At 49.3% G+C, this 57,721-nt stretch overlaps 2 protein-coding genes across 4 annotated transcripts; both read left to right on the top strand.

Moving 5' to 3' along the window:
• The first annotated feature begins 29,838 nt into the window (after nt 1-29,838).
• Nucleotides 29,839-33,487, top strand: SLC35C1 (solute carrier family 35 member C1). The gene is made up of 2 exons (XM_030481700.1): nt 29,839-30,563; nt 32,333-33,487. The coding sequence occupies exons 1-2, from the start codon at nt 30,023-30,025 to the stop codon at nt 32,890-32,892; spliced, it is 1,101 nt and encodes a 366-aa protein (XP_030337560.1). The 5' UTR covers nt 29,839-30,022; the 3' UTR covers nt 32,893-33,487.
• A 1,321-nt stretch (nt 33,488-34,808) lies between these two features.
• On the top strand, nt 34,809-57,345 carry CRY2 (cryptochrome circadian regulator 2). 3 transcript variants are annotated; one of them, XM_030481693.1, is made up of 12 exons: nt 34,809-35,051; nt 37,921-38,029; nt 41,485-41,627; nt 48,733-48,917; nt 50,151-50,239; nt 51,275-51,415; nt 51,937-52,248; nt 53,302-53,453; nt 53,605-53,807; nt 54,140-54,229; nt 54,741-54,882; nt 55,364-57,345. In XM_030481693.1, exons 1-11 carry the CDS (start codon nt 34,864-34,866, stop codon nt 54,878-54,880), a joined length of 1,752 nt encoding a protein of 583 aa, XP_030337553.1. In that variant the 5' UTR covers nt 34,809-34,863; the 3' UTR covers nt 54,881-54,882; nt 55,364-57,345. The 3 variants fall into 3 exon arrangements, with proteins under 3 accessions (XP_030337553.1, XP_030337554.1, XP_030337555.1); XM_030481694.1 differs by having other exon boundaries at nt 34,816-35,051; nt 54,744-54,882; XM_030481695.1 differs by lacking the exon at nt 54,140-54,229 and having other exon boundaries at nt 34,816-35,051.
• Nucleotides 57,346-57,721: the final 376 nt, after the last annotated feature.

Here is a 57,721-nt window from a genome sequence, read left to right as displayed (position 1 = left end):
ACAAGAAGAGGTGGGAAGTGTGTGTAGGGAGGGGGGTTCTCCGCCAAATGCAGTTTTATTTCTGCTTTAAAAATTTATTGAGCCCTTCATTTAATATTTATAAAGTGAGCATCTTGGTGATGAATTACTAAGGAGTACAATAGGGCAGCCTGACTGTTCATGTAGGAGTGCCCGATGGGGACTGGGAGCTCCCCTTGCATTCAGTCTGCCTGTGTCCTTTGTCCAGCATCCCTAGGTGATAGCTGTGTTTGTGGGACTGATAGGGATACAGGGCTGGGAAGGATGCTCCCAGTTTTCCCAGCCAAATTTCATGGTGCTCAGACTGAGTTGCTTGCTTCTCCAATAGTGTTTGGAGAGGGATTGACTTCTCACTGCTGTGAGCCATGAAATGCTATGAGAGACCCTGGACTGGGATCACAAGGGGGTTCCAGGCATCCTGAAGCACCTGCTGAGAACAAGGAAAGTAGGGGTCCAAGTGGGATTGGAGGGTAACCATGAAGAGCTCTGGCTGGAGTGAGGCTGCCATGGGCTAAGGAAATGAGTGTCTCAAGGTGACCTGAGCATCCTTTGAAAACTGGGTTGGACCAATGCAATCAATCCTCTTAATCATTTTGTCTTCATCAAAGCATGGACCAAAACCTCTGAGCTCACAGGAGCCCATCAGCCTCATGTCACAGTGTTCCAGGGACCAGCTGGGAGCCCAGGAACCCTCATTCAGGAGAGGGGAGCCCTTCTTGGTAAATGAGAACCTCTGGGATCACTTCAGCTCCTTGCTGGTGTTCCAGAGCTTGCACCCCTTAGGGAAGGGGCACAAGGCAGTGTGAATGGCTGCTCCCCACGTTGGGGAAAGCACATCTTATGCTTCCCCCATCCCCAAGATGAGTTTCCTGGCCTGGGGCAGTGTTCCTGGCAGGGGAAAGGGTGGCCATGACATGTTACCTCATGAGCTCTGCCCCAGAGTTTGTGGCCACAAATGCCATGACGCAGCAGTCACCCATCCCTAAGCTTTCCTCCTGCTGCTGCTGCAGGTATCACATCCCCAACCAGCAAAATGGTGAAAGCATCAGTGTAGGCAAAATACTGGAAACTACCTGTGTTTCGGCAACAGAGTCAACATCTGCTCTGCACAGGGTTAAATGACATTTCAGGATCATTTGCTCACTTGCTCAAGCTCCCTAACAAGGCCCAAGGAGATACAGAGGGAGCGAGTGGCCGAGGTGGCCGAAAGTGATTTCAGCCCTTCGAAAGAAATAACTGGCATGTAACAGTGACAGGAAATTGTGCAATTAGTACAACGGGGCAATGTCAACAAGCTCTTAATGCCAGTTGTTATGGCAACACCAGGGAAAGCGATGTCAGTGCTGGAAAAATCGAGAGGCTGAGGGAAAAACAACAGCAGCAGCAGCAGCAGCAGCAGCAGCAGCCAGGATGGTTCTGGCTTGGCTTGTAGGGGTCTGGTGCAGGCAGCAATGTGGGGCTATTGAGGCCAGCCCCATGCCATGGAAAGGATGGGCAGAGGTAGGGGACCTGGTCCAGCAAGAGAGAGGCAGGAGCTATCAGCAGGGACTGGACAAGGTTTTCACCTGCAGCCCCATGAAACTCTTCCCTGCAGCACTGCTCTGCAGCCAGGGCAGCCCACGTCATCCCTAGACATGAGCGTAGAGCATCAAATGGCTGAGAGCTGGCAGCCCCAGCTTGGCTCATCATGCTAATAAAGTAGCATTGAGTGAATTGCGTGAGAGGGAATATTGAGTGTTTTTCTGCTAGCAAAATGATGGTGCTTTAGGTCTGGCAGCGCGTTTGCTAATCCTGGGCAGACATATGGCTAGGCGTGTGGCAAGGTGTGTCTCGTGTGGCTCTGTGGGCAGCTGGTTCCTTTGCATCCCTGCCAGGCATAGCCAGGCCTTTGTAGCCCCTGGTGTGCCCCCGCTTTAGCCTGCCATGCCCATGGCACAGGGGGGAGGAGGGAGGCAGAGGGCTGCCTTGGAAGCAGCTCAGCCCTTGGTCTGTGCTTGTGCCAGCCCAAGTATCCTGACCCACTGGCTTGGCTTTCCATCTTGAGCACAGTCTTGCCTGGTGATGGCTGGGCTGAGGCTCTCCCAGTTCGGTGCCACTAGCCCAGCTTTGCACCCCTGGCTCACCTATGGGAAGATGCTCAGCCATCTGAGGGGCTGTGATGTGTGGGGTGCACATGGATGCGGTCTGTGGTACCATGGGAGACAGTGATGAGCTCAAAGCATATGCAAACCTCTGTGGTGCTCAGCAGTAAGAAGGTGGAGAATTCCTCAATATGCACAAAATGTGCCTCTTGTACCCTGTCCAAAATACGCCAAAATGGAGAGGATTTGATTTCAGCTTACTGAGGTCTATAGTGGCTTCTTTACTTCTTCCTTCCCTGTGCTCTTGCCAGCCAGGGCAAGTTCCCTCAGGAGCCATCCAGACTTCTCTATGATTGCGCCCTCTCATTTACCACAGCATAAGCCAGCATCTTCTCCTTTCTCAGCATCAGTATAGGGCTCTCGGTACAAAATTTCATGCCTACAGAGCTAAGCAAAGGATTCGGGTTACTCCCAGCTCTCTTTTGTGTAATGTTAGATCTTTTCCAAGCAAAAATGCCTTTGCAGTAGGAACAGGAGAGACCATGCAATGCTTGCAGAGAGTCAGGGTTCCCAGAGTCACAGGGACCATCATCCCTTGCAGCTCGGCTCTGTCATTATGTGGCCACCAGTTCTGCTCTAAGGCTTCAGAAGCTGGGGGGGACTGAGCCCCTGACACAGCAGAAGGATGCCAGTCCAGGAGAAGCTGTGGCAGCATACCCATGAAAGCTAAAAGCACGTGGCTTCAAAGGCAGCAACATCCTGAGCCCTTTGGAAAGAGCTGAGCGATGGGAGGATCAAAGCACTAGAGAGAATTGTGTTTTGTTTAAAACTGAGGTCTTAGAGCAGCTTTTGAGGGAACTTAGGGAAATGTAATGGGATCTCTTGGAAAACAGCAATGTGAGCCTTGAAGCTGGTACAGTGAAGAAGAGCAAAGAACTCTGTGTGTTATTTGTGAAATGCTATTGCCCTTGTAGCAGTAGTTGAGTTAATAATTCAAGTAATTCAGGATGTTGGTGGCTGAGCTTTTGAATGTGAGGGGCTGCTTTTCTGCCAGCTGAGATCTCTGTGTTGTACTCCCATCTGGCCAGACAGTAACACCTTTCCTCATTCCACAAAGCATCTTGCCATGGGAATGCTCTTACTGATTTTGCTGGAGCCATAAAGTGTCTGTAAGGGGGCACAACTGAGTCCACAATGAGGAGGAAGCTTCCGTAAAGCTAATGAGCTTCTAATGAATGTGGCTGATTACCTGATGCTCTTGCTTCCAAATGTAATAACAGCATGTGTGCAACGGTAGATGACTATAGCATTGCTTTGGAAAACCTCGAGCATGAGGAAAACCTCTGGCTGAGGACCATCAGGTCTCTGCACTTCTGGCCTGGTAGGGTGTGATGTGGTCCCTCAGTCCACCATGCAAGTAGGAGCTGGGTGATGGAGGATGACGGCGCAGTGCAGGTGGGTGAGGAAGGAGTTGTGCTGCATCTTTGCCTTCTTCATTCTCTTCATCTCATTGTGCCTTGATCATGAACTATCTGCTGGGGTTAATTAGGACTGAGAGAGGGAGACTTTCTGCCCCTTCCAGTGAGCATGGCCACTCTCCAGCCCATGCTGAGCAGCAGTGGAAGGAGAAAATGCAGCCACTTAAGGAGAGGAGATCCAGCCTGTTAACTCATTTCTTTCATCTTTGGTCCTACTGAGGTACTGAGTCTTCGATGCCATAAGCAGCCCTGAGATGCCCATCCCAACCTGTGGAATATAGGTCCCATCACCTTCCTCCTGAAGACGCTGGGGTTGTCCTGCTTCCTCACATCTGCACCAACTCTCTATTCTCTTTACACTGAATAGACAGTGTAAAGAAACTGGCTGTTTTGGAGCATAGCTTGTTTGACTTCCTGAGTTGTCTACCTTGGGTTGACCTCATGCTTCTCTGGTGGGAATAAGGTGAGATGTAGTGGGGTGGAGAACATGCGTGACAGAAACGTGGGCAGGAGGATGGCACAACAGCAACACAGGAGGCAGGAGTTCTCCAGCAGCAATCCCGAATTCACCTTGTCCCTTGCATGCTTGGGCTCACTGCAGGGAGGAAAGGAGGAAAAACCTTTATCAGGATGGCTAATTCTTCCCCATAAATTCCTGTGCTCCTGCTGCCTGTGCTCCTTCTCTCAAACAGGGCAACCCTGCAGGGGTCAGCGCTCTTGGTGTGCTGCTGGGACACATGGATGCTGAAGGTGACTGTCACACAAGGCTCTGCTCAAGTATCTGGTGACTCTTCGTGCTCTACCTTAAGCACAGGAGAAGCATGGGGAACCTGAAGACTGGAAAGGGCTTGCTTCTCTGGCAGGAAAATCACAGTAAGGGCTTTTGAATATGAACAACTACAGTTTGGACAGAGGAAGGATGTGCTGAGAGCATCAGAAATAGGAATAGGACAGGGCCTGTTGTCCTAGGGTTCTTTGCAGGGTGATTTTGCTCTCTTGTGTGAAGTTGTCCAGAGGCTGCAGTAAATCTGTGGATCAGGGGAATGATGTCCCTGAATCACTGTCTTCTCTAAGGCCAGGAAACACAGTGTGAAAATACACAGTGAAAACAGCGCACCCAGTAGGACTCCTCTTAATGAATGGTGCAAAGGAGGAACAAGAAGGTCATCAGACTTACCCATCGCAATGTATTTCAGCATCCCTGCTTTTGTGCCTCTGAGGCATGCCACTTGCCTCCCTCTCCTTCCTCTGGTGGTCAAGGTTTCTGATGTCCAGGCTTTCCCTCTTGCTCCCAGCTCAGTTATCCAATGCCTTTGACCAGCCAAGGCTGACCTTGCCTCCTTCCTCCTTTCTCTGGGTTGTTACTTGGACAGTACTTGCAGGCAGCAGAGAGAAGGCGGCATGCCTTCTCCCAGCCCTGTTCCTGACCAGTATAAGTTTAGGTCCCATACCTTCCCATCACTGCTTTCTTGCTCTTTGGCCATACTGAATATTTACCAGTTCTGTGCTGCCTCCTTTGATTTCTACAGAGGAAGCCTTTGCCAGCAGTGGATATGTCTGATTTTTCTCACTTTACTGTGGCAGCTTTGGAGCCATCAAGATCCCTGGAGACTCAGCGAGTCTTCAAACAGTCAGAGGGAGCTGAGATCCAGTCTCCTGAGACATCTGAGCACAGCACAGCATCAGCTTTTTGATACAATGCTATCAAGACGTTTCTCTGTATTTCTTTTTTTGCAAATCAATAGAACGGAGCTGGTTTCCCTCCTGCTGTTTTCGGGGGCTGTCAGAGAAGGAGGTGTTTTCATTTCAGCTCTTGAGTCAAAGAATAAAGGAGGAGGAGAAGGTGGGGAAGAGGAGGCAGGAAAGAAATCTCAGAGAGGACGATAAGGGAGAACATCTGCTTACAGCTTTTCCACAGGGATGGCCCTCTCTGAGCTACAGGAGAGGACAATCAAAGGGCAGTTGCCTCATGCTGGAAAGCAAAGGATGGAGGTGAGTAATAATGGACAGGAGGTGAACAAAGAGGCTGCAGGGGGCTTGGATATGCTGAGTTGCCCAGTGGAAGCCTTTGCACCAACAGAGAGCAGTACTTGGCAGGACAGGGCTGAAGGTGCCAGTTGGCTTTGCTGAGCCCCCTGTCAGATGCCTTGACCCTTTGGCCAATAAGTCAGTGTAGCACAAGCTGATTTCCTCCTTCCACCAGTGCAGGTGAAGTACTGGTTTTCCTCCCCTCCCAGCTCACAGAGACTGCCGTAGGAATCAAACTGTTCAGATATGGGATGCTCCAGGTTATCTGGATGAACAGCCACATTGGCCCTCTATAGCACCTGCCAAGCAGCTGGGCCTGGAGCAAGATCTATCCCAGTGCTGCCTTGGGTTACAAGGTCAATGTGCTATTCCTAATCCCCATCAAGATCCTTCTTTGTGTTTGGCCTGTGATCATTAGTATAAAAAATCTCCTTGGCACACAATACCCATCGCAGAAGTAATCCTCCCACTTGGCTTGGCTCCGAGCTGCTGCCCTGCCAGGCATCCCATAGCCTTCTGCAGGACTCTGCTGAATTCATCCCTGCTCTGCTTTGACATGATTTAATCTCTGCCTCAACAAAAGCACCTTGAAATCAAAGCCTTGCTGAAGCCCTCCTGGCACTTTCTGTGTCCATGCAGGTACTCCTTATTCACTCCCCTGGTGTGTCCCTCGGCATAAGTGGGACACAGGACCTTCAGCTGGGCTGCTGCCGCCCTGGTGGGGCATCTCAGCAGGGACCTTGCCTTCTCCTGGAGCTGACTGCAGGTACGATGCCACTGATAATGGTCCCTCAGAAGTCTCTCTGTAAATGCAGGGAGCGTGTTGGCTGTTACTACCCATATTTCCCACGCTGCCCATGCATGTTCTCCTTTGAGCTCCCTTTCTTTTGCCTGCAGCATGTTCATTTTCAATTCACCTGTGATTTCCTCTTGCAGCTTGGAGCACCCAGACTCTCCTGCTGCATCTCCTCATGAGAGGGAAAGGAGTGACAAAGGACTCTTCATCAGAGCACGGGGCTTCCCCTTCTGCCTCTTTGCACTTGATCCCAGCATCTCAGGAGCAGATCTCTCCCTCACCCTCCCCACAGAAGGTCTAAGAGGCTTTTAAGCCCTCACTCACATACGCATGCACTCAACTCTCCACTAATCCACAGTGCCATTTAATAGCAGACCCAGCAAGGGCTGGGTGAAACTTGTGAGTTATTAATTCAGCTGGAACGATGGGCTAATGAGAGGAACCTTGCAAGTTTCCCTCCCCACTCCTGGTTGCTCAGTGCATATTAATCTTCCTGAGCACATGTGCCGGCAGCATCCTCGGCAGCTGAGCACACTGCTGCATGTTTGCTTTATGGGCCGTTGTTCCCTGTGCCCAAGACCTCTGCTTGACTTGCTATAGTTCTTCCCGGTGAATTCGTTCCAAACCAGATGATTTATTGGCACATGGAAACCTGGAGATGGCAGGGGGAGGCTGTGCACATTAATGAAGTCCCTGTTAGTACTCATGTGCTGTTGCCTGGGCAGGGGCACAGCTCAAGCCCCCAATTCCTCTTTGCCTGGTGGGACTGTGCGTGGTCCTTGTGCAGATGGTGAGGGGCTCTGGGGTATAAGTTTGTCCAGGCAGGCTGGATGATAGCAATTCAGCTGCTGTGGGTCAGTGCTAGCATTGCTGAAGTGTAATTAATTCTGCACACTACCCAGGAGATAGAGGGGAGTTAGAACACAGAGGCCGTAAAACTCTCCTGGGTGAATGCATCCATTTTAGCTTGAGTTTTGCGAGCTTTCCCAGTTGTATACCTCCTAAAAATATTCCCATGGAGCCACAAATCCCTGTAGAGTAACTGTAAGGCTGCTAACAAGAGGCTTGCTTTTCTTAGATACACTTAGAAATAGCCCACAGCACTCTCGGGATCTATTGACCCTCGGCTGTAAACCACTGACCTGCAGCTTGTAGAGGAGGGAAACGAGAGAGCAGTGCTGTGATTTCCACCCAGATAAAGCCATGCACATTGAAGGTGCCAGGGCAGGCTCTTAGTTTAAAACCTCCTGCCTGCCATTATAAGCCTGACACCATCAGGAAAAGGGGTGTGTGGTCCCTGGCATGCCGGGAGAATCCCAAGGGGGAGCAGGCAGCTGTCCTGTTCCCATTAGGCTTCGGCACGTGGTGGGCTCCACGTGCACACTGTCTACATCATGGATTTCAGTTTATGTTCTCGCTGCTGGAAGGACAACCATGGGGTTGCAGCCTGGGCAGGGGGACAGAAGCAAGTGCAGTTTGAGGCCATCAAGCTACAACACAGTTTTAGGTTTGAGCGTGGGAAGACTCTGCTTCTTCCTCGAGCTCAGATGGTTGCTGTTGCCTGAGCCCTAGGAGCAGGATGTATTTAAATAATACTGCTAATTGAGAGTATTTTCAGTCTGTATTTCTCCTAAAAATTAACTCTCTTGATTTGGAACTCTAAGTAGAGGCATAAAATTACCGTAGGTTAATAAACCTACGTGTAAATGTAAGTACTCACAAAACCCACGTTTGCTGCTCAGAAGTAAGTTAATGCTAAGCCAACAACTCAGGAGACACCCAAAACCTGGAATGAAATACAGAGTTTGGCAGCAATGGGCTCTGTAAGTGCAGCAAAAGGACTGCCTTCAGCTCAAGGATAAACTTGGTCACATTTGAGATGCTGCAAACCCCAAAAAACAGGAAGGCTCATTTTCCAGCCTTGTCCTAGCAGTGACATCTGCAAGGTTGAAATCTATACTGCTGAAAATCCTCAAGGACCCCAGAGCCAGAAACCAAGCCGAATTCATTAACTACTTCTAATGCTGCCTTTAATAAATTGTATGGCTTTTAAATGCAAACGTATTTGGAGAGACCTTTTTGTCCTGTATCTAGGACAGGTAAGGCAGGCTCATAAAACCAAGTGCAGATTCTGAGTTTGCACATGTTTCAGTTAATTACCATCCAAATTAAAGCTTATTCAACTGATGAATTAAAATAAAAAAATCAGCTAGTGAATAAATGCAATATTAAGCCTTTCAACATGAAGAGAAAAAAAAATCTGAATAAATGTTAATTGCATAATAGCTCTAATAAGCTGGTTTAACTACAATGGAAGCTGGTGAAAAACAAGTACCGGGCTTTGCTGACCAGCGCCAGTCAGCTTGCTTTAGAATAAAAAGAAGTATCTCAAATGTGAAACAAGATTAGAGTGGATTATTTAAAGGCTTCCTGTTTACAGATTTAGATCAACTTGAATTGAAATCAATTCATCCTTCCTGCCTGGAAGGGGGTTGCTCGGGAAGACGACGGCGGCGGCGGCGGATCAGGAATCATTGCAGGTGTGATTCCCTCTTATTCCCTCTTCACCTCTCTCCATAGCAGGTGATTCACGTTGTTTATATTAAAATACCCCCTAAGACTATGAGATGAGTGGATCATCTATCAGTTCTTCTCCAGAGGAGGGATTATTTATCAGGACATTCCCATTTAATGAAGGAAGCCATAGCAGCTGCATGATGCCGCTGATGATATCCTCGCATCAAGGTCTTCACCTTTGCAAGGAGGGATGCGGGATGCTGGGTACCTGTCACCATCCGTGTGCACTCAAAAGCCACAGCGAGCCCCCTGTACCCCTCACCGTGCCCAGGTGGGAAAGCATCCCCTCCTTGCAGCACTGCTGCAGATGGGGCTGGTGTGACAGACAAATCCCCATCGCCCCGGCTGTGCCAGATGCCTGGCACGTCAGTGTTGCTAAGCAAGGAAAAGTTTTAACGCGTTGATTAATGCCCTGACTCTGGCTGAGTAATTAGAATTAATGTGGGATATCAAATCAGGAAATCAGGCATTATTAGGAGGAATTAGTGATTTATTTTCATTTTACACCTGGCTCACCCCAATCCCCCAACACAGACAGGGGATTTGGAAAGAGACAAAGCTCCTTACTTACAGCACGAGGAGGGAGAAGTCAGTGGCGATGGGAGGAGGAGGAAGAAAGGGCAGAGCACAGCTCCTGCGTGGGTAATTGCAAAGTCTCATCACAGCCCGAGATTGCTGTGAGCATGGTGCAGAGCAGCACTAAGGGACTATCACCATGACTGCTGCTCAGGGTCCCAGCTGGTTGTGGCTGGAGTGATCGTGTGAGGTCTCCACGCAGCCTTCTCATCTCCAGCCTGAACAGCCCCAACTTTCTCAGCCTGTCTTCATACAGGAGGTGCTCCAGCCCCTGATCATCCTCATGGCCCTCCTCTGGACTTGCTCCAACAGCTCCATGTCCTTTTTATCTTGAGGACACCAGAACTGTACACAATACTCCAAGTGAGGTCTCACGAGAGCAGAGTAGAAGAGCAGGATCACCTCCTTCGACCTGCCGGTCATACTGCTTTTGATGCAGCCCAGAATATGGTTGGTTTCTGGGTTTAAACACAGAATGATTTATTGGCACATGGAGACCTGGAGTTGGCGGGGGAGGCAGTGTACATTGGTGAAGTCCCTGTTAGTACTCATGTGGAGCTGGCTCATGTAAGTTTCTCATCAACCAACACCCCCAAGTCCTTCTCCGCAGGACTACTCTGAATCTCTTCTCCGCCCAACCTGTAGCAGTGCCTGGGATTGCCCCAACCTAGGTGTAGGACCTTGCACTTGGCTTGGTTAAACTTCATAAGGTTGGCATCGGCCCACCTCACAAGCGTGTCCAAGTCCCTCTGGATGGCATCCCTTCCCTCCAGTGTATCAATCAAACCACACAGCTTGGTGTCATTGGCAAACTTGCTGAGGGCACATCAATTCCGCTGTCCATGTCGCCAAAAAGATGTTGAACAGGAGGAAAACATGCACAAAGGCTGTCTCTCAAGAAGTTTATCTTCACCAAAAAAAGGTAGGCAACCTTTCTATTTCTAATTACTTTGAACCTATAAGCAGGTAAAAAGCCCTCTCTCTCTCCCCTCTCTGCTCATTCACCAGACAAGAGAGGAAAGCAAACAAGTACAATAAGCAGAGCCTGGATGGCACAGTCAGGCTGTGTAGTGCAAATACCATGTGCTGTCCTGGAGTCCCTGGGCACTGCAGATGGAGCCTGACTGGCACAGCGCAGCCTTTACCTTGTACCTGAGGGGTTCATCCCAGCTGAAGAGGCAGCCGATCTCCTGCTCTTGCACAAGGCAAAAGCAAGGCTCAGTCAATGAGATGCTCAGAGAAACCTGCCCTGGTACACAGCCCTGTGCAGGGAGGCAAGGATGAAGAGCTGGGTTTGGCAGGGTGTGAAGACCGCAAGAGTGCTGCCTCCCAGGCACGAGAGCCTGGGAGGCTTCAGCCCCCATTAAGGTTCATTGACCATGTAGCTAAAGCTCTCTGAGGAGGCATAAGAGATGCAGAGCTGACTGCTAAAATGCAGCCTGCTGTGAAGCATCACAAGGATTTACATGTAGATTTTCATTGGAATTGAGATGTATTTGTTTAATTAGCACTGCTGTAACACAGGCTTGGATGGAAAAGCTTCACTGGGGAGTCAGGTTAACTTGGAGCTGGACTCTGGATACCTCAGGAGAACAGGCTGCAGCTGAAGAGCCTGCTGTGCTGGGATAGCTTGATCACTCCTGCACCAGCAGCCAGGAGAGGCTTTCCAATGTGGTACCTAGCAGGGCAATCAGCTCTTGGCTTTGACAGGAGATGCTTTCGCCTGAGGAAGAAAAGCTAGGGGCAGTCTGCAATCCCAGTCCAAGTGTGGCAGGAAGCAGAGGTTTGTCACCAAAAGCAGCATATGTCACTCAGTTGAGTTAAATGAGGCTTAATATAAAAATAGCCTGCTTTCCCAGCCTGTTCTTCGTCTCTGCCTGAAGACACCGCAACCAAACCAGGAACAGGAGCAAAGGGACGAGTGCCTTCCATCCTAGCATTCATGTGCCAACTGGCCCAACCACTGAGACCCTGCAGAAGGAATGGGGCATCTGCTCAGGCCTGCTGGCAGAGCAATGGGATGGTTGGGGCATGGGGTTGGGTGTAGCTGGTGAGGGACACTGATGGCAAGGAGCACAGCCAAGGCTGGGGAGAGGAAGGGAGGCAGTTCATACGGAGGTGGAAGCACTGATGGGACCGGGCAGAGGGCAAGGGACACCGGTCCTGGATGGCTGATGCCTGCTGGCTGTGGGATGAGCACCAAATCTTCCTCCAGCCGTTTACAGGGAGCAGCAAGGGGACAATGGCCTTCCCTGGCCACCTTGAAGGAGGACTTGGGTTTCTGCAGGTGCCTGGTTTCAGTGCTGACTCCTGCAGAGGGCAGGAACGGGCAGACGGGTCGTCTTGCCCTCAGGGTTTTAAGTAATGAGGCAAGATACGCCAGTGAGCTCACTGATGGATAGAGAGTGGCATTAAATGGGAGTCGGTGCCTGTCTTTATCTTGTCTTTACCCATCACAGAGTGGGGTGAATTGAATGCTGAGCACTGGCGCCTTGGGAGCTGCTCCCTTTGTGGGCTGGGGGCAGTTAATGCCAGCAGCAGAGCCTAGGAGCAGTCAGGGGCATCAGAGACCCCACAGCCATCTTTGCTCCAAGGTGGTCTGGAAGCTCCCTTCTGAAATGAAATGTATTTGGAGGTCTTGTTGCTCAGGATGAGTAAAAACTGAATCATGAGTGTTCTTTTTTGAGAATTTAGAATTTTGATGGCAAATCAAACCTAAGTTTGGGGTTTTTTTTTCTGAGGCATTCTATCTCATTACACAGAGCTAAAAGAGGTGTCCTCTGCCACTAATGCCCCCATGACCCCCTCTCCCCAGTGCCATCAGCCCTGATGCCTCGGGGACCGGCTTGGCTCACCCTGCCTGGGGCTGCTGCTCTTCCGAGGGCAGCACTCTGGGGTGGCAGAGGGTGGATGGGAAACCTCCTGCTGCAATCCTCAATACCAATCATCCTCAACGATGGGCTCTGCAGAGCTTGTCCTGGGGGGCTGCCATCCCATCTGGCACTTAGGCTGCCACGCTGTCTGCCCCTCATCCAGGGGTGGATTTACCTGCTGTCAGTGCCCTTTCTCCATCATTTCCTGGGACCTGCAGGGCGCATCTGGGCCAGCCCAGAGCAGGGAGCTGCTGAAACAGAGTCCTAAGGAAGGGAGCAGCAAACGCCACGTGGGGCTAGCACAAGGTACGGAAGTCCCCGGCTGCATCCCAATGCCTGCTCCCCTGGCCAGGGGATGGAGCCCTGCACTCGCAGGATAGGCAGCTCCCAGGCGCACTGCAGGCTGGCCACAGGCAGGCTGCAGGCAGGCAGGCACCGGCAGCGGCAGGCACAAAGACAAGGCTGGGCTCCGCCACGGCAGATTGATAGGTGTCTGGTGGAAAACATCCTACTGATAGGCCGAGAACAAAACGCAAACAGGGAGAAATGACAGCAGCTCCTGTAGCTTTTCCATCATCTCTGCCGATAGCGGCCGCGGTGCCTGCAGCTCCGCGATTGATGCATCTCCGGGGACTCCGCGAGCTCGGATGCCACAATCAGGAAGGATAAAAGAATTGCTGCTGGAACCCAGAGGAGACTTCAGATCCTTATCAGGAACAAAAAGGACATCAATCTGGTGCCAGCACAGGCCTGTCAGATGCATCCACACACACAGCAGCCAGCCCGGCAAGGCTGGCAAGGCACATCCATTGGTGCCAGACCTTCCTCCCCAAGCAGGGTAACTGTGTTTCAGCATTCCTGGCGCAGCAGCACAGAGATCCAGGCACTGCTTGGCCAAGAAAATCCTTGTCAGGAAAGATGTGGAAAACAAGAGCAGGAGATGAGCCTCTTTTGTAGTCCCAGCTGGCTCTGGCATGGTTGATCCTGCAGCATCACATAGCTGGCTACCCTGACTTTCTGCACCATGTGAACCCCAGCCTGAGCTCAATGCCTCACAATTAGTCCTCTGCTACCTGGCCCTTTGCAATCCTGGTGCCCAAAATATACGGGACTACTTTATACAGCACTGGCAGAGGTAAGCATTGACCTCTTGGAGATGAACAAGCTGGCATTTCCCTTTTAGATCTAGCTTCTGGGCATGGTGAGGGGTAGGGACAAGGCATATAGCACAGCTGTTGGTTGGAAAGCACCAAGATGCTTGTATAAACTGTTCTTCTGGGGCTTCTAGCCAAATCCTGCTGCGGGAAGCCCAGATACTGCACCTCTGACCTGTGTGAGGGATCCAGTACCCACTTATAGCAAAAACATGCAGCATCCCTTGGCGGCCACCTCTCAGCAGTGGGGACACAGTGGGCTGGCATCCAAAAGGACCCTGCTGCTGCCTCTCCTGATGTGACCTGCTGCCCAGGAACCCTGTGGCCAGTGGTGGCTCCAGCCTCTTCTAGGGTAGAGCAAACAAGCCACAAGGATGGAGGCTGCTGGCACTGTCTCTGAGGCTGTTTTCTGCTTCCTGCTGAGATCTCACATCCCCAGAGCCAGGCCTGGATCTTCTCTGCTCATCACTGGGCCAGGACAGGGCTGAGGGGAGCATGGCTGCTTGCAGAACCACACTCAGCCCCATCACCCCCTGTCCTCCACCCCAAAGGAGGTGCATGCCACTAGGACCACCATCCCCATAAAGCCAAGGAGAGTTGATAGGCATCACCATTCAAAGACCTGTTGCTTTATGGACCCATGAAAGCTATTTCTGCAAGTCCATTCCCTGCCTGGCATGGGGAGTGGGACAGCACATCAGCAGCTTGCTCTCAGCTGCTGCCCAGCCTTCAGGCTGGCATGGGAACCATGAAACACCATGGCACAGGAGCATCGTGCAATGTGCAGGTACTCCAAACCTCTCATTTAAAGCTTCCTGGTCATGGTGATCAGTAGTAAATAGGGTAGCAATAAGGAGCTCTGATTTTTAGCAACAGAGGTGTTTTGTTGGACTAGGTGCACATGCACTTGTACACCCAGCCTTCATGTGTGCACAGCCAAAGGGCAAAATGCACTGGTCGAGTTCAACGTGGTGAGACCTTGTCATGGCGTGGAGCAAATACTAATGCCATGTAAAGAGCTCTAACTAGTTTAGAAGAGAAGCCTGGTAACAGTTTTCGGCATCTTGAGGAAATTGCATTGTGGCCGTTCAAATCCCCGCTGCTGCTGCCCTCTGGAGAAGGCTGGTGATAATTCTCCCTCTGCTGGAATAACGTTTGTCTCCCTGACTGTATTTTGTGTCACTACTTCAGCTGGCACAGGGCTACTGGAAAGCTGGGCTCCAGGCAAGGAAGGGGTTTTGGGCTTGGCATGCTGCAGCCCATGTGTGGCCATGCAGGGCAAGCCACAGTGGGGAAGGAAGGTAGTAGGAGATAAATGGAAAAACATGAGGATTCTGGGACAAGGTCTGGAGAGCTGCAAAGGGTGGATCTGGCCAAAGATCTTACATGGGTAGCCCCATTGCTGTGCCTTTCTCAGGACTTGCCATAGCTTCTTCAAACACAGCTCCTGATGGCAGGAGCTGCTTGGCTTGTTTTTCTCTCTCTCCCACCTCACTTCACTTTTAAATAAGCCTCTATCCCTCAGTGCTTGGAGGAATGCTTTGAAAATCTGACCCCGGTGCACCCTAAAAGCAGCAAGTAAATAAAGAGTGCTTTCTCTTCTGGCTTAAAAAAATCACATTTAAGAAAAAAAACCCAACTGCATCTCCTAACCTTTTTTGCCCTGATTCAGGAGAAATGGCTTTTTCTTCTCTTCTTTTAAGGCTGGTGCCTCTGGGAGATTTGGGGTTGTGGTGTCAGTGCAGAAGAAGCCAGTGTGGCCTTTGTGCCCCTTTCTGAGGATGCTTGGTTGTTCCTGGTGGCTGGCTAGTGCTGTCACCCACCAGCCAGCATTCGGTGGCTGTAGGGGACCACACTACTGCTCTCACTGACATCCTTTCCTGACGGAGAGCTTCACCTTGAGCATGGGACACAGCCACACAAGCCGTGCCTATGCTAAAAGCCTTGCCACCCTTCTCCGGCCAGGGTGCCTGTGCTCCTTAGACCCATTAGCCAGGGGCTAATGCATCCACCCTCAGCTCTCCAGTGGCTGGCTGGTCCCCATCCTTGCCCAGGGTGTCTGTCCTGGGCACGCAGGTGTCTTTGGAAAGGAGGGAATCAGCCCTCAGATCATCCAGGACCCAGGCAAGGCTGGATGAAGGTGCCCTCCATGCCTGCTCCCCACTTCTCCTCGTCAGCTGTAAACGCTGGCAGGAGATCTCCTGCTGGAAGTGGGCTGTGAGCCACTGGCGGGTAATTGCTAAAGCAAGCAGGGCTGCGTTAATTGAGATGACGGCAGCCAACAATGTGCTCTCCATCAGTCTTGGCTCTGCAGCAGCAGCAGCAAACCCTGGGGGACAAGAACTGGGGGTTGTTTTGCTACAGTGATGCTCCAGGCAAGCGCCTGCAAGAGGGCAGGAGGGAAACCTGCCTTTGCCCCCAAGTGCTCTGAGCGCTCCTTAGCCGCAATCTGCCATTCCCTGTGGCTCCATACCATGCTGGTGTGGGCTGGGCCATGTCCAGCACTGGAACCAGCTTTGCTGACGTGAACTGGGGGATCCCTGCCCAATGGACCGTCCTGCCAAGAGATGCAAGAGCCTGATGAAGCCGCAGGGTGGGAGGCAGGCAGCCATCTGTGACAGGCATGTGCGTGCCCAGCAAGGAGGGAGCTGCAGCCCCCCTTTTCGCCCCCTCTCCTCCCACCTGTGTTAGAATCGTGCCTGGAGGTACTGCAGGACATGGGGGGGTTTGCAGCACCCTGTCCCCAAACAACACATTGACGCAAAGGGAAGATATTGCTCAGGCAACATGTGAGAGTGGGAGAAGAGAGGGGTGATTCAGGGCAGGAGTGAGGGGCGTTAGTGCAGCTGAGTGGGGAGTCCAAGGCTGCCAAAGTGGACATTTGGACCCCCAGACCTGAATGGCTGAAGGCACAGTGGGATGAAGGAGTGCAGCACAGATAGATGCGGTCCAGGTCCTGCTTTCTAGCACCACACAGACTCCTCCCTGTGACCCCAGACCCAGCCAAGCTGCTGGAGCAGGGATGCTGTGGCTCACTTCTACATCTCAAACCACCGCTGGTAAGCTTGGACTTGCCAGCCCAGAAGGCCAAGTCTGCCAGGGCAGGATTCACAGTGTAGCCCAACGCTGCTCAGCCGCTGGGGAGGATCCAGGAGCTGTGGCCACAGCAGATGCTGGCTGCAAATAGGAAAGAAACAGGTCAGTTGCTGTGGTTTGTCTGCAGAGACAATGAGATGAGCAGGGCTGCCATGGGGTGCCCAGAGGGTGGGCAGCAGCCAGCGACCAGATGTGCCATCTCCTCCCTGCTGGGTGGCACGGGCTGGAGATGGGGTGCGCTGGAGATGGGAACTCCTGGATCAAGTGTGTCCAACCTACCTGCACCAGTGCCTGGGGTAGGCTGCAACCAAGATAAGGGACCCTGCCCTCTATGGAGACCAGAAAATAGCCTTGGCTGCCCAATGCTGGGCACTGCAAAGATCAAAGACACCCTAAATGCAGATGTCCCTTTGAGCTCAGCCACCATGCTGCCCGCTGAGCTGTAGGGGAATTGTTTGGTCAAGGCTTTCAGGATAAATGGTGCAGAAAACCACACAGTGTCATTACCATGGGGCTTGAGGGCCAGGGGTGAGGGCAGAGCCCCTCCACTGTGTAAGCAAGGAGTTTGCAGTGGCATGGCCCACAGATGCTCTTCTAGTGGGCTGCCCCTTCCATACCCAGCACATACAGGCACAAAGAGGGACACAAACCACCTGCAACATAAGCATCCCCTTTGGCCGTGACCATGGGGGGCTCAGGGACCCCTAAGGCAGAGCGCTGCTGCATCCTGTAGTGGGGCGGCTGGTGGGGAGAAGGGAGGAGTCGGATGTGGCTGTTATGGCAACAGAAGCTCTCAAGATAAAGGGAAAGGAAAATGCACTCTTTAAAGCATGTTTCCATGGAAACAAGCATCTTCAAAGGCCTCTATAAAAAAAAAAAAAAAAAAAGAATTAAATAAAAATTAAAAAAAGAGGAGGTTTCCGTGGAGGTGGGGACTTCAGCAAACTGAGCTGCCTCAGGTGCTTAGGGAGTTAAAGGAAGAGCTAGGGCCTTCCTGAGAGGGGACGGGGCCAGCCCTGCAAAGCAGAAAGAGCAAGGAGAGCAGAGCTTTGCAGCCCAGGGGCTTCATAGTGTCTCCTTCCTCACCCCCACCCCAAGTATTTTGTTTGAGTTTCTTCTTGCTAGCTGGGCCTTTGCTCCATAAGATGGTCAAGTCCAGCAAAGAGGCAGTGAACAAATAGCCTGGTGGGAGCCAAGGGGCAAAGAAATTGCTTTCCCTACCAAGGAAAGGACAACCCCACAACACCCCCAATGCAAGGGCTTGTTGGATCCACACCGCCCAGTGATGGGAGGCTGCAGGTGATGAGTTCTGGGTCAATACTGCAGCTGGAAGCATGCAGCATGACTGCCGACTGGGGATGGGGATGCGGCAGCATGTCCATGGTAGATGCGACAGCAAAGGGCCAGCTGCCTGTGGGAGCAGCAATGATAGCCAGGTCTGCCTGGGATGGGATGGAATGGAATGGGATGGGAAGGAGCAAGTGTGGTCGGGCACCAGCTTCATCCTGCACAATGCTGAACCTGCTTTGGGCCATGTGTGTTCTGGTGCTACAGGATCTGTGCAAGGATCGTCCAAAAGGCTTTTCTTTCTTTTTGGCATGTGCCCCTTGACTAGAGAAGCATCAGATGTTCCTGGAGGGGCCTGGGCTGCTGACGAAGGCTGTAGTTCATACCTGCTGTGTTGTGAAAAACCGTGGAGGCTCCAAATCTATAACAGTTGTTCAATAAAACAGATGAAAAGACTCACTTCAGATAGTTTACGGATATCTTCAGTGTGGGATGTTCTCAATTTTCACTGATATAATTTCATCTGTGGGCATTCTTCGCTTCAAACAAAAGAGCTTGCAATTATAAGTAGGGATAATGCTGGTTGCCAGAGCGTGTGACTGCCACTGGGTTTCTATCAGAGTACTCCCCGAGAGGGAATCAACCACCCTACAGTGCCTGGCGCCACATTAGCAGTGGATCGCTCTGCTTCCCCAGCCCAGCCCCTTCTCTGCAGAGATCTGAACTCTTTATGCCATACTTTAGAGATGCTGCTCAGCTTGATGACTAACAAAATCTACACTCAAATGATCTTGCTGCAGGGTAACGCTTCTAACCCTACCAGTAGCCCCTTGGGATGCTGGAGAAGAGGCACTTTCCCAAACCCAAGGGCTCTGCAATCACATAGCTCTATTCACTGATGCTGTGTTTGCTCTGGTCTCCTATTTTACTGATGGATTTTGAGATGTAACCTTACCTGGAGAATCCTTTGAGTGGTTTCTTTGTCTAATTGTCTGCAACAACACAGTATTGATGGCAAGCGGTGCAGCAGAGTTTGGTCTCACACAGCATAACTAGCTAGAGGTAAATTGAAAAGAAAATGTAATAAAGCAGAAGTGCATTAAAGAGCCTCCTTCAAGTGTATGAGTGAGGGAAAGATTCTACACAACCAAAAAGGTGCAGGTTAAAGGACTATATGAGCAGAGCACCTTCCTGGGTTGGAGATGCAGCACAGGAGCAACCCAGAGCACGGCACTGACTGCCCAGGAGTCCCATGTGCTTGATGCTGCAAGGGCAGGAGACACCACAGCTGCGCTTCAGCTATCATTAACCCAGGTCAACAGCTCCAGGTAGTAATGCCAGGGCAAGCCACAGGCTTCAATTACATTTATCAGGCAATTAGACTCACAGCAGCCCTATTAGCACAGAACAAGCACTGGGGACCCTTGTGCTGGGGAATGTGGAGCTCAGCTCGGGGTGAGTAACAAGGGGTATTGGGGTGATGCCGTTCCCAGTGCACTGGGAAGCACGGGCAGGGGATAAGCTGCAGACAAGATGCCCACAGCCATCTGCAGTGGGACCGGTTAATGCAGGACTGGTTGTGCCATGAGATAATTCCCCTCCAGCCTTTGGTATTTGCTTCTCTTCAGCCTGTCTGCCCCAGCTTGCATCCCGTGGCCCCAGAGAGAACCAGAGAGGGGGCTCAGGGCAGAAGTTATGTGAGTGCTTGTGTTCAGTGAGCTGTTGGGAAGGGTCTTTATACCCTGTGAGGAATAGGTGGCAGCAAGGAAGGGATGCCTGCTGAGGAGGGGGAGTTCTTCTTACCAGAAAGGATATATATATATGGGTTAAAAATAAAAAAGAACAGTTGGTTCTGACTATATGAACCTTGTGCAGAACAGGGCAGTGGGGATGTGTTGCCCCAAGATGCACCTCTGCTGTCAGAATACAGGCTGCTCCGAGGAGCCCTGCAGCTCCTGAGTTACGTTACAGCAGGCAACAGCTCCTCTGTGAGGCATAAACTGGCCCTTCTCTGACTTAATCCATGGGATAATTTGCAGGGTGCGAGTTGCTCCGTGCATTGGAGCCCTGCCAGCAGCCCTCTTGCTGCTTGTATTCTATGTTATTGATAACCACAGGAAGATAAAGGGGATTGCTTTGGTTGCACCGCAGCAGGAGCGGGGAGCCACCTTCCCAGCCCCATGCCTGGCCTGAGCCTGCTTCTCAGATTCACACATGCTTCTCCTCCTCACTGTCTCAGGCTCATGGCTGGACATCCAGAAGCAGCTCCTGGCTATGGTCAGCTCTTGCCTGATTTCCCTCTGCTCTGAGTGGTGTAGGAAGTTGCAACTCCTGTAGGTCCTGCAATCCCCTTGTTAATACTGTGGGTGTGAGAGTGTTCAGCATCGCACCAACAGGAGCAAGAGGTTAAAAAGTGCAAATATAATTGTGGTGAAAATGCTTCTGTGCACCAGCTGCAATGGCAGGGGAGGAGGCGGCTGGAGAGGGTTTTGCCATCAGCCTCTATTCTGCCCTGACTTCCCCTAACCAGGTATTTTTCTTCTCTGCTTAGGGTAATGCATTCTCAGCACCAAGATCCCAGGCCACAGGGATCTTGGTATGATGAGGATGCTGACGGTTTCAACTCATTAGCGTTGGGAGACATGGCTCACAAGCATGTTTGTTCCCCTGTGCTCCACGCCGGCTCCTGTCCCCCTGTCCGTTGCTCCCAGGTCCTTTAGGTGCCACAGAGCTGGGTGCTGGCTTTAAAGCATCCCCTCTTGCATTTGCAATGTGGTCTTCATGCTAGCCATGTTCATTTAATAACAGCCAAGGCTCTGTACTATTCCCTGGCAAGTTTGACCTAAATTCAGCAGCAAGGTTTGTTCTGCAGCTCGCACTGCAGCGGATGGGAGAGTCTGCAGCAGCTGGGGGAAAAGAACAAACCTTGAAAGGGGGAAGCCTGGATTGAATTAAATCTCAGTCAAATCACAGCCGTCTCCTCTGCGTTTCTTTAATTGGAAGTTCAAATTTGATTTAATGTTCCCCAGCTCCATCATTTTTAGTTTCCAATGTGCTGTAGGATTTGCAATCTCAATTTGCAATCAAATTTGCAGGATTTGTGATTGTTGCATAGGGAAATTTTGACTGTTGTGGTTGTCAGAAACCAGGCAAGGGCTGTGGTGTAGTTTGGATGCTGGTTTATTGGGTTTTGGAGTTAGCCCTGAGTCAAAGGTTCATGCCTCTGTGAGGTATTACTGCCGCCTTCTTTCATCACCTATGGAAGGTATTCACTGGGCTGATATAATTTGTGTTATTGCCATGACACTCAGGCATAAAGAGGTGACTTCAGCAAACTCCATGCTGGGAAACAAGAAAATAGCCAGGGCTTGATAATGACAAACTAAACAGGTCTCACGCATATGCCTTTACCCACCATAACCCCTGGAGGGTTAGAGCAATGATATGCTTAATCCTGGCTGTTTGGCCAACTCTTAACTTTGTTAGTCAGCTCCCTGGAGAAAGAACAAAGCTACTCACATATTTACAGCTCTAAGCCACCGGCAATGCTCCAGAAAATGGTCCTCTGCTGCTGGAGAACGATCCTCACCAAAGCTTTGCTTGTGCTCATGCAGGCACATCGCTGATTAATGCTCAGCAGAACCCACCTAAAACATGCAGAAAAAGGGAAATGCCACTTTCTTGGACAATGGCAAGTGGTACACTATTGGCTTCAGGTGCTCTGGCACCCTCCTTAGCAAGGTTTTGGGTCCACCTCCACCACCTGTCAGCTTCAGAAACCCAAAGCCATCGATCCCTGTCAGGCAGCTCCCACCTTTGCCGCCCGGCGCCTCACACCAGCCAAACATTGGAGAGATGAGCTCCACTGCATGACAAGCACCTGGGACCTCCTGAGTCACCCCCCTTTGGCACATGGGGGGAACCTATAACCCAAGGATGGCCCTAAACATCCTCTCCTCTTCCTGGGCATTGCTTTGGGAGAAGGGTTTTGTGGTTTTGTTCATATTGCTGGGGAGGAGGAGGGAAATGCAGCTCTTCTCTTTGAGCAAGTTAGCCCCCTTGCCTCCTGTTATCCCCCAAGGGGCAGGGAATAACAGCCTGCTCCTCAGAGGGACTCAGAGGGCAGGTCCTACAGGGGCTTTGGACCCTTCATCTTCATCAGCACTTTGCATCCCATGGGTGCAGCCCTGATGTGCCCTGACCCTTGCCAGGCTGTAGGAAATGGCTCTTCTGGCAGGAAAAATGGGATGCTGCTCCACGAGTAACCTGCATTTTGGCTGGAGAAGTGGAAAGGGCAGGATGGCCTGGCATGAGGCTGTGAGGGGAGCAGCGGGTGCTGGATAGAGGGGTCCTGCTATGGTGGCAACCCTGCCCCAGGGGAGGTGGCTGCTCCTGCGCTTATAGGGCACAGTGGTGACAAGAGGGAGGGACGGAGAGCACTGATGGGGCATCCCACAGAGATGCCCTGTATGGCCCTCCCCAAAAGCACATCAGAGTCAAATGGACACCTGGGGGAGCCAGACAGGAGGCTTCAGAGCCCCATTTGGGGTGGGCACTCTGCCTGCTTGGCCACCAAGGCAGGGGGACATCCCTGCTCATCGTATCCATCTCTTGCCTGAAAAGCCAGCTTTGTGGAGAATGAAGCCAGAGCAAAGCGAAAGCAGAGCCACCCTTTGGTTTCTCCACCTGGCCTAGCCTTAAAAACTCAATTTGAAGGTGGCATTAGGGAAGTAAGATATCGTTTATCAGAAGTGACAGATACAATCTATAAATTAACATGCTCAGCCTGGGAGTCAGGAGGCAGAGGTATCTATCAATTCCTCCCCAGCAGCTGACACAAGCACACAAATTTGGCCAGTTCCCCAGAGAAGCAGCCAGTCTCCAGCAGGTCTAAGGACCCAGAAGTGCTGGGGGGGCAGAGACAGCAATAGAGGAATTACATGGGAAAGCCCTGGAGCTCCCACCTCCATCCCACCCTGTCCTCTGTGACATGGGAACCCCAAGAAAATGGGGTTCACATCTCAGTCTAAAAGTATTTTTAAACACACCACAAGGCATTCAGTGTAGAATGAGCTGCAAAATGGATGCAGTCCTTTAGGGAAAAGCTGGCTATTTTAAGGTACACCTAAATAGTTCACCTCCATCCTCCAAAATGAAATTATACACCATGGAAATAATAGTTGGCTTTCGCATAAGACCTACCTACACAAACATGACTTTACATATACACAAACTACTGTCCCTCTGCTCAGTTAATCTGGGGTCTTAGGGCTGCTCATCTCCCAGCCCTGGAAGGTGCCGAGTGACTTTTGGTGATGCCTGGCATGACTCTGCTGTAAAGGACAAGAAAATGAGGACATTCACAACCCTGTCACGAGGTGCTTCTCTCACTGAATCCCTTTTCTACATAAAACCAGAGAGGCTGAGCCAAATGATGGAAATGGGTTTGATCAGGACCCCCGGCACGGCTTGGCTCCCACCCCAGGTAGCTGGGTCTCTGTGTCTTCCTCATGGAGAGGAAGTGCAGGCAGGGTGGCCGAGGGGACCATTCCCTCCAAGGTACACAAACATGAAATGATCGGGGGGCTCAGCTGATGCAGCCAGGAAGCCTGTTAAAGGCCTCGTAAATAAGAGCCCATGCAGACAGCAGGTACTGCAGGGCTTTATAGGCCTATAAAACACCCTGAGCTGCCAACCGAGGCTGGAAGGGATGGGTAGGGAATCTAATTTCACAGGATTTAAAGCAGGTGAGAGAGATATAAATGTGTGTTTTTAATAGTAATTAATGCTGCCATTCAGAAGCACTTAAGCACTGGGTTCGGAGAGTTTCCAAGGGCTTGCCTCATAAATCACAGCCCTGCTCCTGGGGAGCTGGGATGCTGCTCCCTTGCCTGACCTGGCCACAGCAGATAGACTGCTCAGCATCACTGTGGCCAGGCTGCCCCCAAGCCATCGCAAGTGAAGCCATCCCTTGGAACTGGGGCCACCCTGGGATGGGCACAGGGATACCTTCCCCCAAGGTTATTCCCTTTCTTGCAGAGGCAGAGGGACAAAGCAACAGCTTGCTCACACCTAGCTCACTGTTCACTTCGCTGCCGCAGGCTGCCAGTTTTCACCCTGCCTTGTTGAGTCATTTCTGCTCCTGCCTTGTTGAGTCATTTCTGGTGTGCGGGTGGTCAGGTCCCTGCCAGCTTCTTCTGCCTGGTGTGGGTGGGGAGCAGAGGCTGCTGCATCCCACAGGGATGAGGTGGAGAGTGGGGCGTGTGTGGGAAACACGCAGGAACTGCGCAGTGTCTATAACCCCTGATGTTTTGTGTCATGCTGTGATTTCTATGTGTGATTTCCTGACACCAGGACACTTGAGGTCTGATTTCATATCGTTCTGGGATACCGTCAGAGGCCAAGTGCTTAGCAGGGAAGCCCAGCATGGGCAGCTGGAGATGTGCCCCGTGCCTCAGCATCCTCACGCACCCCACACAGCAGTTGCAGAGCTTACAGCATTCACTGCGTGGTATCAACCGCTCCTGCCTCCCACGGCTGCAAGCGGGCAGGCGAAGTGGGACAGCAAGGCCAGGGCTCCCTTCGCCCCAGTCCTGCCCAGTCCAGCTCCAGTCCTGCCCCAGCTTCGCCCTAGTACTTCCCAGTCCAGCCCCAGGCTCGTCCCAGCCCTGCCTGGGAAGGCTCCAACCGTGTGCGAGCCCTGCCCTCTAGTGTCACTTCTGCCACAACCACACGTTACGATCCAGCCCATTCCCCCAGCACCTCTGGTGCAGATGTTCGGTGGGGTCTAAAGTGCGGCAGTTTCAGGCAGAGCTTGACTTCTACACCGGGGGAGCGGGGCAGAGGAAGGATCCAGGCTCAGATGTCTGCCAGTGTGATGCTGTAATCTGGGGGTGAAAGGAACTTGCCTTCACCTCCGCTCTCTGCCCATGGTCAAAGCAGGTCCCCAGTCAAGCCAAAATCTTAAGGAAACCAGGAAGGAACAAGACAGCCAGGAGAAACCTTCATTAACTATTTCTTACACACCATTCTTTCACTTACACGCAGTCAGATTATCCAGGGGACTAAGCATGCCCCAGATGCAGAGGCAGTCTGAGATGTGGTTGAGTTTATTAGCTGATGGGGCACCTGTGCTGCTTCCAGAAACAGCGCAGGTCTGCAAAGCCCTGGGCTGCTTTGATGTGGCAAAGAGCCCTCGCAGAGGTCCTGCTGGACCCTGCTGCCTCTATAGAGAGCTGAGTCAGCATGACTGCGCCAGGGCCCTGGCACCAGGCAAGCAGAGGCTGAAGAGCCCAGGCACTGCTGGTTTTGATCAAGTTACGGGGCTGGTTTGGATCCAGCTGGGAGTTAGCCCCTTCTGGGCTGAGCTCCAGCAGACGCTGCATGAGCCCCCCATGTTCTGGGGTCCAGGAAGGCATCTGAGCTGGGTGCAGCTGGATCCAAGCACTCTCCATCTGGTGATGGAGGATGGCACACGGGGCAGGTATTGGAGCATCTTTGCAGCAACTTGGGCCAACAAAGCTGGCACACAACCACAGCTAATAAATCCACCTGGACCGAAACTGTTCCCATTTCGCAGTGACGCCAGGCCACCTCTGCACTGGTGCTCCATGTTTTTCCACGATGAGACTGCAGAGACATTTATTATCCTGCACAACAGAGCACTATAGCAGCACTACCCTGCCACAGCCATTTCTCTGTGAACCAGAGAGAGTCTGGAAAGATGCTGAATCATAATGGGACACACTGGTGCTAGAAAGGTGTGTTGTTTGGGGACAATATTAACAGATTTCTCTATTCTCTCACCCTGATTCATGTTTACTATCAGCGGAGAGAGACCTGATTTGGCTGTTCTGATCTGACAAATCAGGCTTAGATATTGCATTGGCCTCCTTCTCCTGTATTAATTATCAGCAAATATGGTGTGACAGCTGAGATCTGTTGTTACCAGGCAATATCTGCAGTTCAAACATGAAACCTTGAAGGCTCAAGCTAATTTTGCTGAGATACACAGCAAACCAGAGGAATCACCGGTAGGTCCAGTAGAGTAAAACTGCTGCAGCAGGAGAACCCTCCTGGGTTGTTGGTCCCCTCTTGGATGCCCTTGTGGGGTCACACTGTCTGTATGCAGGCTGAGCCTACAGACACACGCATATATGTATGTGTCCAGGTATACATATACTTACATATATGTTTGTATGTGTGTGTGTGTGTACATATGAAAAGCTGGATTGGTGTCTTGACTCGTAAGCCCCATACTTCATCTATGCCTGCAGCAGGGACACTTGTATTAACTAGAAATCAGATCCCCATAAACACAAGGAATAATAAATCCTTAAATACACTGGAATGACCTCACTGCTGAGCTGGCTTCTTCCCATGTCCCATTCCGGATAGTGAAATAAGCCCTATTTCTAAAGAGGTCTTCCTGAAGACCCAGAAACACTAAAACTGGCAATGTTCTATGCTTTGTAAGTCCTGTACGACTTACAAAGGGCCTATTGTCACACTAATGCACTGGCAGGTACATCCTGGTCTCTTGTGTAGCCAGGAAATGCAATTTATGCTGTCTCACCACCAAGTTTGACCTATACCCCAAAGCCTGTTGCTATTTCATCAGCCAGGCTGATGGTTATCAGCTGATTTGCTTGCTTTAAAGTAGGTCGCATAATTTAAGGGGGAAGGGGAGAGCTGTCTCCTCAGAGGAGCATATTTTAAAAGGTTTTCTGTTCACATAGGAAAGGATTAAACAAGATGCAGGAGTGCATGCAGGTGTGTCTGTGTGCATGCCAGCAGGCAGACAGGCACCTCCCAGGACATGGGGACAAGGAACTACCACCAAGACAGATTTCCCAACACAGGAACCCATCAAGGCTGCTTATTTTCCAGCTTCAGACCTCCACTAGTGATAATGGTTTATTTTGAAAGCACTTGGGGAACATAAAGCAGCACACTCCTCAGCCAGAAATAATCCTGTACTGGCTCTTCACAATACCTGCTATCGCACTAATATACAACCAGGCAGGAAAAGCTCTAGGTCTTGTCCACATAAGGAAGTGAATTGCTGATGCTATAGCATAATGAACATGTTCTGTGAGGAACTTAAATGTACTTATCTTCTCAAAATGAATAGGTTAAAAGGTAACTTCAACTGCCTGTAAGCACTCACTTGTAAAAAATCAGCAAAGCTGCTACAAGATCCAGAGGGTGAAATCTTGGACCAGGCAACTCCAAGCATGAAAAGGAGTATGCATTATTTAATGGGAAATAACCAGCCATTGGAATAATACTGCTAGTGCCCTATTAAATTCAGTCTCCCTGGAAGTATTTTTAATCAAGATTAATTTCCCACCCCCCTAAAAGATCACCTTTAATTCAAGCAGGAATTAATTCAGGGAAGGCCAAGCTTGGTGCTGTGCAGGAGGCCAGGCTATATTGCCACAAAAGCTTCAATCAACATTATAACATGTTCATTACCACCTTTACTCTGAAATTCCTAAACCACCTACAACTTTACATCACCTACCCCCCAAAGTAGAGCATCCCTGTGAGGCAGATAGGCAGGCATGACTCTGCCAGTCAGTTTTCGCACTTAGGGAAGCCTTTACTCAAAGAACTTGTCAGAACCATTGCCATGCTGTAGACAAGCTCTGCCTAGGGAGATTGACCAGCAAAACTATCACAGAACTACCTGATTATTCGAGAATAAATCACTTTTATTTTGGAATACACTGTCAACACCAGGGAGTTATATTGGCAGAGCTGAGAGAGCTATTCTGGTCGATACTCCCATACAGACGTGCTATACATGTGTAAGAAGGCTGGAGAATAATCCCCCAGGAGAAGCAATGGACGTTTTATTGATTGGGATACTTCAAACTTGTGCAGCACAAAGCAATCTTCTATGTGCTGAATGAGAGGACAAGATGGAATTGAGGGTTGGGATTTTTTGCCATCTCTAATTTCTGTGTTTAGTTTAGAGAAGACATTTTGAACAACACTAGCAAGTGCTGGGGGAATTGGGAGGAAAGATCTATATCTGGCTCTGATTCTGCCAGAGGCACTGTCATAATTGCAACATTAGTGGTAAGAGAGGTCGTTTCTTTGAAATTCAAGACAAATGTGTGATGCTGAAGCCACAGGGACGTGTTATAGGCCACGAGGACCTCTAGGACCAACCCAGCAAAGCGCTGGGCCAGGCGCTGGAAGGAGGTGGATGGGTAGGGATGCAGTATAGGAAGCTTGCAAGAAGTGCTAGCTGCACTTCTAGAGCAGGATCAAAGCATGGCTGAGCTGGAGGGGACACTGGTCAGTCATTTCCAGCACATTGATAGCAGCTTTCCCTGCCTCGGTGCCAGCCCCTCTTCAGAGTCAGGATCTTTGCTGTTTCCACAGCAGGAGCTGCAGGCCTGCATCCACCTGCTCTCAAACCCTATGTGTGCTTGGGCAAGCACCATGCACCACTGCAGCTCTCCCAAAACTCACTTGGGGTTGCAAGGGCTGGAAAGGCACCTGATAGCCCATTGCAAGATGCAGGGGCGAGACATGTTGCTCAGCACGTACCCAGAGCTCTCCATCATGATGCGGGGCACTTGGGCAGTCCGGAGCGAACACCCAGGCACCAACTTTCCTTCTCCAGAGCGAATGTGATTCCTACTAGTGGCCAGGTGCTGTTTACAAGGGAAGGGCTATGAGGAAAAGTGACATCTACTAAATCAACTGATGCAGCTTGACGGGGTGGGGGGGGAATTCAGAGGTTTGAGAAAAGCTTTTTATGCCAAAACATTTTCCAGCTGCATCAAGTGGTCTAAATGAAATATGTAATTTGTCTTCCCACAACCCCTGCTACGCTTCTGTCCTTCACAAATGCAAGAGCATAGCTGCTCTGAGGGCAATTAATACCACTGGCCTTGCCTCCAAAATCCCCTTTATTGTGCCCTCTGCGAATTGCTGGGCACTTTGCAGCAGTGTCACCCGAAATAAGGAGCCGGGGATTGTACTGACCAATGTTTGACACAGCTCTCTGCAGCCTCCCCCGCCATGTGGAATCTGGTATTCATTTTAATCTATTTCAGCCTGTCCAGCAGTTCGGTTTCACAACATGCTAGAGTTTGGTACTGAAAAGGCTCCTTTGTTATAAAACACATTTCAGAGAGGGTGGGACCTTTTGGCATGTGAGTATGGGCAGATGGGTCTTTTATACCTGGAATGGTGATTTGGGACTGCGGAATAACTGCTTTAGCAGGAGGGCATGTGCAGCTTATCCCAATATCCAGGCTACCTTGAAAGTAGTTCCTGTATTGCTCGCAATGTAGCAGGGTGGTATAGAGCTGAGCACAGGCTGCACATCAGTACCAAAGCAGTTAATGGCGTTGGCAGTGACATTCTCCTGATTAGATTTCACAGTTAATGCTGCAGGAAGGGGGATAAAGCAGCCGGCACTTCCCTGTACCGTCCTTATGAGCTGTTTGCAGGTGTCACCACGTCAACACCATTCGGGTCGTGCTGCAAAGGTTTTATTTACCTCCACAAAACCGCAAACTTTATTTCCGTAATAAGGGTTGGACAACAGAGCACAACCCTGTATTTCGTGGCAGGCTGTGGGCAAAATCCACATTAGCAAATCACTGCACAAGACCCACATCCCATCTGCTCCAGCCAGCACATAACGGACACCGATACGAGCCATAACTCCTGCAGTGCCGCAGCCCTTACCCAGCGGCCCCTGCAGCGAAGCCCTTCGCTGCCGGCATGAGAAGCTGCGCTCGGCTGCCCGTCCCCCGCTGAACCGCCCCGGTTGTCACTTGCCCCGAGCCCCGCCGCGCTCCCCCGCCTGCCATGGCCGGGCCCGGGGCGGGGCGGTGGGGCCGGGCCGGGCCCTCCTCCCGACATGGCGACGCGGGCGGGCAGGCGCCGAGCGGCGCCCGCGGGGCGTGAATAAAGGGCGGCGGGCGGGGCCGCGGCGCGCTGGGAAGCGCGGGGCCGGAGGCGGTGCCGGGTGAGCGGGGCCGGCGGCGGGAGGGACAGTGAGGGCCGTCGCTGACGGCCCGCGTCCGCCATGCCCAGGACGCGGACGGGGATCCTGCGGATGGCGCTGGGTGGCGGCGCCGCCACCGACCCGCTGCTGCCGGCGGAGGAGGACGGCGAGGGCCTGCGGGCGCCGTTCCTGCTGCGGGCCCTGCGCATCGCCGTGGTGGTGTGCCTGTACTGGTTCACCTCCATCGCCATGGTGTTCCTCAACAAGTACCTGCTGGACAGCCCCTCGCTGCGCCTCGACGCGCCCCTCTTCGTCACCTTCTTCCAGTGCGCCCTCACGGCCGCCCTCTGCCTGGGCCTCAGCCTGGGGGCGGCCTGCGGGCCCCCCTGCCCGGGCCTGCCCACCCTCCGCCTCGACCCTAAGGTGTCCCGCAGCGTGCTGCCCCTCTCCATCGTCTTCATCGGCATGGTCACCTCCAACAACCTCTGCCTCAAGCATGTCGGTGTGGCTTTCTACAACGTGGGGCGCTCCCTCACCACCGTCTTCAATGTGCTGCTCTCCTACCTGCTCCTCAAGCAGACCACCTCCCTCTACGCCCTCCTGGCCTGCGGAGTCATCATAGGTGAGGGGGAGTGGGAGGGGGCTGCCCCATAGACTTAGAGAGATGGAGGTGGGGTGTCTTCCCCTTGGGAAGCCATCCTGCCCTGCATGGCAGCTCCCTGAGGTGGGGTAGCTCAGGGCCTGTGCCTTGCTCTGCCTCTGGCAACCCAATTCGCATGTCAGGAATATCTAGGTAACTCATTAGGAGAAGGAATTACTCTTCCTTTGACCATGGCTCCCTTTTTCCTTTGAGCACTAAAACCTGTCTGCTCTCTAATGAAGTTTAACTTGCCTTACCTTCCCTGCTGCTCCCTCAAAGGCCATAATACAGCAGGTGGATTTCTCCCTGTTCTCAAGTGCTTGTTTGACTTCTGTAACAATTGCTGTATATATGTGGGTGCCACCAGGATAATACAATGGAGCCACCCAATTCAGACAGGCTGAATGCATTGTGATAAAGGTTAGCCGATCAAGCCAAGCGTAAAATACCACCAGAAGATCTGGTTGTGTGGTTAGGGTGTTGGGTGGGGCATTGACTGGCTTAACGGGAACTGCTTACAAGTCTTTAATTCCAAAGGCATCGGTAATGCCAAAAGCTGCTTTCCACTGGAGCCTCATTTAGATGCCAAGAGTGGTGAAATGTTGACTTCGGTCCAGGTGGACATGTGTTCACTTTGGTACTTAGACAAGTAGATGGACTTGGATGGAAATGAGACAAGAGAATCTCCTCTCCATAGATGAGGTGAACAGCAACAGAAACGCTGTTTTTTCCACCCAAGTGATGCCAGCAATTGTTTCCAGCTAGTTTTGTGTTCACGTACTGCCCAGGACTATGGTGTCTGCCAGCCTTATGGGGTTTCTCCAAGACTTTGGCCCCTGGCTCCATCTTTTGCTATGAGAGCATTGCCCGTATGGCTGTGGCAGCACAGCCAAGCATCCTCTTTGGCCTGACACAAAGCCCTTCTTGTCTGTACATTGAACCCATTTGTATTTGGGCTTAGTTTAAAGCACGTTAGCCACTTTGCAGGCAACTTCCCAGATGGCCTCCAACATGAAGCAGCTAATGGAAAGGCAGCGCAGAGCTCCTTCAGTAGTTCATCTCCCTTTTTATGTTTTGCTTGTGATGTGGATGGGGAGAGGTCTCCTTCTCTGCCCTGAAGATGCAAAGCCTGCAGCTCTGGAGGTGATTAAAGAGTGCATTACCCATCAAAGTTTAATGTGTTGAAGATACTGCACTCAGTTTCTCCCTGGTGATCTTTTTTTTAATCGAGCTTCTTAATATTACATCTATGTTTGCCATCTTTCCATCTTCATTTCTGACCTATCTTTTCCTTTCCATTAACAGCACAGCAAAGCATGTGAGGCCTTTTTTTTTTTTTTTTTTTTAAACCTTAAGGACTATTCTTTGCTGTGTGTCAGTTTGCTGCCTTTTCAATTAAAAAATATCTCCTAAAAATTACCTGTAGCCCAAAAGTAGCTTTAATTCCTGGCTCTTTAGAATAATAGCTTCTAAATTCATGCTGCCTGCTCAGTGTGGGAATCAGTCCTCTGAGATTGAATGATAGCACAGTAAATTACCCAAAATAAATCACACTCCCAAAATAAATCTTCCTAGGACAATAGTTATGACACTTTGTGGGCTCACTTAATAGAAAGGGGAAACCCTTAAGCCTGTCTCTGCTTGTGGTTGTGGTTGGTTGGGGTAAGGTAGGTGATGAATTGCTGACTCTGTTTTGAGTCCTTCAGCAGTTGTTCAGATGGTGCCTGATTATTCATGTTTTTTGGTTGCAGGTGGCTTCTGGCTGGGTGTCGACCAGGAAGGAGCAGAGGGCACTCTGTCATGGACAGGTATATTCTTTGGGATCTTGGCAAGCCTGTGTGTCTCACTCAATGCCATCTACACCAAGAAGGTGCTGCCTGTGGTGGATGGTAGCATCTGGCGCCTGACCTTCTACAACAACGTCAACGCTTGTGTCCTCTTCTTCCCCCTCATGTTGCTACTGGGAGAGTTCCGCACCCTCTATCACTTCGACAAGCTGGGGAGCCCCAGTTTTTGGGGGATGATGATCCTGGGGGGAGTGTTTGGCTTTGCCATTGGTTATGTGACCGGACTTCAGATTAAGTTCACTAGCCCACTCACCCACAACGTGTCTGGAACAGCCAAGGCCTGTGCCCAAACAGTGCTGGCTGTTATCTACTTTGAGGAGACAAAGAGCTTCTTGTGGTGGACGAGTAACTTGATGGTTCTGGGGGGCTCTTTTGCCTACACGTGGGTGAAAGGCCTGGAGATGAGAAAGGTACAAGAAGATCCTAACACCAAAAGCGGCGAAAGAAATGAGACTGGTGTGTAGGCAGCTCCTGCACCTCCATTTCTGTGCCTGGAAGGTTACCCTTTGGTGGTCCTTTCCTCCTGGGGAGAAGAGCAAGGAGCAGGAAAAAAAATCACCTGTGAAGTGTACAGGGAACTGTGTCAGGAACCAGAGCCAAAGACCTGACTGGATTGAGTTTTATCCGTGGGATCTCGCCCTGTACCAGAGTTGGGGAGAGCATGTGTTGTAGAGAGCAATCTTTTTTGTGATCGTTTTCTAAAATGGATGTTGCTATTGACCTATTCTGGGCAATTTGTGTCTCTGGGGGGGGTGGGGTCATAGCAGACAAAACACTCAGATGAGAGCTTTGTATACTTGGGGTTTTAGAATTAACTGAGCGAGTGCGGTCTGAAGCTATAAAATCTTGAATCTCCACCTAAGGAAGAGGCAGGTAGCCAGACTTTTGGGGGTAGTCTGCAGTAATCTGTTCTGCTGTAATAGGATTGGCAACAGCCGTTCTTTCTGTTGCCCCATTCAGCGCAAACGATGGGAAATTCCCTCCCTTCTGGTTCTGTAAAAGCCCAAGCAGCAGCAGTGCCTCCAGATCTCCTTTTCAAAGAATCGGTATCACATCCTACTGCGGTGTCTTCTGTGTTTCTCTCCACCTGGTTTCTTGGTTCAGGAAATCATGCTGAGAATCAGGAATGGAACTTCTCATTCCCTCCACAGTGTCCCATGAAGGAAGAGCATGCCCTCTCTAGTTGCCTTTCTCAGGGAGGAGCAAGCTTGGACTCTGTCTCTCCCAGTGCCCGGCAGGAGGGGGAAGTCACTCTGAAGCACTTGGTTCTGTGGGGTGGAGATCCCAGTTCATGGGGTTCACAACACTTATCCTTTTTACCCTCTGTATAGGGAGCAGTTTTGTGTTTGAATACAGGGTTGTTACTAACCAGGCTTGTTTTGGGGAACTTGTTCATACCTACTTTGAGTCTCCTTTGTTTGTTTTCTGGCTTGTTCCTTTTAAACACTCTGCTGTGGCCAGCTCAATGAATCCTTCAGCTCAAAAAAATCCTAGTTTTGCTCAGCTGCATCATTCCCTTTAACTGAAATTTGCTGCTGAACAGGTAGTTCTGCAGGAATCTCTGCCCCTCATCTGGTCCTGTGCAAGTGCCACCTGAGGCTACTCTGTGCTGTGATTTCTGGTAACAGGGGTCAGCAACATTTTTTTAGTGAGTGGTGATATTGTACTAGCTTTCTAAACCCCCTTATATTTAAAAGGGTTATTTGGGTATCAGTCCTGGGTGGTTGATGTGACTGCTTTGTACCCTGCCCTGTGGATCCTATGTGACATACCATACCTTGTGTGTGATGTCTGGCCACCCGTACAGAAGAACACTCTGATTCTGCCCAGAATCTGTTCCTGTCTAATTCCGGTGGCCTCCTGCTCCGGGTTGCATGACCACAGGTACCCATCTTTTCAAAGCAGGCTGCCATTTGGAGTCATAGACTTGCAGAATGGTTTGGGTTGGAAAGGACCTTAAGATCATCTAGTTCCAACCCCTTGCCATGGGCAGGGATGCCTCACACTAAACCATGTTGCTCAAGGCTCTGTCCAACCTGGCCTTGAACAGTGCCAGGGATGGAGCATTCACCACTACTTTGGGCAACCTGTGCCAGTGTTTCACCACCCTCACAGTAAAGAACTTCTTCCTTATATCTAACCGGAGCTTTTCCTGTTTAAGAGACCTTGAATTATTAATTTTTTTAATGGGAACGGGCATTTTTACTACTGTAACGTCTAAATCTGCCTAATAAAGCCGGGGTCGCTCTCTGGAGCTGATGGGGGGGGACACACACAGTGGCGGCGCGGCCGCTGGGGGGCGGCAAAGTGCCTTCGCGCCCGCGTTTGCTCCGCCCCTTCGCGCTGATTGGCTGAGTTGGCGTACGCCAACTCAGCCAATCAGCGCGAAGGGGCGGAGCAAACGCGGGCGGCCGCGGCAGCAGTCGGCGGCGGCGATGGCGGCGGCCGCGGTGGGCCTGGCTCCGGCCCGGTGCCGCTCGGTGCATTGGTTCCGCCGCGGGCTGCGGCTGCACGATAACCCGGCGCTGCAGGAAGCGCTCCGGGACGCCGCGTCCCTCCGCTGCATCTATATCCTGGACCCGTGGTTCGCCGCCTCCTCCGCTGTGGGCATCAACCGATGGCGGTGAGTGGGCTGAGGTGGCGCCGGGCCCTCAGGCCGCGGGCGGGGACTGAGGGGGACGGGATGGGCCGGGTGCGGGCGGGATCGGCGGTGGGGAACGCTCCCGCGGTAGGCACAGGGGTGTGGGCCGTGTCGGTGAGGCCGCAGCCCGAGCCTCGCCCGGATGCCCTGTGAGGGTGCTGAGGCGCTGGCACAGGGTGCCCAGAGAAGCTATGGCTGCCCCATCCCTGGCAGTGTTCAAGGCCAGGCTGGACACAGGGGCTTGGAGCAACGTGCTCTAGTGGAAGGTGTCCCTGCCCGTGGCAGGGGGTTGGGACTGGGTGAGCTTTAAGGTCCCTTTCAACCCAAACCATTCTATGGGAGCTGCAACCGATGGCTTTAGGAAACGCTTCTCCCTGAAGGTAGAGACAAACGCAAAGGATCCTCAGAGCTGCGTGACAGCCCCACGCCTTCCCTCTGCCCTTTGGCTGCTGAGTGCACGCAGGCATGTGTGCACTCCTGCCTTCCTCCAGTCCCTTTTTTTTTTTATGGGAATACACTTCGGCTGCTGCCGGGGAAGTGGAGATGAAGCTGTTTGGGCTTGAGTCACGTCTGTGCAGAGCGAAACCTCGTGTACCGGCAGCCAGTAGCATTACATAATGCTGTTGTGTCAGGTCTCAGCTGTCTAAACGTTTGGAAACTCAATCCAGGAAGGGATTTTCCTCTGTAAGACCTCCCTGCACACAAACAAAGTGGGATCTCCCCCTGCCTTCTCCTGCTCTCCCCAGGGGTAGCGGACAGGACAGGACAGCCACCTGGCTACAAGTCCTTTAAGTGCTCTGTGAAGTGTCACTGTGGCTGGGCATTAAGGAAACTGTAGTTGTAACTGATTGCCTCTGCTCTGCACCTCAGCTTTATCTGAAGGAATGGGGTAGTGGGGGTGATAGTAAGCATTTCTAGAACCCACATCAGAAGATGGCTTAAGAACAGTAAATGTGCAGAAATGATGTTTCCACAGTGTAGATGTTCACATGACAGAAAATTCTGTGGATTCCCAGGAGCCTAAAGTGATCTTTGCACAGACCAGACTTTTTGCAGGCAGCAGCAGACAGAAATGTTTCTCAAGTGCTGCTGTTGTTGTTGTTAACTGCCCTCATTTGCAACAACCAAAGCAGTGCCTCCAAAAGATTAATTCCTGATCCAGTTAATCCTCGTTTGTTTCCACCAACATTCTGTAGGGAGGGAAGCAGACCTTATTTATGTTGTAGTCATGGAATATGTGAGCAGGTGAAGTTTTTAAAAGTAATATTTTCTTGGAGGTGTGCCTGCTGCAGATGTCAGAAATGAGCACCACTGGCTCTTACACAAAAACATTACCAAGTTACTTATATTGACCGGAGTTCCACTGGTTCCCATTGGGAGCTTTGGCTTTGTTTTTCTATTTTCTGGGGGGTTTCATGCAATTCCTTGCATTCAGAGTTCCGTGCACCTAAAGCAAACATTGGTGCTTTACCCAGCTCCCAGAAATGTTGAAAATCCCTTATTATTTAACTGCACAGCATGTGGGAGCCACATAGGATGAACTCTTATTTAATTTTTAGAACATCTTGGAAAGTTGCTATTCCTATTTAATAGATGGAAGGTGGGCTGGGGGTAGGGGAGTGGTTTGTTTAGGTTACCCAGAAGTGGTTCTGGGTCTTCTGTACCACGATAGTGGGCCCTTCTTTCCATGGACGTCAAGTCCCTTTCTTCCTCAGGACCTGGAGAGGGAGTTTGTCCTATCTCAAAGCTTGCAGTTCACGTTATGGGCAGTGCAGCTGAGGAGAGAGGCAGAACCCACTTTGCGGGGCAGTTGTAGCTTAGCTTTCCTTAGCTGCGTGTGGTCTTAAGGGAGCTGATGCAGATACTCATGTCTTGCAGGTCACGCTGCAGAGTGGGCATGGAGTGGGGGGAGGAGGTAGAGGTTGGCAGCTCGCTTACAGAAGGTTGTGAGTTTGCCAGCAGTGCCATGTGCTGCCACACAGGCTAAAGTTTTAAAGCTAGTGTCTTCTGCAGAGTTAGACAAAACAAAATGACCTTATGGTATAGATTGGGTGACGTGTGGCTGTGAAAGCAACGATTACACGTTTGATGTTTTATAGCATAGTGGAGGATCAGTAAGACACACCATTAAATGCAACAATCACTTAAATGCTTTTTTACAGTTTGGGGAGGTGGGGAATAGATGAATGTCTTGGCATGCTCTCTTCATGTCTTCATGGTGGAAGACAAGTTGCACTTCTGTTTGTAGCAATTCTGAATACAGAAAAACCTTGACTTGGGAGATCTTGGTGCTCAGTCTTGTGCTACTGATGGGCTAGGAGTGTACATTTCTCTGTGTGACATTGTGTATTTGTAGTGAGAACTGTAAGACTTGCACAGTCCTTGTAGTAATTAATTCATTACTTATTGGAGTAGTAGCATATCAACATCTACTTCATATGCAAAATCCCTCCTGCCCCAGAATAGAACCAATGAAAGAAAATACTGGAGGGAATTACATGGTTTACGCTTTTCTCCATGTCATAATGTGGAGAGAGTGGCAGGTGGGGATGCTGCCAGCTCTGAGAGAGATCCTGGAAAGGGGGTTGCAGGAAAAAGGAAATCCTGGAAATCTGCATCTGTACAAGCAGAACATGCACATGAATGGCTGGGAGCTGGCTGGTGCTGCAGTCTCATAGCAGTCAGTAGACACACCAGGATGAATATGAATTGTTGTGTTCTGTTTCTTGTCCTAACTTCCAGTTTGATTTGGTGATGCAGATTTGCTGGAGTTCCGTGCAGATTCTCCTCATTTGTCTTTTGGTTGTAACCAGACTGACTGACATTAACTGCTTTTGTTTCTTCTCTGCAGATTTCTGCTGCAATCTCTGGAAGATCTGGACAACAGTTTAAGGAAACTCAACTCTCGCTTGTTTGTCGTGCGAGGGCAGCCAACAGATGTCTTCCCAAGACTCTTTAAAGTAAGAGAATAATTTTCTGGAGCATAGTGAAGAAAAATTGATGTCCTGGTGCTATCCTTGTTTTCCCTCACTAATGATTTCCTAGTTTTGGAGATCCCCTCGGCTTCTCTTCAGGTGTAACTTATTCTTCACTATAACAAATCTTCTCTTTAACTGCAATTAGCTACTATCCATAAGGGTCAGTTTGGGAGCCAGATACACTCTTGAACTCAGGCTTGCAAAGAAATTTGGTAGTAGAGTGTAACCTAGTACCAGCGTGCTTGAGCTTCTCTTTTTGGATGGTGGTCTTCACTTTTGTTTCTGTAAGTCAGGTCTCCCAGGGCTCCAGTCCTCTTTGCTGAGAGCTTCTTTTCGTACTGGTCATTTTCTTCCTGCAGCTTTTACTTGTGAAAACTGCTGTGACAACACACCTTTACAGACAACTGAAAAAAACCATACTGATCTGTATGTGAGTTACACATAGGGCTTTGTGTTCAAAATCCAAAATTCAGAAGCTTTTATGCTAGCTGACTTCCTTTTCTTCTGTTCGAGGTTGCAGTTCAGTCAGCACAGGAGCAGAATACAGCTTGGGTCCAGGCTTCCTGCTGATGTACCGTTTAGGACAGTGGAATATGCAGTGACCTCAGTGGTCAGTGATGGATTAGTGGGATACATTTTTGAAGTGTCAGTGCTGCAGACTGTGAGAAAAGGGGCTGGCCAGAGCATCTCCTTGAGCATCAAGGTTCCTCAAGCAGTATCATTCTTCTCTGTCCTGCTCTAAGACTGAATTTTCCATTGTCTTTGAAGCTTTTTGACAGCATCTTTACTAGAGCGACAAAGGTAAAATGGTTCAAAAAAGTCTTATGGTTTGGGTTCACCATGTGGACTGTACCTTACATACGGTTGACAGAACTAGTGTCACCAAAACTAGTGTCACCTGCTGTAGACCAGCTGCTGAGGAGGAGACATAAATCTGTAACCTCCTGCTGTAAATGGTTCTGATGTGTGGTTTTGGGAGGAGGGGGAATCAGACTGTGCAGGTCAGAAGGGGCACTGATACTTATCTTGGCTTTGCATCTTAACACATGACACAAACTATGTGCTGCTTTTAGCCTTTTCAGTGTCTGGGTTGCTTTTTGATCTGTAAATAAGTTCTGGCTAGTAGTAGTTCATGCCCCCCTTATATAAGCTTAAGGTGTTCGCAGGATAATTGAAACTTTGATGGAGAAAAACACTCACTTTGGTTAAAGAACAAAAAGCAGTTGGCAGAATCTGAGGTTTGGAGAGATGGTTGTAGAATCAGCCAGACTTGCTTTTTGCTGCAGTCTGTCTTCTGGGGCAAGTGAGTTAATGAATATCTTGGATGTGCTGTAACAAAGCTGAAAGGCGGGTGTGAAGGTGTTATGCTATTATATGGGAAAAGTGTGGCTTTCATGGGGAATCAAGCCTCTCCAGAGCTGCTGCACTGAACAGTGAATTAGCAGCAGCTCATGTCTTGCTGTCAGCTGTTTTGGAGAGAAGAGTTATGTCACGTGTGGTAATGCAACACTTAGACCTAATACAATTTCTGCTCTTGCTGCCAGTAGCTTGAGCTATGTTGTCAGTACCAGTTGCTGCGAAGGCGCTGTTATGCATGAATACCAGAATTGTGCTTGTTCCCTCTGTGTTAACCTTTTCAGAGGCTTTTTGTCTCACTTCCTCTGAACAAACATCTGTAATTTTACCTCTTCTATCAAAAAAAAGTGTCATTTGTTCCCTGAAGTTTGCTCACAGTCCCTTTGGTATGTGTTTCTTTCTCTACAGTTTTGCTTTGCTGTAGGCTAGATACTAACAGACAAGTCAGTCATGACTGTTCTTTTGTATATCTGCAGCAATTTACTGTCATACAGCTTACTGTTTGCTGCATGGTTGTGCTGTGCTGTCACACATAGAGTGATGGACTTCTCTAAACTGTGGGAAATACCTGAATTTGAAGTTTTGTGTTCTTACCTAAAATCTCTGCTAGCCTTAAATGGGTTTAATTCCATTCCTTTCTTTCAAGGCAGTAATGTGTGTTTCTTCAAGACCAAAGCCATCTTTTCTAGCCTTCCAGCTGATACTGTCTTTCTTATAAAAGAAAGAAAGAAAAGTCTAAAATAAAGCTGTTAAATCACATAGGAGCAGGGCAGGGCCTGGAACGTGTCTCTTTGGCCCGTGCTCTGAGTTACGGGTGCTGTCATGCTCTTAGTCTGAAAAAGGAGTGGAGGACCTCTCTTGAGATGTACATTCAGTACATAACTGGTTCAGTTCTCTGTCCTTCCTAGTATTAATTTTAGGATTGAATCTGAAAATTAAGAGAAGAAGGGGATTTGTACAGTTTTCTGCTTCCAAATTCCCTTCCCTGACTTTGGCATTATTTTTTAATGGTCTTTAGTGAGCTAATCACATCTGTTCTTTGTGTTTGTTTCTGGTTCCGAAGTGGAAAAGCCTGTCCTGTATTATACTGAGGTGACTTGGGCTGTCTCTCTTGGAGAATGTGGTTCAGAACTTGGTTGTGTGAGGGGTTTTTTAAGTGTCTCTGTAGATTTCTGGCTGTGTTTGACTAAACTGTTTGCTAAACACATCTGTGGGCTGCTGCTCTGCTTGATGGATGTCTCAGGAGGGTCGCTGTGGAAACCATTAAACCTCTTCTCATAGGATTCATTTTCTGAGGAAAACTAGGCCATAGTCCTTGAGAGCAAACTGTGCTCTGGAAAAGCCTGAATGCTATTTTCGTAAGGCCTATTCCATGTAATCTGTGAGGGATCTGTTAAAGGTATGAAGATACAGAATGCATGGCTCGGCTACGGTAAAATAACCCCCCAAAGCCAGAACTTGAATGCAAATCTGCATTCCATTATCATACTCTACTGCAATGACCAGAATGGTTCACTCAGTTGCCATCCTTTGCCCTGCATTTCCCACTGCCTTTGGTTTTTTTGCTGTTTGGGTTGGACATTGGTCCTCTATTACGTGATTGCTTTAAAGAGACACTGGAAAAAATTTAGAGTGTATTGGTTTCATTTAACAGAAGTCTCCCCATAAAAATATGGGGGTTTTGAGTGGAACTTGTATTGAATGAGTTCTCTGAAATGCTTTCTCTGCAAATGCTGGAACAGGACGGTAGGGTTACTTTTGGACAGCATGTGTAACAAAATAGGTGGTTTTAGGCTTGGGGACTGAGCTGTAACCTGAGAACATTAATAGAGAAGAACTTGAACCTCCCTTAGGTGTTGTGTACCTGGCATGTAGGAATTTGCATGGCAGATGTGGTGTTTGCTAGAGCTGATAAAATTGTGGATTCTTTGGTTATCTCAGTTCCAGACTGCTGTTCCTTACAGGAACTTTCTCTAGGCTTCCAGCCTCACCACTGTCCAGGAATTCTGAAAGCCTAATTTGTAATTGTGCTGGTCACAAAGAGTCTTGTTTGTCAGCTGTGTGCCTTGTGTTTCTTGCAGGAATGGGGAGTCACTCGTCTCACCTTTGAATACGACTCAGAGCCATTTGGAAAGGAGAGAGATGCAGCTATCATCAAGCTGGCCAAGGAGGCTGGTGTGGAGGTGGTGATAGAGAACTCCCACACCCTCTACGACCTGGACAGGTAAAGGGAGAGCAAGGGCAGAGGTGCTGCCTGGGCTAGGCTGGAATTGTCACATCTGTGAAGACCAGTCTCTTCCATTATCCATGCTGATCACTGTCACCCTGTGTGAACCTAGAAGGTGTCAACAGGATTACTCTGCACACTTGCGCTTTTGGTTAGAGCACGTCAAAGTGCTGGCAGTGACGTGAATGTCCAGGATGGTGTTGCCTCAAGCTTATTAAACTCTCTACTTAACAGACATTTAAGTTGTGTCCTGTTGATGGCTCTCCTTGAGCATGTCCTCACTGTGTGGACTGGTTTTTTTGCTATCTTTTGTTGAAGATAGTTGAGCTTTTGTCGCAAACAGGTTATGAAGGCAGGGCTTTTAACTGATGGACATGCCAGGACAGCTGGAAGGAATAGAACAAGGTAGATTGGGCAAACTTACCATATTTTAAAACATGAATGCCTTGTCTTTGTTGTGTATTTGCTGTGGGGGAGCCTTGCTTTTATGTTGAGCTTTATATATTTACTTATATAAAATACAATCTCCATATATATATATATGATCTCCTTAAACAGTTGATACAGTCTTTCAGCTAAGACCGTAATGCATGCTTAACTTCAACCATGTTTCAGTACTGTTCTTACAGGTTGCTTGCCTTTTTTTGGGGGGGTGGGGAGGGATGTGACTTGCGCCAGTAATGCCGAATGTAGATTTCCTCCTAAAAATCTTTCACATCCATAATTTGCCATGGGAAGGAGCTTTGCAGTTAGCACATGCTGTGTGGAAATGTTTGTCTTTGGAGTGGGGGGGGGATTCTTCTTGAGCCTGTCTCGTGAACAGACACTGCTTTCTCATTTTTGCCTTGGAAGAGACCTTGAATGCTTATTACATCCTCACCCCTTCAGTGTCAATGCCCCTCGCATCCTTTGTCATCTTTGTCTTTTCCAAGGTGGATTATCCTAGTTTACTTAAGTTTTCAGGTGGAATCTGTTCCATATCTCTTCTAAATTTTGTCAACTTTCTTCATACATCTGGGTATTTCTGGAGATGGAGAGCAGCTAGCATTTAAACTGCAGGAGCAGCATGGATTTTTATAGTGCTAGAATGTTTCCCGTCTTCTCTTAATAGTCACCGGCATTCTTTATGCTTTTTCTGAGTGCTGCTAAGCACTAAACTGTTGTCTCAGGGCTTCTTTCCAGAATGGGCATAGCTATTTGAGATTGCATAGCTGTGCATATGGAGAAACAACATGACCAACAGTGCATTTCATCTGATATTTTTGAGAGCTGGTCATGTGGTGTTCATCTTTAGCTATGAAGATAGCTTATTGCGTCAGTAAACTTTATCAGCCGCCTCTTTTTTATGTCCCTTCACAGCTATTCTATGAATAAAGTTAAGCAGCACAAGCCCTAGCTCAGCCCTGTGGAGGGTTTCTCCTTCTGTATCTCAAAGAATTGCCTGTCTGCAGGGACCTTTTGCTTTATCCCTATTTATCAGGGTTTCTTTAATAATTTTCAGTGAGGGGTCTAGTCAGATGGCTTCTGAAAATCCAAGTAGAGGATATCAACTGAATCTGCCTTGCCCCAAGCTCAAATGTCACTAACAGATTTTGAGGCACAACTTCTTTTATCAAGGCCAAATTAACCTTCCAGCATTCTGCATATACCCATGCATTCACTGATTCCATTAGTATTTTCTACCCTTCTGCCTAATGCACATACCAGAATCTCTATTCTGTTGTCCCTCTGATGCCTTGAAATGCTTTTTAAATCTGGAGTCGTATTTGCTTTTCTTTTTCCCTTGTAGTATGCAGACAGTTTTAAGGCAAGTGTTCCGTGCAGCAGCTATTAGTCTGGGTATTTCTTGATGGCCTTTACAGCTCCTGGGTGAATGCTTGCTGCTTCTGGCAAGCTGTTGCTGTTCAAGCATAGCTTGGCTTTGTAGCATTTAGAATAGAATCACAGAATCCTTTTTCTCATAGAATTAATTTCTTCCAAACTTCCCAGTCTCCGACATCCCCTGATAAATTTTCCTTTAAAAGATTGAGTTGTAACCTCCCTGAATATGTCCACAATGAATACACATGCAAAAATAAATGCAGGGGTTTTGATGTGCTGTTACAGACTCTGCTTTTTTTTATGCCTTAGTCTCCTCTTGGCCCTATAAATATCCTGAGTGTCTGGAAAGGGGGTTATTTTTTAACTACTTAGGCTTTTTTTTCAAAGGTTTCTCACACTTTGCTGTGGGTTGGGAGGTGGAAAGAAGCTGCTTTTGTGGTTTGTAATTTAACATATCAAAGCTTGGCGTTTGTCTATCTGGTTTTCATTTTTCTGAAGGATTTCACCTTCTATTCTCTCTGCTGATGCTGTTCTCTAATTGTTTTGACTCTCGTGATCCTTCAGAAATCTTTTTGTGTGCAATTGTTGAATATTTTCTCCCCTAACATCGTCTTCAAATGATCTCTGTGTTGCCCATCAGTGTTTTACGTCTCAGCTTGTTCTTTTTGCTTAGCAGCCTGCCTCATTTTTATGCAGTTCTCTTCTTGAATTCAAAGTCATTGTTGCTCCTGGAAGGCTGTTTTATTGATGCAAGCGGAAGTCACAGATAGGTGATAACTTAACATTTTCACTTAGACGTGATTTGGCCAAAGACCAAATCATGAATTGCTTTTCCTTGTGGGTTCTTAACCAATTGTTCCCTGGTTTTTGGCAGGCGGCGGGGTGTGACAGCTACCCAGCCTGTGCGGAGGCAGTTGAAGTCTCCAGTTAACTCTGACATTTTCTGGTTCTTGGCATCTCTTGAGATTTCTCAGCAGGTGGTAACACAGTTCTAATATTGTATTTCTCCTGGAAGCCTCTCTCGGGGTATATCACCCTCCAGTCGTGTTAACCAGTCCTCTAACTCATGGTATGTGTTGTCCCTCTGCACACCCTACTGTTTTTCCTGCATAATTAGTAACTTGATGGTAGCATCCTTCTTCTCATCTTTCTTTGATCGTGTTTCCCATAAGATTTTCAGGCCTGGTTTTAAACAATTTAGACTAATCTTTCAGTTCTAATGAAATAAATGAAAGAAATAAATGATGCCAGCAGTCTTTCTCTTGTCCCCTGCAGGGTATGCTCAGTACCAGCTCCTTTTAAAGATTTACGAAGAGCCTATTCAGTTAACTTGTGAATTTGACCAGTTTTACCTAGTAAAGGAAGTAGGAAGATTACAATATGCTCCTTGTTAGCACTGCCAGCATAGCTGTGTGATTATTAGAGCATCTTTCCCCTCCTCTCCACCCAGACAATGAGAGGGATATAGAAAATCAGCATCAGTGCTGGAAAATACTCCTCAGAAAATCTAGGCATTTCCAATCAAGATTATTGATGTTCAGATTGTAGAAATCAGACAAGAAAGATAATCTCTCGCGTTATCAGCTTAGCAAGCTCAAAGCCTTTACTTGACAATCATTCTATCTGACAACTTCCAGCTGACAGGTTGTTTTGTCTCTTCTCTGGGATATGCCTGTTTTCTCCTCCTTAGGATCCAAATCCTCTGTAGCCTGCTTGCTGACAGTCAGCACTGTGGTTTCTGTAATCCTGGGCAGGCCTGGGTTATTCAGGAGGAGAGGTTTAGGTCAGAAAAGAACACTGAGAAGCTTGTATGTTTGTAGTATGCATCAGGAGCAGCTCTTCCTCAAATATTCTAGGCTAAGGCTGAAATGCTAGTGAAATGCATTTTAATAGGAGCATGTAGTAACCTAAAGGAACAAAGCACTGGGGAAGCATGCAGACCTTGGTGGTTCTGCAGTTCATAATTACACTATGCCAAAAAAGTGGTTTATTGCCACCTAAGAAGGTTAAGTCAAACTTATGCCTGCCAGATCTTGTTATCCTCATCTGTCTGGCATGGTGATCTGGTGTCAGGTGTTTTCTCCCTGTGCTGATACTTAGCCTGTCATCAAGTAACTTCACCTCTCCTCTGCTCATGCATGTGATTCTGCAGAAGTCGAGCTGTTCATCCTTTGTCCAGCAGCTGCTGGATATCTCTCCATCTCCTCTTTGCACCTGTAGAAATACCTCTTTTGTCTTAGGTACACGTAGCCCTACACGAGCCCTCTGGAGCGAGGATTTAGATCAGAGCAATTGCATAAGCTGTGTGAATTGGTAGTGGGGCGTGTTGTCGAGCAGCCTGCTTGCCGAGCGCTGGCAGCCAGCTCTTCCTCGTGCAAGGAAGCAGGGAGGAGCACGTTCAGTCCCCTGCCAGAACCCAGCCCTGTCATTTGCAGTTGAGCTCAGGTGTCAGGGTTTTGAAGCAAGCAGCTTTCCCTAACCCCACAGCCATCCCACTGGGGCTCTGCCATGGAGATGTGAGTGAGAAACTGACACCTATGAGGGTGCACATTCAGAGTCCACACTCTGCTGTCACAGGTAGGAGTGTAGGATACCTTGCAATCCAGGCTACGTTTAATCAGGTTTTGGTTGCTTGCTTTCTTGAGGTAAAGTGTGACTGACAGAAAGACCCTCATAACTCCTGGCATCAAGGGACTACCATCAGACAGTGCTGGGCAGCGTATTGCTAGTCTGGTAGCACAGCCGTTTTTCTGCATACTCACAAGAAAGGTTAGGTTCTGTATGACAGTGATTCTGCTCTTCTCTGTTCCAGTTCAAGAAAACCAGCAGAGTAACTGCCACGTGTAGTCTGTAGCTTGTGCTGGGAGAGACAGATTAAATGGGAGTATTAAATCCTAGGGAAGCACCTCCCTTCTTCTGCCATCAGGGAAAGTCCTGTGAGATTGTACTGCCTGAAGTAGAAAGACAGCAGGAGGAAGGAAAGGGCTGTTGCCTGAGGGGCTTCCTGGCCAAATCTTTGTACAGAAGGCTGAACAGCACTATGATACCCAGTATGTATCATGATATATCCAGTATTTGTACAATACTCAGTATTTGATACTTCTCTTCCTGGCAGGACTGTGAAAGGTTCACGTTTTGTTGCATAATGCCACTGTCAGGTGCTGTGCAATGTGCTACTTGTCCTGTCTTTTAAAGATTTGTGTCCCACAACCACTGTCTGTCTGTTTAGGAATTTAGGAGCTGTGCTGGGTAACTTTATTCATATTCACATTCTTGAGGATGTCAGACAGTGGCATCCACCTGCAAGTCACAGCGATTTGCTCCAAGCAGCTGTCTGTTGACTGTAGTTTTAGCTGTGGATCTAGGATATGGTGTAATAGTGTGGGTCTCAGACTGAGCTGCACATCTCTGGAAGAAGACTGGAAAAAGAGGCAGTGTTAGAGTGGATTCCCTGCCCAAACCCGAGCAGTTTCACCAGGTTTTCTCTTCCAAGCTCTGAACTGGAAGCAGGAGAGCCTCTCTAGAGTGCTGTACCTGGAAATGCCTTGCTTCTCTTCCAGCAGCAGTGCTGATTTTCTGGGGTTCTCTGGTCGGTCTTGTTTGGGGGCTCCACTGATCAGAGCAAGCCACAAAGAAGACTGTGATGGGTAGTATCCATGAGAGTTTGTGATCTCTTGCCATCTCCGGACTGGTGCACAGACACAGCCGGATGAAAAGGGGGTGTGTGACAGCAGAGGAGATGCTCTCTGGTATGAAGGTACAGGGCAGGAGGTGTTGCCTGTAAGGCTCACTTCCATGCACTTGCTTGGAGGGGTGGCAGAGTATGCTGTGCCTATGCTGTGATTGCTTGTATAGCCTGGCACTAAAACTGTACAATGCACATCACAGACTCACACAGAGTTTGGGTTGGAAGGGAATTTAAAGCTCATCCAGTTCCAATCCCCTGCCACAGGCAGGGACACCTTCCACTAGAGCAGGTTGCTCCAAGCCCCTGTGTCCAACCTGGCCTTGAACACTGCCAGGGATGGGGCAGCCACAGCTTCTCTGGGCACCCTGTGCCAGCGCCTCAGCACCCTCATAGTGAAGATCCAGACAGTAACCACCCTGACTGCCCTGCTCCTCCGCGTCCTTTTCTCCGAGTGTTTACAACTAATAAGCAGGAAATCGGGAGGGAGCTGCAGGAGGGTTCACGTTCAGTGTTTGCAGCCGCGCTGCCTGTTCACCCCCTTCCCTGCCTTGCCTTTCCCTTCCCTTCCCTCGGCCGCCCGGCTGCGGCGGGCGGGGGCGGGGCCGGGGCGGCGCTCTCGGGGCCGGCATGTCGCTCCTCCTCGCTACACGTGCGGTGCTGGGGGGCAGGGAAGGCACATGGCGTCCGCCGAACCACTCGGCTTTAAGCCCGGCCCCTTGCATAAGCTGTTGACTGTAATGGCTGGGGAAGGCTGCTCTGCTGCAGCTCCTGTGTGAGCCGTGGGTTTGGCTGTCTCGGCTTTATGTAATGCTGGCGAGCCCTGTGCTGTCTGCTTTGCTGTTAACTCCTTGCTCTCCCTGCAGGAGAGCGGGCTCAAAGTGCCATCTTCAACTTATGTGGCCCAGGGGGCTTCTCAAAGCTCTCTGTCCCAGGAAAATGAGGCTGCATGGCACTAGCAGGGTGTATCAGCTTAGTGAAATAGAGGAATGTGGAACTGTGGCTGTGTTTTTCAGTAGCGTGATCTGACACAGGTGAATAGCAAAAGACAGATCCGCTCGTGACCTTCTGGCGCGGGGAAGGATTTCTCTAATCACTGGGAGAGAGGAATGACGCAAACTGGGATTTGTCTCGTCGGAGATAAGTGGAGGAGGGGTCGCCGACAGGCTGGGGCTTTTCTTGTCAAATGGGGGGAAGTAAGGTCAGAATCAAGTTAGGGCATTGCAAGGTGTCAGGGGAGCAGATGCAGGTCTGGGATTTGCTGTCTTAGGGAGACATAAAGGCAGTATCTCGTACTGAGATTTCCTACAGGGGTCTGATGAGGAGCTCTGAAAGAAAAATATGAGGCTAAGCCTGATTCAGCTGGAAGTGTCTTGGGTTTTGTCCCCCATGGGGATGAATTAAAATATAGGGGTTTGTCTTCTGGTGTGTTTTAAGGTTTTGGTTGGTTGGTTTTAATATCTTTTTGAGAGATGCATCAAGAGGAAGGTAGGTGTATAAGGATTGCTGTTTCGAGAATGAAAGTGGGATGGAGTTTGGCTGCCATTTCCTTGTGTATTCCATGGTATGAGGCTGTATTGCTTATTTTGTCTCCAGAATAATCGAGCTGAATGGCCACAAGCCACCCCTCACCTACAAGCGCTTCCAGGCCATCATTAGCCGCATGGAGCTCCCAAAGAAGCCGGTGAGCACTGTAATGAGCCAGCAGATGGAGACGTGTAAAGTGGACATCCAGGAGAACCATGACGATGTGTATGGGGTCCCATCCCTGGAAGAGCTGGGTATGTGTCAAAAGGCAAGGCAAGGGTTAACTGCCTGCTGAAACTGGGATCTGCTGGAACTGTTTCTGTGCCCAGGACAGCTCCAGTGTTCTGGGCTGACCTGGGCTGCCTCTAGCCATAGAAGCAGCCTAATGAGTGCTGGACCTTGTGAAAACAGACTGCTATCCCTTGCACAGTGTCCCCTTTAGCAGTGCTTCGAAACACTCTGCATCTGTCCTTATGTTCTCTGCTATACAGAGCATGTAACTGCTGTATCAGTGTCTCATGTCCTCTCCAGCTGCTTTCTTCCTGTTGCCATGTCTGACACGTTGTGTAACAGGCCTGAAGATGTAAATTAACTGTGTACCAGGCTTAGATAATTTCGTTCAGTTATTGCCAAGCAGCACCAATTTGGTTGCTTAGCAAGACAAAGGATATTACAGAAACTTCTTTCATTCATCCCGCTATGCCTTATGGTCTTATATTTTTTTTTTTTTTGGAGAAGGATGAATAGAGAGCCAGGGGATGAAGAATTCAAGGCCTATGTCAGGGAAATCTGAATGCAAGGGAGGAAAGGATTAATGCAGAATACTGTGTACATGTGTGTGATTGGAGGCTGCATACCAGCTTTACAGGTATTGCCTTGTACCTTAAGGCCCAGTTTCAGCAGTCATGTAAAAGCAGGGGGCTTCACAACAGGAGTATCCTAAGAGTTGCAGTCCTGGGTAGATCTGCTTCCTTTATTGTCTGGCCTAACAAGAGACTGCCTGCAACCTTACACTGCTGTGCTTGGTGCCAGGGGAGGCTCCTCTGTCAGCCCAGAGCAATGCAAGGAAACTGCATTATTGCTTCTCCTTTTCATCAGTTTTGCAGCACTAATCCAGACCCTTCCCCAGCACCAGCTTCCAGCAGAGTAAAAGCCTCACCAGGAGCAGCCAGGCTATCTAGTGAGTTGCTGGTGTCCATGGCAAGGTATTTTGTAAGGCAGAGCTATGGATCAGGTGTTCTTTTGCCAGCTGCTCTGGCCTTTGGAGCAGAGCCCTGTGAGTAAGTGCTGACACAGCACAGAGAGTGCTGGCTTGAGCAGGTTCTGTCCTTGTTCCACGTGATTTGCCTGCTGTGCAAGGACTACAGCAGCAGGCAAGCCATGTTAGGCAACTGCAGTATGTAGTGTCTTGCTGTTATTATTGCTTAATTCCATCTATACCCTATGTCTAGGCATGGCTTCAAATCTTACCAAGTTCTTTCTCTCAGGCTTTCCTACGGATGGTCTTGCCCCTGCAGTTTGGCAAGGAGGGGAGACAGAAGCCTTGGCACGGCTGGATAAACACTTGGAAAGAAAGGTAATCCCTGTTATTTAAGTGGTGACTCCTGCAGCTTGTGCCTCCAAATTAAAATGTTGAGCATTGACCATTGCTCTTTTTCCCTGCTCTTCCTAGCAGTGGTCACAGCATTCACCTCTGGGAGGAGTGTTCGCTATTGTTGGAGCACTCCTGTGATGTGTGGTGTGTGGATCAGGGAGCTCCTGGGCTTCCTCAGACCTGGAGAAGTAGATCTATATATTAATCATGCTGCTGTTTGAAGCACAAACAATACTTTCCTTGTTTCTACCCCTCAGTTTCCTTTAGAGGACTGCAAACTTGGAAACTCTCCTGTAAGCTGCTCAGTCCCTGCTACACACCATCTTGTTTTGTCTTTAGCTGAGGGATTAGTGCAAATACATGCTTATAAAAGAATGCCTTCCCCTTGTACATCAGCCTGTTAATGTGTTGTCTCACTGTCTGGCATTCCTTGAGCCCCTTGCTGAAATACTCAGGTTTTTTCTGTGGGGCACATGTTCTTGTGTGCACACAAGATTATAGCACACAAGGCAAACAGTTTCAAAGTGATGGAAGATGACCCAGCTCAATTTTAAGCAGTTTATATCTTTATAATGTTGGGTGGCTTAGTGGCAGTGGTAGAAACGAAAGCATAAATTCTTGTGCTGAAAGGGAAGTAAGCTGTCAACATAATGCTCCACAAAAAGGTCTGAATTTTTAGGGTATGAAATGAGGTACAGGTACCTGAACCTAAACAACTGTGTTAGCTTGTATCCCCAGGAGCTCTCAGGGTTATTAGCACCTGAATACAAAGCAAACGTAATCCTTTTCTTGGCAAAAATAACTGGTTTAAATCCTGGAGCAAAGGTCTTGCATGTCTTGACTAGGGTGTAGGGTTTGGGATTGCCCACTTTTGATCCCTCCCAGCAGTGGCTGGAGGGGAATAGAAGACACTCTGCTGTCAGACCTGAGTGGCCTCACCACCTGCACAGGGGCCTGCCCTTAGCAATGTCCCCCAAATGTGGGATTTTTTGGCTTATTTCTCCTGACTGTGTCTAGGCATGGGTTGCAAATTACGAAAGACCAAGGATGAATGCCAATTCCTTGCTGGCCAGCCCGACAGGACTCAGTCCCTACCTGCGTTTCGGCTGCTTGTCCTGCCGCTTGTTTTACTATCGTCTCTGGGAGCTGTATAAGAAGGTAAGACAAGAGGTTCATCTGGAGAGCAGGCTGGGTGTGAGCATAGGTAACATGGTGCTGGTTCCCAGGCTGTGCCAGAACAACTGCAGAAGCTGCTGTTGCCTCCTTTGTGTTTGATTGTTGGGCTGCTGTTGCTACTACAAAAGAGGCTCTTGAGTGTGAGGAAAAGTGATTTTCCTGTATATAGTAGTCGAGCAGACCTTAGATCTGCTGGTACCTTGGTCTTCAGTCTGGATTTTTGTGTCATGAGCCAAATAGAGCTTTTTACTGTTAGTTTTGTGTCATCCAAGTCACTTGTCAGTGTACTGAGCTAAAAGCAGTGCTTTGACTTTACCACCTGGGGTTTCTCGTAAAGGATGATCTGGAGTTGAGCTCCTTTATGGCAGTTGTTAGTAACTGACTTGGGAATTGTGTGTGAATCCATGGGTGGCTTACACCTTCAATGCATGGGTGGCTTACTTTACAGCTTAATAAAGCCAGTCCTCCCCTGCTTGTGAATACTCTTGTTGCCTCCTCCTCAGGTGAAGCGGAACAGCACACCCCCCCTCTCCCTGTACGGACAGCTTCTGTGGAGGGAGTTTTTCTACACAGCAGCCACAAACAACCCAAAGTTTGATCGCATGGAGGGGAACCCCATCTGCATCCAAATCCCTTGGGACAGGAATCCTGAAGCCTTGGCAAAGTGGGCAGAGGGCAAGACAGGCTTCCCTTGGATCGATGCAATCATGACCCAACTGAGACAGGAAGGGTGGATCCACCATCTGGCCAGGCATGCGGTGGCCTGCTTCCTGACGAGGGGCGACCTCTGGATCAGCTGGGAGTCAGGAGTCAGGGTGAGTCTGGCATTTCCAGAGGCTTGCAGGAGTCCATAAGGAAAACAAAGTCTCCCTGGCACTCTCTGCAAGGATGGGTACACAGGTATGGCTTTTGCTTTGTGTGTGAAAGAGGCTCTTGGCCTGCCAACTGCATGACTTCTTTCTGCCTTCTACCATGAGGCTCTGACACTATCAAGAGTCTCCAGTAACCATAACATTAGTGGGACCCACTGGTAAATATGGTCTAGGGTATTGGGGGCTTTTTAAATTTTTTTTTTTTTTTTTTTTAAGTTCTCTCAATCCATCTGTTTTCTTTGCAAGTTCAGTGTCACTTTATGACTGGACCTTTTTCCTCATTGTATAATGCATCGCTGTGCCGGTCAGGGAATGCTTCATGACTCTGAAATCTGAGTCTAGAGTCTCTCAAGGAAGGAGGTAAAAGATCCTCCTCTTGAGCCATCTGAAGGGACAGACAGCTTGAACCTATCCACTGTACACACAGCCCTACACAAAAAGTGTAGGCCGTCTTGTCACAAAGGTGATAAAGGAGCGCATAGCAAAATGTGCATCATAGGGTTAGATGCTAAAAGTGCAGTGTCTGTGCATGGACGTGAGTAAGTTACTGCTGAAATCTGCCCACCTCTCAGTGGCAGCGTGCTCTGTGACCTTCAGAGGGCTTCTTCCTTCTTGCTTTGGTGTTTGTTCTTCTGTGCAGCATCTGCCTGCTTCCCACGGTTGGTGCTTTGCACTTGTTATGCCTCCCAGGTTAGGATCAATACCCATGGCTTGCTGCAACACTAGGTAGTGATTCAGTGTGTAGCTGCATGAGAGATAAGGCAGCACTTTATCAGTGTGAGCGGACAGAGCCTCCCTGTGTGAAAGCATCATGAAGCGAGATCTATTGACCAGCCAACTGGCTTCAGCCAGCACATCACCTCTCTGCTGGTGCTCTGGTTCCTAGGGGCTGTCCTCACAGCTCAGCACCTGCCATTTGAACTGGCATCTTGGGTCCTCCTGCCACAAAGTCCTTTGTGGAGGAGCTCTCAGAACCTTTTCCTTCTGTTGCTGCAGGTGTTCGATGAACTGTTGCTGGATGCAGACTTCAGCGTGAATGCAGGCAGCTGGATGTGGCTTTCCTGCAGCGCATTCTTCCAACAGTTCTTCCACTGCTACTGCCCTGTGGGCTTCGGACGTCGCACAGACCCCAGTGGTGACTATGTTAAGTGAGTGTTGTGTCTGGAGCTCCTTTGTTGCTTGATCCGTGAGCCTAAGTTGTTCAGTGGCTGACGGGTATATAAGCGCTTTGTGTGCGTTGTGAATACTGTCTTGCTGTGCTTTAAGTGATGTTTGTGCATCTTTTTACTTGTGTTACAGGAGGTATCTGCCCAAACTAAAGGGTTTCCCCTCACGCTACATCTACGAACCATGGAATGCCCCAGAGTCTGTGCAGAAGGCAGCCAAGTGCATCATTGGAGTGGACTACCCCAAACCCATGGTGAACCACGCAGAGACCAGCCGACTGAACATCGAGCGCATGAAGCAGATCTACCAGCAGCTGTCACGCTACAGGGGGCTCTGTAAGTACCAACAATTGCAAAGGATTATTTCTTTAATAGGAGAAAAAATGTTAGGAAGAAAGGTCACAATTTAAAATAGATAGCACTGATCAGTTTTGAGAGTTAGTGGTGGCACAGCACCATCCGTATACCACCAATGGTCCATTCTTCACTTTGGGGGGGAAAAAAGCTGGGCAAAGAATCTTAACTATGCTTCTGGATCACTGTGTGATCTGAACTCATCCTGCTTTGGGATATGGATGTGCTGGTTGGTCATCACTATGATGTCTCCATGTGAAAGGTTTCTCCCATCACAGGTGTTTCTTAACTATGATCCTCTTGCCTTTCTCTAGGTTTACTGGCATCAGTCCCGTCCTGTGTGGAAGATCTCAGTGGCCCAGTCACCGACTCAGCTTCAGGGCAGGGCTGCAGCACCAGTACAGGTGAGCTGGAGCTATTTGTGTGCTCTGAGATAGTTTCATGTTGACTTAATGGCTATGGGCAGGAGGAGGGAGACATCCTTTTCTAATAAGAAGAGAGTGTGTAGTTAGGAATACCTCGATCTCATTCACCTTCCTTTAGGCTTTTTCAGAAGTCCCCAGTGAGCCTTCATGTCTAAAAGGGCTGAAGAAGAGGAGTTGATTAAAATGAATCTTTTATTGCCTGTAGGGGATCATATGCAGCCACTTAAGGGAGAAGTGCAGATTACTGTAGGGCCAGTCAGGTATGGGGAAGCTGTCCTCCAGCAAAGGAGAATGCGTTTGTGTTTGTTCTGGGAGACTTGATTCTGCTTTTAACAAAGTTTTTTCAACAGTTTTCAAGGAAGTTGTGGCACCGTGTCTGTGCTTGTACACTGCGTATTCCTCGTGTCAGCTCTGTGGCAGGTTAAGCTGGGGTGTACTCATGAGATCTAAAGGCGGGGGAACTGTTGCAATGACTCTTCTTGCTCTACAGCAGTGAGGCTGTCGCAAGCAGACCAGGCTTCTCCAAAGCGCAAACATGAGGGAGCAGAAGAGCCGTGCACTGAAGAACTGTTCAAACGAGCCAAAGTGACAGGTCTCCCCGCTCCAGAGGTCCCTGGCAAGAGTTTATGACTGTGAGTAGTCCCCAGTGTGATCTGGCTTAAACTGCCTTGTTTTGGCAGATAGCAAGGCTCAGTCCATTTGCGCCCTGCATTTTGATGAACAAAATGGACTTGCTTGTGGAGGGAGGTGGCTCCTGACTGTATATTCCATAGCCCTGCAATTTGGCAGTGATCTGCCCTCTGGTTGTTTTGCTTTTGCTTGGCAAACTGTTAACTCAGTTGTCCAGCAGAGAGCAGTACCCTGTTGCTAGAACAATCACAGAGCATACTTGTTCTTGGGTTTGCTCTAGTGAGGCTGCTTCTCCTTCCACAGAGTGGGTTTGCAGCCAGGTTTGCCCATGTGGCAAGGGTACAGGCTAGAGGAGGGGAGCAAGCAGGTCCAGTCATCTTCCTGAAATGCTTCCAAGGAGGAGGGAGCTGGTTGCATATTCTGCCAACTTCTCAGATGAAAAGTGAGTTTGAGGCAAATTCTCTCTTTTGCTTTCTCCTACAGCCAGCAGCAAGCACCTTGCAAGTGAAGAGGGAGAGTGCTGAAGAGGTGACCAGAGGAGTAGGGACTGCTGCCATGGAGGAACTGGAACTTGATCTGCAACAGAAAATCTGGGGTCTCATATAAATGTGTAATTCCAATAGCTGCCACAAAAGGGCACTGCATTGCTTGTGCTTGAGAATATTTGGCTTTCTGGTCTCCAGAGAGCCAAATATGTCTCTTTCTCAGCCATGTCCAAAATCTGCTCACATTTAAGGTGGCGTGAGCCTTCTATCAGGTTGTGCAGTCCCAGGTGTATCTTTCTTTTCTGACAGTGGCTTGATGCATTGATGTAGGGAGCAGCATCTGCGCATCTCAAGTAGTGAACGTCCTTTCTCATCACTAATACTAGGCAGTGAGTGGCACTGATTAATTCAAATTATAGTAGGAGTTGAGAGGGAAGCTGCTACAGTGTTAAAAATAGAGTACCCGTCCTACGAGAGAGCAGGAGAAACTCGGGTTTTCTTTCATTAGTCTAGACTGGCAGAAATGTAAATGCTTTCTGAGTAAATTAAGGTGGTACTCATGGGATGGAAAGAAAATGAAGGACAACTGTAGCACAAGAACAAAGGGATACACACTGTCTGTACACTTGAACAGCACTTAAAACTGTTCGTGCAGAAGAATCTCACTGCTGCCACATGGGCCATAGTGACGTTGCCTAGAACGGGCAGCTTCAGAGCACTTTGACATTGGGTGGAAGGGACTCTGAGAGGAGGAATTCTTCAGAGAATAAGAACATGCCTTGATAGGAGTAGTTTCCCAGAAGCTTGCTGGTCCAGATAATAAGGAAGCTACATCTGGGCCCTGCACTCCAGAGCATTTCCTTCCCTGAGCAGGAGCTCTCTTAAATGGAGTGACCGTGGTGTGTAGCCTGTGAGTGCCTCATACTGACAGGGGATGTGTTACACGTCAGCTCCTTGAAGTGAGTCTTTCTCAGCTTCAGTCCCTTGTCCATTCTGTGTGTCCATTCTGTTTGCTCTTTCCTGCGCTGGGATCTGTGTTTCAAATTTCTACACAGTATACTCCAGTACCTCTTACCCTGCACAGTGCTCTTTATGGCCATTTGAATTCATGCTGGTGCTTTGTAGTCAAGCAGGACAGTTGTGTAGTTTTCCTGGTTCTTAACCATACACTCCTTGGCCTGATCCTGTTACATGTCACTTCAAGACAGTGCTGGTAGAGCATCTCTACTTGCCTTCCCATTTAAGAGGGCAAGAGAGGGTAGTACTGCAGAAGAGCCTGTCTTCTGGCTGTTCTCAAGAGCGATCAGATCAAGTAGCTAGTCCCATGCAATGGGCTGCTGTTGACACTGTTTTCATTTGCTGTCCAAAACCTTTCATCACAGCCTGGCACAGATAATGTGGGGCTATATGTGAGTTACTCAGCAAACAGCTTGGGGAGCACAGGAGTTGTCTCCCACTCTGACTGGGATAATCAGATTCCATGTTGGAGCCCACATTTGAACCCAGAGCAATGGGGCAACAAATAGAAACTGACTCAGATGTATCTGGGAAAGCTGAAGTGGTTGAATTGGGTCTGTGAGTTAACTTAGTGAATAGCTGAATAACCTTTCCTTCCCACTCATCTCCCTGGGGCATTGACCCTAGATTCCTTTTTCCAAGGGAATCCATTGAGCAGATTGACCAAGTAAATACTTTTCCTGCTCTTACTTTCTTCTGAACTACTATTCATAAAGTCTGCCTGGTGGAAAACCCAGTACTCGACAGGTTTTGTCCCCTTCACTCTGACGCAGACCTTCTTCCCACCGTCTTGGGGGGTAGAAGGGTATAAAGACTTTCTGCAGCATAGAGAAGAAAGGGAGAAGACGTGCACTTTGTACACTTAGGTTACAGAAGTTGTGACTTCTGTCCTTTGCAGCGTCTCATGCTTGGGCAATGGTCTGTAAATATGACTTTTTTTATATATAAATGTCTTTAACCCTCTCTATGCTGTCCTCCAAATTATTTCAGTTGATAAGTGGTGTGTTTGGGACTGGATCTGAGGGGTAAGGAGCCAAAGGGAGGGGAGGCAAAATCTCTTAAGTTATGTCTTAGGAGGCTTTGTAGATCCGGAGGGAATCCCATTTGCAAGGTTTCTGTTGGCACCTGTGGTGTGGATGGTGTTACCTGGAGGAGCTGGAGTTTGTGTAGTAGAACTGGGAAGGACACAGAGAAACACAAAGCCAGCCAAAGATAAGGGAACAACTTTCTGCAGGAAACCTGTTAGATAGGCTGGGATTCATCCGCTGATAACTCTTCCCAGGTGAAAGGATAAAGATGGGTAAAATGTGACAAATGTGTGGGGGACAATTGTTCACTG

This window comes from Strigops habroptila, chromosome 4, assembly GCF_004027225.2.
Source record: "Strigops habroptila isolate Jane chromosome 4, bStrHab1.2.pri, whole genome shotgun sequence".
Lineage (NCBI taxonomy): Eukaryota > Metazoa > Chordata > Aves > Psittaciformes > Psittacidae > Strigops > Strigops habroptila.
This window is presented reverse-complemented; position numbering and strand designations above follow the sequence as displayed.

What these genes read in the sequence shown, in the direction of transcription:
- SLC35C1 (XM_030481700.1), top strand. Translation starts at nt 30,023, where the DNA reads ATGCCCAGGACGCGGACGGGGATCCTGCGGATGGCGCTGGGTGGCGGC. An exon ending in GGCCTGCGGAGTCATCATAG is followed by an intron (nt 30,564 to 32,332) that starts GTGAGGGGGAGT and finishes TTTTGGTTGCAG; the next exon opens with GTGGCTTCTGGCTGGGTGTC.
- CRY2 (XM_030481693.1), top strand. Translation starts at nt 34,864, where the DNA reads ATGGCGGCGGCCGCGGTGGGCCTGGCTCCGGCCCGGTGCCGCTCGGTG. An exon ending in ACCCTCTACGACCTGGACAG is followed by an intron (nt 41,628 to 48,732) that starts GTAAAGGGAGAG and finishes TTTTGTCTCCAG; the next exon opens with AATAATCGAGCTGAATGGCC. An exon ending in GGGCTGCAGCACCAGTACAG is followed by an intron (nt 54,230 to 54,740) that starts GTGAGCTGGAGC and finishes CTTGCTCTACAG; the next exon opens with CAGTGAGGCTGTCGCAAGCA.